Consider the following 71,765-nt stretch of genomic DNA (forward strand, 5'->3'; position numbering starts at 1 on the left):
TCTCGCGACGCGCTTAGAATTGAAGTTCTTCCCGCGGCGCGCTTAGAAATATAATTCTTCCCGCGATGCGTTAAGGTTGGTTCTGTCTGCCTTCGCGCTCGCGCACTTTTGCCTTCGCGCTCGATGCCTTCTCGCGTTTAACCCTTGAATCTTTTCTCCTGTTTAATCTAGCCGTTTGCTTTTGTGATGTCTTATCTTCTGTGCTGTAGACCTGACCTATCTTATGTCTGAAAAGTTACTTTCGGCGCAGCATGCGTACCAACCCCATTGGTTGACAAAAAGTGACTGACATTATCTTTTGGAGATCTGCTTTTTCCATGCTTGACCAGTACCTTTATCTGAACCGCCCATGCCTTTTTACTGTTCCTGTCAGCTTTTCCCTTGTCCCCTGCAGTTGCCATATCTTTTGATTTTTTTTTACTTTTGGAATCTTTTGCTTTTTGAGATCTTTTCCCCTTTTCTAGGGATTGTGTTCCCTAGGGTTTCTCTATAAATAATAATATTATTTTTCCTAACACATCACACACAAACACTTAATTTAAATCTTCTCCTTGCTCTCGTCCTTGTCCTCTGCCGTCTCCTCTCTTTGCCTCCGTCTTCCTCCCTGTTCTACCCTGCTTTTCCGGTAATATATATTATATAATAATTTACTTATTAATTATGCTAACTTATAATCAAGACATTAAAACAAATCGTTAAAACAATAATCTTTAATTATAGGTTAACCTTGCTTGTTTGGTTCTTGCTTTACCTATCTTCACACCGATTATCAAGTGAGTAATCTCGTACCTAATCCCTTTTATTTTTAATGTTTTGGGATGTTCATGTGTTCATACAAACTTAGAGTCTTAAACTGTTTATGAACTTTAGTCGCGCAGTATCCCATGTGTTGAGGACGTAGACTTGGCTGTTTATTTGTATGTGAGGATCATTAACCGTCTTGTCGGTCTATTCCGCAGTTCTCATGGTACCATTAGATGAACACGGGAGAACTATCGTTTATGATTTTCTCTTTTGTTTACACATGCACAGTTTGTCTTGTTTGTGAGCTCAATTGTGAGCACTGGCAGTCTATGAATCTTAGAGTTGTTCCCGATCAGATTACACCCCTGTTGAAAACCAGACATACACATGTTGCGCGCAGATTTATTGTTATCTATGTATTAACTATTAAACTTGATTTCTCACCAACACGCAAGTGTTTGACGTTTATTTTAACACATGTTCAGGTTTGCAGTAGCTGTTTTGGAGCTCGAGATAACCTAGGAAGTTTTCTTTATTTTGGACCTAGATTAAAATGTATCAAAACAAGTTATTGTTGTTCGAATATTTTGCCTTATAATATATCGAATTATGTTGAATTGTGTTATCTTATGTCTACCTTGCGTGTGCTCGAATGAATGTATTTATTAAATATTGACACCCAATAGTGTCACGAGTAATGAAACAATATGTGGCGCCCCGATGTATAATCCGCCTTTGGTCGGGGTGTTACACTGATGGTGCTGGTCCAAGTGGAAGTGGCCCTGAAGCCTGATCCTGAAGATCCCTTCCCACTGCTAGGATAGATTTAGCTTGTATAGATTTATTTTCTTGTAGGCGGGTAGTTACCCGGCCATTCTTGTAATGAATCATTGTGAAATATAAATCTTTGTGCGTGTAAGACCGCTTCTTTTATTGGATTCCTTGCTTTATAAACGTTATGACTTGCATACTTTAGTTTAAATTAGCAATTTTCCAAGTGTAGAATAAGTTAACCTTTGAACGTGGTAGATAATAGGTTGAAGTTTTGCTTCCTCTTTCGTGATTGTGCGGGTAGGACCGTCACTTGCACTTAGTAGGATGGCTAAACTTTACCTGTGTCTAACCTGCGTGTAGGTTTTCCTCATCTTTTCTGAGGATAAGTTAACCTTTGAACGTGGTAGATAATAGGTGTGAAGTTTTGCTTCCTCTTTCGTGATTGTGCGGGTAGGACCGTCACTTGCACTTAGTAGGATGGCTAAACTTTACCTTTATCTGACCTGCGTGTAGGTTTTCCTCATCTTTTCTGAGGATAAGTTAACCTTTGAACGTGGTAGATAATAGGTGTGAAGTTTTGCTTCCTCTTTCGTGATTGTGCGGGTAGGACCGTCACTTGCACTTAGTAGGATGGCTAAACTTTACCCATATCTGACCTGCGTGTAGGTTTTCCTCATCCTTTTGTTAGAAATTCTGTTTTGAACCGTTCGACGCGCGGTTGTCAATAGGTTAGTGTTCAGTTCCCTTTTTCATGAGTCATGCGGATAGACCGGCACTTTCATTTAATGGGATAACTGAACTTTTCCCCTTCAACTGACCTGCGTGAAGGTTTGTCGTTTTTTGGGTTTATGCGGGTTTTGCCGCCTTCCCCATGCAACGACTTTCCACGTAATTATGCGGTGAAAACCGGCATATTAGTGTTGAATAAATTAACCGTTCGACGCGCGGTTGTTAATAGGTTAGTGTTCAGTTTCCTTTTATCATGATTCATGCGGATAGACCGGCACTTTCATTTATTGGGATGACTGAACTTTTCCCCTTCAACTGACCTGCGTGAAGGTTTGTCGTTTTTTGGGTTTATGCGGGTTTTGCCGCCTTCCCCATGCAACGACTTTCCACGTAATTATGCGGTGAAAACCGGCATATTAGTGTTGATAGTTCATAAAAGTATAAATGTAAAATCATCAGCGTCGATGTTTTAAGGAGAATCATTTCCATTAGAAGTGGCTCTTGGCCTTTTCTTTACAAATTTGGAATTGATTTACATGCAAACTGTGTAAATGAGCTCCCTTCCATGTTGGGATGGGAGTGCCATCGAGCCGATACGCACCTAGTTCGGGATCTCGTTCTTTACGCAGCATGTAGTCTCCATATTGAAGCTGGAATTTTATTCGTGTTTTCCCCAGCTGGGGTTCTACACGCATCAGCCTGCTCAGCGTTCATTGCGCCACGAGGTGCGCGAGCGTCCCATCTCTGACAAATGCTTCGACCATGTCCTTTACGTCTATGCATTCTTCGGTGTTGTGGCCTTTTGTCCTGTGAAAGTCACAGTATTTGCTCCGATCAGCATTGTGACGATGTCGGATTATTTGAGGCTTTGGCCATGGGAGCTCCTCAGTAGCGAATATCTCGGTGACGCTTTTGTTGAGCGGCGTCCATCTGGAGTTCTTGTTTGACTGTACGTTATCCCTTCCGCCTAACCGATGCTGCAAGCCGGATGAGGTGTCAAAGTTTACCCTTGACTGCCAAATGCCTAGCTTTCGCTTTTTGTTTAATCGGGCGGTAAGGACGTTGTCTTCTCTTGTTTTCTGAGTGTAGAGGTTTGTGCTCTGCGGGAGATCTCTACCCAGTTGCTTCTCCGTTTCCGCAAAGCGTTTAGCTGCTGTCATGATGGCATCCCATGTGGATGGCATGCCATCTTTTCCTGTTAAGGTGCGGATGAGCTCTGGGTCGTTCGCGCCCTGAATAAAGGCAGCGCGAACAAGATCTTCGCTAATGTTACCCAGACTTAGCTTCTTCGAATTGAAGCGAGTGATGAAGTCTAGCAAAGATTCGTCTTTTTCTCGAATGCACTTGAGGATTGTCCATTGCTCCTCGGTATACTTTCTTTGCTGGCTGAAGTGTTGGCTAAACTTCTGTTGGAAGTCTGCCCAGTCGTAGATGTGGTTGACCGGTAGACGATCGAACCACGCTCTAGCAGCCCCGACAAGCGTCATTTGGAACATGTAACACCACGTGGGTTCCGTCCAACTACTGACGGTTGCCCCTGCTATGAATCTGTTCAAATGATCATCTGGGTCAGATATACCATCATATGTGCCTATGCTGGACATTTGTTTGGCACTTTTTGGGGCGATTGCTTCCGCAATGTCCCTTGCAAATTTGGACGTTCACGCATTTGCAACGTTTGGTCTGAATGTTTTGGAGAAGTCTCGTGGACTTCCACCTGTGCTTTTTGGTTTGAAGGCTTGTCCAAAATGCCTTCTCGGTTGGGAGTCCGTTTCCTTACGCTTCCCTTTTGCCCTATGGTGAGGGTTCGCGTCGGAGTCGGATTCCTCCGAGTCATTGTCCAAGTATTCTTCGAATTCGTCGGCCTGTTGGACGGAACGCAAGCGTTCGTCCAACTCAGCTTGGAATTCCTTTTGACGTGCCTCCGCCCATGCCTTAACCTCATCGAGTGTTTGGCGGGGGAGTCTTGTTCGTTTCTCTAACTGGGTATCGGTGATTCCCAGTGAGCGATTATTTACTGCACTTGCCCCAGCTTGGGTAACTGGGGTAGTGTTCGTAAAATTTACTTCACTTGCCCCGGCTTGGGTAGCCGGGGTAGTGTTTGTAAAAACTGTGTTGCCGGTATTCCCCCCAGTAGCTGGGGTTGTGGTTACCGGAGTTTCTTTAACCATCTTTCTAGAAGTTTGAAAAAACTGGAGAAAAATGAAGTTCTAGCTTTATGCACGGATGGCGCCAATGAAGAAACACTAACCGGACCCCGGGCAGATTACTGGTAACCTGGGGGTTAGATAGATGTTTCCCACGAGGGGTTAGACCCAGAGAAGATGGTTCTTCTGATAACCTGCAAAACAGACACCGTGAGCTTGTCACTGAGAAGGGGGGGGGGGTTCCTCCTTGTGACCACCCTCCGGCGTGAGAATCAGACTAGATTGCTCTTTAAATATAAGTGTATATTAAGAGATTGCTAGAGCAGATATCAGGTATAATATGATGATACAAGATAAGATATGTTTAGATCAGATGATCATACCATTTGTGGTATTTATAGCCGAATGTAGGTTTCCAAGGAGGTGTGGCCGGCTGCAACAGTGTTCCTGTTCCACCAACAGTGGCCTACGCACGTGCCCTGCTGGTAGTTGGTGGGTAGGCAGCGGCTGATAGTGACCAGGCCTGCTGTGTACTATTCCTTTTCCACCAACTGCCGGCTATGCACGTGGTATGGCAGTAGTTGGTGAGTAGGCAGCGGCTAATAGTGACATACAGTACAGGAGCATGCTGCTCGCCATACTGTTGTCAATAAGCTGTCGTATCTTTAGTCAGATCTTTTTCCCATACCTCGTCAGGTACAGTACAGAAGATCTTCCCGTATCGTACGGACTGGCTTACTTGTGCGGGAGTATTCCCCATCCCGCCCTTGTGCGGGATTGTTCCCGGCTTTGCTCATTCCTTCAGGTGACACTGAATGATTGAGAGCTAAGTGCCTTGTGCGTGTAGCCTTGCTGCGCGGGTGGCCTTCCCTGATGGCTTGTATCCGAAGCTGCGGGAATAGGCGGAGTCCTTCACCACCGGGAGGCATTTCCTGCGGGAACAGCTTGCGTACTGCGCGTAAGGACGTCACGTCTCTGAGCATGGTTGGTCCTGCGGATCCAGTTGGTTTCTGCGCAGACGTCCCTCTTCAAGGTGAGTCTTGCGGGTCCAACTGGGCTCTGCTGGGACCTACCTCTTCAGTTGGATATGATTCCTATTGTGTAAAACACAATGTTAACTAAAATTGCAAAACTCGTCGCAACAGGCGGGCATGACACCCTACTCATATAGGGTATCCAAATTATCGTACAGGAGGTTTGAATTCTCAGAGACGGCTCCTTTCTTTATATATGTCGACTCAAAATAAAGCTGATGAATTTATGAGATTATAAAGTTTTATAACACTAACAAAGCTATATATGTTTACACTTTGATAAAAGTTAAAGAGAAATTATTATTCTATTTCTATTAAAAGTATCTGAGCTTTGTCATTTATATAAATATACTTTAACTGGGATATATTTGTTTATGGACAATAATTACTTAATTAAACATGTTCGCTACGTTTCTAGAAATTGTTAGGCAATAATGCAATATGATTTTGCTCGACAATGGTGATTAATTTTAAATATACTGAACTAGATTTTCTACTTGGCGCGTTGTGCTGGGTAGCTAGCAAAACCCCAACATTGAAACACGGGTGTTGGTAAAACCCGAGTGTTACGATGATGAGTCAACACGAATTCGATCAATATCGGCTGCATTCGTTACGATATAGACATCATTGGTAAAATTTTAGCGTTAAAACCCAAAAAATTAATTAGTCAAATTGACATATAAAAAAACAAAATATTTAAGACGATGTTTATTTGGTTGGCAAACCCGGGCGGTGGTAAAACACAAGTGTTGTCGTCCACAATGAGGGGGGTACTTGATACGAATTCAGTCGGTTTGATTACGTACATTACGGTACCGGAACTAAAAATGAAAAAATATAAAAATTGAGGTGGGTCAATGACCAATTTTTTTTTCAGGTTTGTTATGATACCGGACTGAAAAACTAACGTTTGATCAGTTATTATTACATTTATTATGGTAACCAAACTAAAAAACAAAATTCGTCGAACAAAACGGTGCTGCTAAATGCTGCACCAAGGTTCTTTTTTATATTATATAATAATAGGACAAATAGATTGTCAAACTCATTATACAACTGTTTCTATTAAATACAAATTTATCAGATACTGGATCTAATCATTAACTCATTTTGATATATCAAATTTATATTATTTTTATTTATTTAATTAATACACAACCATTATTTAACTACATTTATATCAATGAATTAGGATGAGCAAATTTGGTACCGGTACTGATATGGTGCCGTCGGTACCGAATCGGTAACAAAGATTTGAGATTCGGGATCGGTACGGTACGGTACCGATATTTCCCGTATTTTTGCGAATTTTTTGTACCAGTACCGAAATACTCGGTTCCGAGCTCATCCCCACAATAGAGTGGTGGTTTGTTGACAAAGACAAAATCTTTAAACACCAGGTTTTGGAAAGGGAGGTTTCGGGGTCAAATACATTTATGGTTAACTAGTTTTTAGTCACTCTTATGAATATTACTTAAATTTCTAACCTATTTATAATGTTAGTAATTTAATATTATATATTACTCTTATAGCTTTATGCAAAAACCACTAAAATATCACTTTACGTTTTTAACTGCTTATCCCAGTCTAATGTTACTGTCCCAAGTTATTTGATGTTTCGGATCCGACTCGAAACCTTCTCTGTAGATGGAAATCCTAACAACAGTGATATCATTTGGTAATCTAACAAAAGCATAAACCAAAATGATATCAAGAATTTGGCACAGAACGGGACAATAAAAATAATATAATATTAATAGGGTTGGCATTCAGCAGTCGATAAGAACTTAAGGGACTATAATATATTAATATTTAATATAACTTTAAATGACAATATACCGTTATCGTCCCCGTTATAGATCGGCCCAAAACCATGATCGGGCCAACTAGAGTGTATAAATTGTCGATAGGCCCAAATCCGTCGCATCTTGCCATCTTGTTTCCTTTTATTATCCTGCCTAGAACATTCACAATCCATTCATTATATTTTATAGGGAAAGATATTGTACGATAATGGTTTAACGTACGAGAGGTACATGAGACGTTCAAAAGAAAAAAAATTACTAAAACGCTCATCCAAACCCTAAACGCTCAAGAAACGCTCAAAAAGGGTTTTCGTGAAAAAAAGTGAAAAATTGATCGATTAATCATCCAAAACTGTTTTTCGGTGAACCAATGATTAATTTGATATGTATTGACGATTCCAAGATGCTGTGATATGATTTCATGGATCGATTTATGAAAAACGGGATTCGCGTACATAATGTAAGTTAAGGTATTATTGTATTGGATCTGTTCCCATATTTTGTAAGTTATGATTTTATAATAGAGACTGGTGTAATGTGTTATGTGTAGAGAAGAGAAAACACAGTGGTTTTTCTGTATAATTAAAAAGCTTCTGTTGCATCCTATAAATTTTTTAGTATTTTGTTAAAGTGGTTGTGAGTTGAAAAAAAAAATATTTAATGATAAAAATATAAAACGTATATTTAATTGATCATGAGAGAGAAAAATACAATAATATTTCGTGCAAATTTGGATTTGAAGATGAGGAATTGATGGAAATGCTTTAGAGAATGCTATAATACCTTATTAGATAAATATTACTCAACTAAATGGCAATCGGTTCAAAGGTAGCCTTAAGACTTTTCTTAGACCATGTGTAGTTAAAACGTAATACCACTAGGCATTTTGCGTCATGTGGCACCCTGTCATCAATGGAGAGTTTTGCAAAAAGTGACGTAGTGGGCAATACGCCACAATCCCCTACAATAATTACATATATTCTTCTCTCTCTCCCCTCCCCACACACAACTTTATCAAAATGTGTGTCATAATAGCGTTTTGTAGGAAAAGCCAACCCCAAAATGCCTAGGGGGCGGTGTTCCCCGGCGTTTTCAGCCCCAAAACGCCATAACTTGGAGCCATTACGGATGGTCTTATGAGAGGTCATGAGTTTAAGCCTTGTCTAGAACAATTTGTTCCTAATTGAGCCAATGGGTTTCCTTACTTCTTGGGTGGGTGGGTCGGGTCAATTCGGATGAAAGGGTGAACTATTGGCCAAGGTGATACGGGTGTTCAGGGCTTGCGGTTAATAATAAAAAAGTTAAATGTTGCTTAAAAATATTATTTTTGTTGTATATAACTTTTGCTTCCATTGTGGACGTACTTTGTTTTGGCACAAATGTCACAAAAATATTTGATTCCTAGTCTAAACACCCTTAAAAGGTATATTCGTTCACGAATGAAGAAGAAAAAAAAGTGGTCATATTAGGTGTATGTATTCGTAAAGATATTTTCTTGTAAGTGTATTCTTATTTGTTATTTTATTATACGAGTAAATTGGTATTTTAACCTTAAACGGATCTAGAAGAAAAAGTTTATGTGTATCCTTAAAATAAATTCGACATAGGGGTATTTTAATATTTGCTTAGGGCTATCATAAAACCGTGAAGAGAAAAAAAAAGGTTGCGCTAATATTACATTGTCTTGTCATGAAAGTTGAGAGGTATCCCGGCCACCTCTTGAATACCCCCTAGATCCGTCTCTATTGGTCACTATGGTTTATCTTTCAGCATCCACAATGGGAAAGATTTTTTTTGGTCATTATATTTAAACACCACCCCTATGGTGCGTTAAGAACTCTATACGGTTCTTATAGGGGCTATACGAGTCGTATAGCCCTCACATGACTAACTAATGTACGGATGACAGCTTTTCCAACCTATACGGGCCGTATAGCCCCTATACAAGCGTATAGACTTCAAACACTCTCTAACATAAAATGACAAAATTTTACACCTATACGGCTCGTATATAGCCCCTATATGAGCCGTATAGATACATACCAATATGGTGTGTGAATAAGCTAGCCCTTTTTTTTATATTCTCTTGAACCACTTAAAACAATAAGTAGGCCCAAACTAATGTTCTCTTTAACATGACGGTGTTTGATCCAACAACGAAGAAGCCCAATAAGTTAAAAGTGAATGTAAATGTGTCTTGAATCTTGATCCAAACATTCAAGTTGATAAGTTTGGAACAAATTTGAGGTTTATTACTTTATTTGATCGTAAAAAAGAAAGCAAATAGAAAAGTCGGTCTAGTTTTTTTGAAATATCCAGAGCTAACTCTTATTCGTTAAATTCTTGTGGTAATAAGAATTGAGAACCCGTCAACAATACTTTGCTAATCAATGAGATCAATTAAAATGTATTTTACGAATTACAAATGCACGCAACTTCCAAGTGGGTTAGCAAGAACCATTTTAAGTTCAAAATCACGTTTTGACATTCATGCAATTATTCATTTATCAATTTCCAAATGTGAGAATGTATATTTGAAAAGGTACGGATGGATAACATATTTCATTTTAAATGAGATCAAGCGCATGACGATGCGGCTACTTATTTAGAGGTGCACTGTGCACATTCAAATAGGCAGGGTATTCTAAACAAATATCCGATTCAATCAAAATTGGTATTGAAACAATGAAACTGATTTCAGGAAATCAGTATCAATCTGACCCATTTGCCATATTGAAATTGGTTCGAGGATATCTTATTTGGACCGAACTGTTTATGACTTCATTCGACTCGATCCAATGCATAAGAGAAACTATTATGAAAGACAAAAATCATACGAGAGATGGTGGAAGGTGTGACAAAGGATGAAAAGTATAATTTGTTTGAAGCAATGTGTACCCCACGATATAACATTTCAACCAAAAAGGTGATGCAAGCTTTTTACTGCAAAGTACACATGGGACCGTTTAATCACACTGTCATCTAGTGTATATTCTAATCACCATAATCTTTTTTAGTTCAACTCCTACTATCATATAAAAAACATTTATGTCAGTTACCAGGTATTGAACCTGAGTCCAACATTAATCATGTAAAGTGTAAACAATGGAGCAATCCATGTGAGCTACAAGATACTTTTAGTTAATTTTGTTTGTATCAAATTTATCCATTGCATATCCTGAATTCTTTAACTTTGGGCCCCAAATATTTTTGGACCTTGTGCAGTTGCACGGGCTGCACGGCCCTTGGGCCGGCCCTGGTGCTACCTATAGGAGACTGGGAGATGGAAGAGTTTCAATGAAAATCATTTTAACTTGAAAACTCGTGAAAATCATTTTTAAACATTGGTTTTGTTTTTTTAATTTTTACATTTTCATTCTTTTTTTATGGACCGTGAAAATACATATATTTATCTTATACGAAATAAATATATGTATATTACGACATACATGCATACATACATACATGTATGCATGTATTTTCACGATCTGCATACATTTTTTATTTTGGTAAGATTAATAACATATAAAAAGAATAAAAACTTAACAAATCGTGTTTAATTCCAATTCTTTAATCGGAACTTTCAAAATGATCATTCTTTTTGTAAAAATCTTATAAGTGATAACATTATAACAAGTATATTCTTTTTTCAAATTTCTACAACTAGAAGTCTACACTACACTTCAATGAGCCTCTTCTCAATGGGCTCACAAAACCGCAGCCTTTTAATAGGCTCATTAATCATTCATACTCTTACAAATATAAAACACATTCTCGTTATATTCTAAAAATCATTCACACATTTCACAGAAACCCCAAGCCCACTAAATGCAAAGTTGACCTAAACAAGAATCAGTTCAACTTTAACCCCTTCATATTACTTTTGATTTCTAACTTAAACCTTTTAATATAAGCGTAGTTATATCATATGAATAAAGTGTCACATTTTTTAAGATGATACAACTACATGCACTTATGACTTGGTCAAAAGTTGCATATAAAGCTTAAAATTTTTTTTGACAAGATCCCATATCACAGAAAAAAGGTAAATCCTTTAAATTAACAAAAGTATTCCTATAAGGTACTTCCCAATAAAGAAATTACTGGTCAAGGGAAGATATATATATTAAAAAGAGAAAAAATGTAATTTAGGTCAAACTTTAGCTTTACTACTAATAACAATACACTTTAGATTAATTTCACAAGCAATTGCAACAATATAAGGAATTGATGGCACATAAAATAATCACAAGAAACAAAAAGAAAAAAATAAAATTCAATGAATATATCAGATCCTTCTGTGCAAAAGCAGCCGAGAATTCGTAAAAAGTGTTTTGAAGAAATGAGAGTAAGGTTGTATATCATACGCCAATGCATCTACAAGCTAATTTGCTGGAGCGAAGATAACGCGGAGGAGGATTAGCAGCACATAATTAGTTTGACTCATCAATTGCGCTATGATTAATCCTTAATCACTATAATTAGAATTAGTATGCCCAATGTGTATTCATTAACAGAATCTTTGAATATGATTATTCTGTTATGGTATACATCCTTATTATAGACATTAATTGCTAGCAAGAGATTGAATGCAAGATAATATGTAATGTCAGTTTAATGTAATGTACACAAATGTAATGTGAAACTAATGATAATTATCTTGATATTGATACACTCGGCTACCAATAATTAAACGAACTTAACACAATTGAATATCTAGTGTTCAATCGTTATAACATGCATACGTGCATATCATATACCTTCACATAGTTATGCAAATATAATACTGACGGAATCATACAAACATATTACATGTCCGGTTTTTAAACATTGATTGGTTCACACGGATTGTACATGTTCCTGTCTAAATTATATATTCGGTCCTTACTTTTTAACAAGTTCTGGTCCGGCCTCAATTGTCTCTTGAACTAATCTCGTTTGTTCATATGTGAAACAGGGGTTTGAATATGGTAGAAACCATGTATTGGGTAGGAAACGTAAGAAACAATCTTATCCATTCATTATTAGAGGTGAGATCATTCCAATCAATTCAATATGTTTTTTAATGTTTAAACGGTTGAATTGTGGTAAAGTGTTGTTTTTTAAAAAAGGGCAATGCTTAAAAAATGCATCGTTATTATTCTTCAATCAGCAGTAAGACTCACCAAAATGAGTAATCAAAATTGAAGACAAAATGAGGCAATCGAAGATCATCAATGACATTTCAACCAGTAAATGTCTCGATTTTCTACCTATTATAGCAATTAAGTAAAAGAGTTAGTAAACCTTAAACTTTTTGGTCGTTCGAATTTGGTGCTGCTCCGTTAAATTCCCAACTGCTTTACGTTTTTCCGGTGAGGGTTCAAATCTGTCAACTATAGGAGTATCGGCGGCGGTTATCCATAAAGTGGTTGTGGTGGTGGCTCCGATGTGTGCAAATGAACAGGGAGGTAGTCGGCGTGATTTCTGGCGACCGGCAAATATTTTAGGTTAAAATCGAAATTCGATGATGTACATGCGCAATTGACCTTTAATTTTATTATATTTTTTGAGGTGCATACAGTTGGTGTGACCAGTTTACTTGATTTTGGTGGTGACAACAATTGGTGTTGGTTTTAGTGTGTGTTAGTCACATAGATGTGTAGGTTAAAGGGTCTGTTGGTTGGGCATGTGCTGCTAACTAGTTTATATTAGTTCAAGTGTTTGGTGGAAATTTTTTGGTTGAGACTATGTTGGTTTGTAAAAATGTTGGTAACCAATATAGTTAAGCTAGTGTTGGTATGTTATTAAACGATTATGTTGTTGTTGTATAAGTGGTTGGGTCGTGTTGCTTGGGACTGTGTTGGTTGGCGAAGTGAGCGTAGCCAAGATAGTTAGGCTTGTGTTGGTATGTTAGTAAAAGGTCGTGTGGTGTTGGTTTTGCTGTGATGTTGGTCTATTTGTGTATGTGTTGCACCAGGTTGTGTTACCTGTCTACTTGTGTCGACGTTTGGGTTAGTTTGGTGGTCTTTTTCGTGTGTGTGGTGTTGTTTTGTTGTGTTGCAGTTAGTAGAAGTTTATTGGAAGGTGATTTGTGTGTTGTTAGTAACATATTTTCTAAGTTGTGTGGAATTTAAAAGTGGACAGGTAAGTGTTATGAGGTGAGGGTTATGATGTGCTAGTAATTTGCATGATTTAAGATATATTGACGTGCATTTGATATTTGTAATGGTGGTGGTATAAGTTCTAAAATTGTATCTGATGGTGCTTGATTATAGGAATTAAATAGATTATATTTTACAATATTGCCCTTTATTAGTTAATAATTAATTTTTATTTGCTTAATTCTAATTGGTTCTTACATTTCTCAACAAAATAACACTTTCTATTTGATTCTTTCCCTATGAATCAGATGATGCATATTGCATAGATAACTTGACAGTATAGATGTTTTTTTATTTAATCTATTAGAATTTTATTTAGTTTATGTTTTATCTAGTTTCTGGTTTCTGATTATGGGCCAATATTGTCAAACATAATTAAGATAATAACTAAGAACAAAATGAAATTTACATTATAAAACTATTCGTGTGGATCCTCTAGGATTAATGGGACCGGGTTCTCATCCATCCTGAACTCTTTCACAAAATTTCATCCTGATCGTGATCTGTTTGTCGTTCCAGGTGAAATTTTGTAAAGAGATCTCAAAGGGACACCATCCATCCCTATTGGTACGATAAAAACATGAACCCCGTCCACCCCTGTCGGTAACGACCAAAATCATGTGTCATTCCCATACGACTCCTATCAGTACCGGCCAAAATCATGATCCCATCCCGATACAATTCCATATTTAGATGCCATAAGAAACATAAACTAATTTTTTACTGAAACTCAAATTTCATTCTTTAGTAAAGAGAAATTTAAAGCAGGCAAAAGAAGCAGGTAGCGTAATACATGATTCTGTCATACTGGCCAAAAAGTTTTCCAATCTCTCTAATTAAAATAACAAAAAAAAAAAGTTAAAAATCTAAAGCTCATCATGGTCTTCATCATCGTCACCTCCAGCCTCCGGGGCAGGGCCACCCGTCCTCTGATAAACAGCCGTTATAATCGGGTTGCAAACAGCCTCCACCTCTTTAAGCTTCTCATCATACTCCTCTTTCTCAGCCGACTGATTATCATCCAGCCATTCAAGAGCCTCCTTCGTTGCGGTCTCAATCTTTTCTTTCTCGTCAGCTTCCAATTTGTCAGCCAGTTTATCCTTGTCACTGACTTGGTTCTTCATGTTGTACACGTATGTCTCGAGGGCGTTACGTGCATCAATCTTTTCCTTCACCTTCTTATCTTCCTCTGCGAACTCCTCAGCTTCACGAACCATCCGCTCGATCTCTTCTTGACTCAATCGACCCTTCTCGTTTGTGATTGTGATCTTTTCCGCCTTTCCGGTTCCCTTGTCCTCGGCCTTCACGTTTAGGATACCGTTAGCGTCTACTTCAAATGTCACTTCAATTTGTGGGGTTCCCCTGTTTCAACAATAAGCACGATGTTAACCAACTAATTAACTAACTAACTGAATAACTGACCGAGTGACTAACTAACTAACCTTGGAGCCGGTGGGATGCCAGAGAGATCAAACTTTCCAAGCAGTCTGCAATCCTTTGTAAGACTCCTTTCACCTTCAAAAACCTGGATCGAGACAACGGTTTGTTGATCTTGGTATGTGGTGAACACTTGTGATTTTTTAGTTGGGATAACCGTGTTTCTCGGGATCAATTTGGTCATCACTCCTCCCACAGTTTCAATACCAAGGGTTAGTGGTGCCACATCCAAAAGTAGAATATCTGCATCATAATATAAATTATATAAACATCTATTAAAAATAATAAATAATTATAAGTAAAGAGTTTATGTTTACCTTTGGTCTCATCACCACCTTCACCACTCAAAATACCACCTTGAACCGCAGCACCAAAAGCAACAGCTTCATCAGGGTTAACACCCTTATTTGGTTCCTTGCCATCGAAGTAATCTTCTAGAAGTTGTTGGACCTTTGGGATTCTGGTACTTCCACCAACAAGGACAATTTCGTCAATTTGGCGTTTCTCGAGTCCAGCATCTTCCATGGCTTTCTTAACGGGTCCCATGGTCTTTCTAAACAAGTCATTGTTCAACTCCTCAAATCGGGCTCGGGTCAATGGCTCAGAAAAGTCAACACCGTCAAAGAGTGATTCAATCTCAACACGGACTTGATGCTGGCTACTCAATGCCCGCTTGGCACGTTCAGCTTCCCTCCTAAGCTTTCCAAGAGCTCGGTTGTCCTTGCTGATGTCCTTTCCGTGCTTCTTCTTGATTAACTTGATGAAGTATTCCATGATCCTTTGGTCAAAGTCCTCACCTGGAAAGACAACATAAGTTTAACACACAATAAAGAATGCCAAAAAAGTTTTTAAATTTTTAATAGTAAACCGCTCACCTCCGAGATGGGTGTCTCCATTAGTGGATAGAACCTCAAAAACACCATTATCAATGGTCAAGATACTGACATCAAACGTACCACCACCAAGATCAAACACTAGAATGTTCTTCTCACCGCCTTTCTTGTCAAGACCGTATGCAATTGCAGCCGCTGTGGGTTCGTTGATGATTCTAGCAACGTTTAAGCCAGAAATCACACCAGCATCCTTAGTAGCTTGTCTCTGTGCATCGTTAAAGTATGCTGCACAACGAATATAAAAAACATCAGTTTTCAAGGGTAAAAGGCTCAAATATATTTGTAACTTTGTTTAGTTATTTACCAGGAACTGTGACAACTGCATCCTTTATTTTCTTTCCAAGGAATGCTTCAGCAGTCTCCTTCATCTTGGTTAGAATCATGGCACTGATTTCTTCAGGACTGAAAACCTTAGTTTCACCATCTTTAAGTTTGACTTGAATATAAGGCTTTCCATCTTTGTTCACAATCTTGTAAGGAACAAGTTTCATGTCCCTCTGGACTTCTTTATCCTCAAACCTGATATACAAATGTTACATTGGTCAATAGTTCAATACAGTTAACTACAAAAAAATAAAACTGAAAGTACATACTTTCTTCCGATAAGTCTCTTAACATCAAAGATTGTCCTTTCGGCGTTTACAGCTGCCTGATTCTTTGCTGCCTCACCAATCAACCTCTCGGAGTCGGTGAAAGCCACCCATGATGGAGTGATACGGTTCCCTTGGTCGTTGGCTATGATTTCGACGTGTCCATTTTTGTAAACACCAACACAAGAATAAGTAGTACCAAGATCTATCCCAATAACTGTTCCTAACTTGGTAGCCTCTTCTTTTGCTATGGAGAATGCAGATAGACAACCTGTAAACGCGTTATTGTTTCGCATATTAGAACCAATTAATCCTTCAAAATAACCTAATGAGCAATGATTAAAGAAACTATTAATGGAACAACATCAGATGTATAATAGAGCTAGAAAGTAAGACATGCTGCTGACAGATGAAAGACTAAATAAGTAGCAAGTAACCACAATCAAAATGTTAAAAAGCCATTAGCCATCTGATACATAGCAAAAAAAGTAAATATTGATTCAGTTACACGTACCAATTAATCCTTCAAAATAACCGAATGAGCAATGATTAAAGAAACCATTAATGGAACAACATCAGATGTATATAGAGCTTGAAAGTAAGACATGTTGATGGCAGATAAAAGACTAAATAAGTAGCAAGTAACCACAATTAAAATGTTAAAAAACCATTAGTCATCTGATACATAGCAAAAAAGGTGATTATTCATTCGGTTATTGATTCAGTTACACGTAACGTCTAGAGAAACTAGTTTAAATAAGGGCGAGCAATAACCAAACTGAAAACCAAACCAAACCAAACCAAACCGAAATTAACCAATTAACTGAAAGTCGGTTATCGGTTATTTTTTATACCCTCAGTAACCAAACCATTCACACTTTCATACATTTCTAGCTTTTATACCTCCATTTCATGTATTCCATGTTTTACACATACCACCATTTCATTATTTCATATACTTACACCTTCATTTCATGTGTGTGTGTGTGTATCATGAATTTAAACCTTCATTTCCTGAATTTCTAAGTAAAATTTTAGCCCAACTTTCATTCTGTTTATTAACATTTAACTGAACCGATTAACAGTAAACGATTACTTATTTTGGTTGAGGCTAATAACCTAACCAAACCAAACCATGCACGTTGCACACCCCTCAATCTAGCTGCACACCCCTCAATCTAATTATGATCTATGTTTCCTCATTTCAATATCGACCGCCATATACAATAATCTCTTATCATTTCACTATTAATTATCAACTACATGTGTAAAATCATATCGACATCATCACCAAACATATCTTAATTCCAAAACTTAACCTAGTGAGAGCATAATAAAAAACACACCTAATTTTACTACTACAACAACATATCAAATCGAACGTATAAAACTCACCAGCTAAAATCAAACAGATATATTATATTAACAGATCGACGTTAATTAATCAGATCAGTAACACTACTACTAACAATTAACAAACACAAAACAGAACCCTAGGGTTCTCAGATCTCAAACAAATTCAAATATAATAATAAGCTAAACATATACCAGATCTACACTAAATTAGCTCAGATCTATACACAAACTTCATAAACAAAGGTGTAGTGAACGTAATTACCGATTAATATGATCGCTAACGCGACGCCGGACCGGCCCATGGCTTCTTCGTCAACAGTCAAATCAAATGTGTAGTGAAATGAACAAATGAAATGGTATGGTTTCTGTTAATTCAATTGGAGACTAGACTGTGTTGGTTTAATAATATATATCTATATGTATATGTATATGTAAGAGCGCGTGAGGAGGGGGGGTTTTATATACAGCGAGTGGGCTTTGTTCGGATCTTCAGTGCGTGTCATCAATGGTGACGTGGACCAATCAGGTTTGGACACCAGGTGTTCTAGCCAATAACAATGGATCTCGTGTGGTTTGACGTGGTGTGTTCTCATTGGTTCTCGTTACGTCAAGGTTTATGAATTTGTTATTTGTGATTTGTGTCCGTTTTGTGTAATTTTTTTTATTATTTTGGTAAGAATTATATTTTTATTTACTACCAATTAATTACACAAAGTTTATAAATATGGTATAAAAATCTAAAGAGTTAAAGAAAAACTATGGAAAGTTATTATTATTTGTTTAATAATCTTATCATGTGTTTTGAAAGTTAAAAAATGAAAGTTGCAACTTAATGTTTTTTTTCTATAAATAATAACACGCTATATTAACATTTATAGCTCCAATAATCAAGTTCTAAAACATAAAAACATAAACCAATTAATATATTTTTATAAAATTAACAACGTTCTGCAGTTGACCGGTTATCTTTTCTGACTTTCTATAAAATCAAGTAAAGCATTTACTTTGGCCCCATTTTGCTAGCATCGCGGACTCATTCCATTTTCAGTAAGCGCGTGTCCATGAACAATGAACGCGGGACATTATAAATCTAGCGCGTGTCAAAGAATTAGGTCACAGCGAGTCTCTAGATTTCGAAGCATCCATGAACAAAGAATGTCGCACTATCAGTTACGTAAACACTTTATGCATTCATTGAGATACAGTGCCTAAGTCTCAAAGAACGGTAGATCTCGCTTTATTCCAATTGAGGCCTCGAATATACTGCTAAAATCCAATTTTTTGATCACTTGCAACTTGTCAAAGTCCTATGTTATTTACACCCAAAATCATATTTGCCCTAATTTAGCCCTAACCTATTTTGTTATTTGTTCGATATGCAATGAGGGATGTTTAGATCTCCAAACTTGTCTTCAAGTAAAAAAAAATTGCTTTTCTATTGAAAAGACAAATTTATTATGTTATGAAAAAGACAAATTAAACCTTATATTTTTTCGTATTTAGGAATTGCAAAACTCAAGTTATCACGACTCTCATCAGTTATTGTATAATTGTTTTTTAAAGTTCAAGATCTCATGACTCTCATCAGTTTATTTTCGGTTAAGAAATGTAGACCTCTTTTGGATGGAATTGAAGCGAGCAATGTTCTTGTTTAACAAACGACAGTGCAACATCCTTCGTAAACAAGTGATCGCCGTGTAGCTGCAGTAATTTTGACTAAGAAGAATAGGTGGACTGGTGGAGTATCTAGTTAAAGAAGGAAAATAAACAATAGGAGTTTGTGTGTTTAAGAAGAAAACAAAGAGGGTTATGGTTCTATGCTTTTTTTTACTAAGTCATGTTACAAACCTAATTACATTTGTTAACAATCCATGTTACAGAATGGATATTTTACAATGACCAAGACATTTTAAATTTACCCCATGTATGTGTTAAAATTAAATATGTTACTAGTTACAACATGTTGGATGCAAGGATGGATTTTTATGGGTCCGTTTCTCCATGCTGTCTTCCTTGTTTTTATTGATCCAGCCCAGCCCAGCCCAGCCTTCGTGGGTTAGAAAATTGGGTCGCTTGTCATATTTGACAATTGGCATTATGGTTTGGTCCTTTCGAGTTTGGCTTTTGGAATACTAGATCTATTATATATATATATATATATATATATATATATATATTAAAAAGCATAATTTCATTCACTCTTGAATTTCACTATTCATCAATGTCCCATTCTTTCAGCAAGTTGTACAAGTTTTTAATGCACTGACACCCACGTTAGTTTCTTTTACCCACCACCGCTTTCCTTTCCTTTCGTTAGCCAAACGCCTACCCTCATAACTCCTCTTCCTGTTCAACTGTGGGCGTTAACGTCATCGTCGTGAGCCCTTTTTTCTCAGTATTTCCTTTTCTTTTCCCTTTCGCTTTCTTCGTTGTTTATTTTTTCTTCTGTTGTTAATTGAATCAAAGCGTAGGGTTTGGCTGAAATTGGGGGATTTAGGACTTAGGTTATTGTGTTCTGCAACATTTGGTGGCTTTTTATGGTGATTCGCTGATTCATACAATATCTTTAGGTAAGATTGGCATAAATCTGGATGTGTGCATGGTCATTTAATTTCATTCATATCAATTTTCTAAATCATATCAGGTTTTCGAAAAATTTTTATTTGCTAATATACATGGATAAAACTTTTATCGACTGATTTATTATAAGTATAAACCATTAATTTTAAGCATGTAATTATCTCATAAACCATTGCAAATAACTTTATTTTTAATACAAAAAACATATATATGTAATATGTATAAAAAAGTTTGCGACCCCCCGAAACTTATGTGCCCCAGCCGATGATGAGGCTCGCACACTCTCCGAGCCTCCCCTGATCATAGGATAACTCCAAAAAAATTATATATAAGGCGGAAGTAGCAAAGACGCATAAAGTAATTGAAGACAGGATATTTGGACTCAAGAAAAAGAACAGGGAAAATGTTTAAAAATATGGATTCATCTAAACTCATTGAAGAGGAATTAGTTTTTCTACGGTTTTTTCAATATCATTAAGTTAAACTTATTATTTTTATTTTTTTAGAGAGAGTGGATATTAGTGGTTTAACTAAAAAAAATCCAATTACAATAGAGATGCAGGTAAGCGGACAATAAGCTGTGCCGCCACCTCCTTTTGAATGGCAAAACCGATCATACTGAAAACAAAGTTATCCTTATTTGGTGTCGTTGAGTTATGGTGCACGACCCGCTGAACTCTATTTAAAATACGTAGCAGCATCGGAGACAAGAGACCCAAATGTATCAAAAGCAAAAGGAATGAAGGCATGTTGATTCTCAACACACACCTTCTCGTGCTTAGCAATTTTTTCTGCTTCTGCCTTTAGCACCGCCTGCCTAGCAACAAACCCGGTGTCCCTAAGCCCGACAAGAGAGGACACCCCTGTAAGGTCCACACAAGCATGCTTCCCCCCGCCCATTCAAACACAAGAATTTCCGCTAGTCGGAGAGTAGACATTCCTTCATGCGGATCCGACAAGAAATTCACATGAGCCTCTTTTTTGCCGAGATTCCCGCCCGTTTTAACACATCACAAAGGATATCCCTGAACAAATTATGTCTATATTTTAACCCCAGGAGTTCTTTGCAATTAATTGCGTGTTCACTAAAATTGTCTAAACAAACTTTACGGTAGACCGGACATGGCTCATCAACTGGGAACATGGGGATCATTAAACGATATTTAAGAATGGCTCGGTACTCCGCTGCTGACATGTGTTGACCTAACACTTCGATGGGGGTGACAGTCAAAAAGTCTTGAGCATGAGGAGCCTGAAGACATTCTAATACTGCATTTTGACAAGAGAACAACCCAAACTTTGCTCCCAGACTTAGGACGACTTAATTATAAAGGGCACTTGCCAAAGCATTTTGGGATTTAGGGGGGCGGTGTCCTTATTAGCGAACCTGCCAAGATCAAGATCAGGAATAGAGTTGTGCAACGAATCCATCGCACACCCAAAATAGGAATCTAACCCATCAACGCCACAATCACACAGAATGTGGTCCTGTAACTTCCAATATTGTGTTATCGAGGCTACGAAATCATAGGCGGAGACATCCTCAGTTGAATATAACCTTAAGCTACCAAAATGGATAAGGAGAGACGACAGTCTCCATTGAAAATCACCAAAAAACAGACCCCCACATAACAAAATATCCTCAATCGCCGCTCGAAGCCATTTGTCAAAAACAGAGACAACTTCTTTAACAAACATAGGCTGATATCTTCGGAGTCCAAACGACAACTTAGCCACCCCCATACATGAGCGAAACAAGAGAGGCTCACATTGAGGGTCACGCAGGCGATTAAGACATCTCATTATTTCCATTGCTCTTGAAACTCTAGTAATGGCCAAACTACTGATAAACTCAGCGTCCTGACTAAACGCTCCTCCAAGGAGTTTTACCCCTAACCCCGGTCTCCCGATGCCGATAGGAAATAAACCTACTTTTGCCTTTACCCCATTGCACGACGGCCAAAATACTCCGGTCTTTTTAATATTAAGCTCAAGCTTCAAACTTGGCCCCTCAGATCTAATAATGTCCAAGGCTTTAGTCACTTCAATGGCATCTCCTATAATCGTGCCATCATCTAAGTACCATGCATGGAAAGGTAACTTACAATCATCCCGTACTCGATGAATGAGGGGGTGTAAGGCTAATGCGAAGAGAAGGGTCCTAAAGGATCACCTTGCTGAACCCCGGTAATTGACTGGGTAAAATCATTCCCTACAAATAGCCTAGCCGGTTGCCCGTAAAGAAAATTAACCCGTAGGGAAATAGATGGGCATCTGGCACGAATCTCCTGTAGGTGTGTGGTCCTATCCACCAAGTTGAAGGCAATAGAAAAATTTACAGTAAGCAAAGGTATTTTGTCACAAAGGTATTTTGTCATCTCTTTTCCAACATTCCTCATAGCCACTTTGGATACAAGCCTTCTCTATATCGCGCCAACGAAAATAGGCCTAATCCCATTGTCGAGCTTAAGCAGTGGCGTTATGGGGGCAGAAGCCACAAACTCCGCCAAAGAAACAGGGCATCTCCCCCTAACCACAAGTTAACCAACTCAGTGATAGCTTTAATCAACCCCACGAAAAGCGTGGATCCTCCCCACATAGGGCATTCAAAATATGTTGGGACCTAAGCCCATTTCTCCCATAAGAAGTCCCTTCAGGAAAAGATTTAATACACCCTAAAACACTTTCAACGTCCACAACCAAAGAGGCATTCGAGAGTAAGGCCCCAGGAAAAGTGAGCGGGGGCAAGATGGGACGCTTAGCATTGAGGCCCTCTCTTGAAAGATCAACCCCGAAGGAGGCCTCGTCGGCTCTTGAGCCCATATCCATCGGTTGGTTAAAGAGCGATTGGATAATATCAACGCATCCGCTTCCATCACCCCAAGTTGCTGGGGCCTGCCGAATAGAATGACATTGTAAGGATTTCCTATTCCATGACCTACGCTCCTGTCGGCTGGAAGGCTTGACAACTTGTAATATGCAACGGGGTAATATCAAAAGTCTAAGCCAAGCTTCAATAGACTCTGGCCTAGACACCACTTATGTGCTAAAAGTAGTCAAACAATTTAGTAATTAAAATATGCTAATCTAGACACTATGTAATACTCTAGACTCTTAAACTACTAACCGGTAAGTGTACCGGTCAGCTCTAGTACAGCTAAGCAAGTCTGGATATCGAACCCACGAGACTCTTTAAATTGCGTAACTATGTAACACGACTATTTATTAATATTGTTTAAGAGAGGTTTTTAAACTAAAATTAAACCCTAATTAATTAAATAATAATAAACCATAATGATTACTTAACCCTAAATGATTATTATATTAATAAATTTAAAACCCTAATTAATTAAAATATGAATAAACAAATAAGTTACTTAGATTAATTCAGATGAAGAAAATAACTACCTAGGCTGGAGTCCCCTAAGTTATGGCTATCTATTAACTAGGGAAATTAAGTTATGGAACTGGGATCGTAAGATAAACCCTCGAAAGAAAATCCGAACAGGACCCTTGACCCTTCAAGAAGACACCTGTGAGTTTCTAACAAGTTTTAAGACACACCAGTTTTAAGTATTAAACTTACTTACGGTTGTTTAATTGTTTATGTTTAAGTATCTTTACGGTGAAATCCTACCTTACAACGCAGAAATCAAAGATAGCTAAGCAGACTCAGTTGACTTAATAGACTAAACTGACAATCAAACCTAGACGAACTCCTTACAAAGAACTAAATCTAGTAATCCTGATCAACAAAGATCTATTAACAACCTATCACCTTACAACTTTCTAGGCTAGCAGCTCACTTTTATTCATTTAATTAGTTTTATTGTTTCTATGATCTTATCGAATTCAATCATAAACCGAATAAGACCGAAGTATTTTGGCGTCGTGCAATGGGATAAAGGAAAAATAGGTTTATTTCCTATTGTTATTGGGAGGCCGGAGTTAGGGGTAAAACCCCTTGTAGGAGCGGTTAGTCGGGACACTGAGTTTATCAGTTGTTTGGCCATTACTAGAGCTTCCAGAGCAGTGGAACTAATGAGATGTCTTTCTCGCCTGCATGACCCTCAATGTGAGTTTCTCTTGCTTCGCTCATGTATGGGGGTGGCTAAGTTGTTGTTCGGACTCCGAACATGTCAGCCTATGTTTGTTAAAGAAGCCGTCTCTGTTTTTTACAAAGGGCTTCGAGCGGTGATTGAGGATATTGTGGTATGCGAGGGCCTGTTTTTGGTGATTTTCAATGGAGACTGGCCTCTCTTCCTATCCATTTTGGTGGTTTAGGGTTATATTCAGCTGATGATGTTTCCACCGATGCTTTCATAGCCTCGAGAACACAATCTTGGAAGTTACAGGACCACATTTTGCGTGATTGTGGTGTTGATGGGTTAGATTCCGATTTTGTGCGATGGATTGTTTGCACAACTATATTCGCTAATAAGGACACCGCCCCCTAAAGCCCAAAATGCTTTGGCGAGTGCCCTTTATAGTAAAACCGTCCAAAATTTGGGAGAAAAGTTTGGACTGTCCTCTCGGCAGAGAGCGGTATTAGAATGTCTTCAGGCTCCTCATGCTCCTCATGCTCAAGCCTTTTTGATGGTCACCCCCATTCGAAGGGTTAGGCCAGCACATGTCAGCAGTGGATTACCGAGTCATTCTTAAATATCGTTTAATGATCCCCATGTTGATGGGTTAAAACGGGAGGGAATCTCGGCAAAAAAAGAGGCTCCTGTGAATTTCTTGTCGGATCCGCGTGAAGGAAGGTCCACTCTCCGACCAACGGACATTCTTGTATTTGGATGGGCGGGGGGGGGGGGGGGGGAGCATGCCTGTGTAGGCCTTACTGGGGTGTCCCCTCTTGTCGGGTTTAGGAACATTGGGTTTGTTGCTAAGCAGGCGGTGCTAAAGGCAGAAGCATGAAAAATTACTAAGCATGAGAAGGGGTGTGCTGAGAATCAACATGCCTTCATCCCTTTTGCTTTTAATACATTTGGGTCTCTCGCTCACGATGCTTCTACGTTTTTAAAAAGAGTTCAGCGGGTCGTGCACAGTAACTCAACAACGCCGAAGAACGATAACTATGTTTTCAGTAGGATCGGCTTTGCCATTCAAAAAGGGGTGGCGACGCAGCTTGTTGCCCGCTTACCTGCCTCTCTGTTGTAACTGTATCCCCTTTTTTTAAGATAAATCAACAATGATATAAATCAACGAAAACTAACAAGCATGAAAGAGACAAGGTCCAGAAATTAAACCTTTCTTAAGATTCATTTAATCTAAATCATGTAATAAAATTATCACAAACTAATCAAGAACATACAGTAAATGACCTAACAAAACCCTATCCTATGAAATAATCAACAAGGGTAATGTGAAACAATAAACCTAAGAAAATAAAATCAAGTAATCATATGCATCAATTTCATCAAACTCAACAATTTACATAAAACATAAAAATCCATAACGAAAAGAATCCCAATCAAAATAAAACCAAACAAAGGTTCATCATGACCTAGGTAGTTTATAAAGTTTAGCCTAGCATCATGTAATCAAAATCAAACAAAGTAATTAAATAAAAAAACATGGTGAAATAATAAAGAACGGAAAATCGAAGGTGATAAAACCCATAATCTTCACTCTTGAACGTATATCTCTTCGCCGTATGCTCTTGCCTTCAAAACCGCCAAGAATCTCGAATAATAGCTCTAGTAATCTCCAAATTTGTCTGGTGGCTGTAGGGTATTGTTCAGGTTAAGGTTAGGGTTGTTTATATACTGAAACAGGGCCCAAAACTGAACAATAAACAAAAAATGTCTGGAAATAACGAGTTTAGGCGCCGCACGACGCGGCGCATGGGAGTAAGGGGCCGGTCAAACCGGCCTGGTCTGACCGGTTCTCCTTCCGGTTCCTTCTTGACACGTTCCGGCTTCTCGTTTTGGCTCGTTTTTCGCTCTTTTCGATCACGATCAACTCCCGGAACCTACAAAACATAATAATGTTAGTAGTATACAAATCTTAACTAAAAACGAACAAAAACTAATTTAAATATTAAATAAAATATACAAGGGAAATATATATATTTAGCATTATATCTAATATCCCCACACTTACTCTTTTTTTGTCCCTGAAAAAGTCTAATGCGGTGGAATCAGAATTGGAAAATACAGTGTCTAAAACATATAGATTAATTTGAAGCTCAGAAAATCGCAAAAACCGCGATCACCGATATCATTGTCCACTTAAACCCATGTCTTAATCTTTACCGGGATAAATAAGATCCAACAAGTATATTACTTAGTGGTTTACACAATTAAGACTCGTTAATTATTAAATGAAAATGAGATTATGGCAAAAAAAAGAAAAGGCTCAAGCTATTATAAAGAAAACAAAAATAAAAAGATAAGAATAATTTATAGTCACATTAAAATTTTTTAAAAAATTAATACAAAAATCATAACTCAAAATTTAATAAAAATACCTAAGTAAAAACACAAAATGTTTTCACCGTCTTTCTCGTTCTAAAAAAATACACAATGGTGAGTGAAAAAGATCATTGAGTCTTTTTATTTATCATTGTGTTTGTATTTACTTTCATCATTGATTGTGTCTTTTTTCCTTGACATTGTTTTTTTTATATTGTGTTATATTACTCAACATTGTGCTATATTTTGTGATATAATGTGTCTTTTTTAGCTATAATTGTTTTTTTTCATTATTTTTCATTGTGTCTTTGATCCCGGCATTGTGTCTTTTCATCAATTTACTATTTTTTTAACGGAATTGATGGCGGAAACATTTTAGTTTTTAAAAACTTTTTGCGTTTTTTATTTATATTTTGAATTATGACTTTTTTTAAAAAAATTACTTTTAAGGGGTTTTTTGTGTGGTTACAAATCCTTCTCACAATAGTCATTTTTGTCTCACTTGATATTTTAACTTTACCCCAAAAAAGATTGTTGTTTTTAAAGATAAATTACATTTCAGTAATACAAATGAAATATTATTAAACTACAAAATGCCAATAAGTTTTCATCTACTAAAGTTAAATGTAAACTCCTTTCGGTATCGTAATAGAGTTCACTTGAATATGCTTACATTGAGTTTCCGTAAAGAGTCAAATATTCCGAAAGGTTTTCTTATAAACCGAAAACCAACCGATATTTGTTTCTAGAGGCTCACGCTTAGCTGTAATCGGGTTACTCACATTTTAAATAGGAAGTTAATGTTGTATTTTCTATTATCCCACTCTTCAATGTATTGTAGTCAAAGGTATGAACCTAGGATTACAATGCTTTTGCCTATATTAAATAAAAATATTTGTTCAATTTTGTGGCCCTATAGTATTTTGTCACTTATCCAACAGTTTGTTTCGATAACATCACATTCAACTTTACAAACTTACACTATTAAATTTTATGATCTATTGAGTTTATAAGTTCGTCTTATATGATGCTATTTATAAAATATCTATCATTTGGTTAAGATGTCATTCAAAGTAGCGTATCTCACCTTGATAGTTAGGGTATAAAAAATGTTGAATCACAAAACCAAAGTTATAACTTATAAATGTACTCGTAACAAGACGCTCGTACAAATAGAGTTTTTTTTTTATTTATATTTTTACAAGAGGCGGATTTTTTAATAAGATATTTCTTACGTATGTGGACAATCATATATAGGATATTTTTCTATATTACTACTTTGATATTTATGTAGAGTTACATGACAATATTATGTTTCATAATCACATTAGGTACCAAAGTAGCATACATAAATGTAAATTTAATGCACTTTGTCCAAGTGGTCAAACTAGTTTGGTTCTAGACCATATTAAGAAAAACATTCTATAATCCTTGGGGTTGTCCGAGATTGTGTTTGTATGGTATGTCTCAAATAGGGATGAGTACGGTTCGATTTGGTTATTGGGTGAAACCTAAACTGTAATCGAAGCTATCGGTTATTTTAGAATACCAATCGATCGGTTTTTGGTTATTTGTTTATTTTTGTTTTTTTTGTATTGTGAGTAGACATTAAAAAAAAAGAATTCAAAAAAATAAAGTACCTCGTATATATTGAATTCAAAATACAAAAATACGCACGTATTATGTGAAACCAAACAAATACAAAGTTGTTTGATTAGTAGAGTTTAAAATTCAACAAATTTCTTAATAAAAAACACTAAAAGTTTGTCCTGAATATTCATTAAATATTTTATTCATCTTCAAAGTTTAGACCTAATATTTATTATCTTCATAATCTTTATCACTGTCAATGGTAGATTGTTTTAGTGTTTTATTTCCAGTCATAACATCTTTAAAAAAACAACATATGTTCGATTAATCGATTCGGTTTTTAATTTTAAATTTTTCTTTAGGGAAAATTCCCATAATAGCCCATTTAGAGAATGTGTTTATAAGTTTGTCCCCCTAAATTCAAGTTTCCAATTTTATCCCTTTAGTATCTCGTCGCCGGCGACATGTTAGCGTACACCGACGATGTGTTAACATAACATAGGGTTGACAATGCGTTATGTTGCTAACATAGGGTAGCAGCGATGCATTAATGTTTAAAGCAGGGGTTCCACGATGCGTTAGCTGATAACGCATCGCTGCTACCCTATGTTAGCAACATAAACGTATCTCGTCGCCGGCGACATGTTAGCGAACACCGACGATGCGTTAACATAACATAGGGTTGACGATGCGTTAATGTTGCTAACATAGGGTAGCAGCGATGCGTTATCAGCTAACGCATCGTCGCTACCCTACGTCAGCAACATAACGCGTCGTCAACACAGATTCCGGCCACGTGTCGTTATCCTATTTGTTTCAGTAACGCATCGTCGGTGTACGCTATCATTTCGTTGACAACGAGATACCAAAGGGACAAAGTTGGAAACTTGAATTAGTGGGGATAATCTTGGAAACACATTCTATAAATGGGCTATTATGGGAATTTTCCCTTTTCTTTAATCAATAAAATTTTAGGTTATTAATTTGATTAAACAAAACCCAACGTTTCACTTTTAATTTAAAATCCAAAACCCCACACATGTTAGTTTGTTCCAGTTGGAATTTTGTAAACAAAATCCAATTAATTGATTATTATTATTATTATAATTATAACTAATAACCAAACCTGATTTCCAATTCAAACCAATGTATGGTGAGTTGGTAACCCACACCCAACCCAATCCAAACAAAACAGGTTGTGCTTTGCCATCTCATCCCACTGTGGGCCCAACCACTTTATTTGAGCTGTGTGGGTCCCACTCCACCGATTTTGTAGTTAGTTCGTTTCATACACACACAGCTACCAAGTAACACTCACGCCATTCACCATCTCTTCTGAGACTTTAAACACAACAACAATTTATTATTATTATTATTCTTCTTACACTCTGTAACTTTAAGATCTAAATATCCTTAACGTTTTCCGTCATCTATCGCCGTCATGCCTGGCTTAGTCTCCGTCAAAACACCACCACGTATCACCGTACCCGACGACACCACCACCAACCACCAGATCCGTTCATCACCGGCGCAACGCCGTCCACCGTCACCATCTCCATCCTCCTCACGCGCCAAACCCTCACCGGACCGTAGCTCCGGCAAGAAAAAATCACCGGAAAAAACAAACCTACTCCTCCTCGACGAATCCTCACTCGACAATCCAGATCTCGGTCCGTTCTTACTAAAACTCGCGCGTGACACAATCGCGTCAGGTGACGGCCCGACGAAGGCGCTGGACTACGCGCTGCGCGCGTCGAAGTCGTTCGAACGGTGTGCGGTTGAAGGCGAACCGAGTCTGGATCTGGCGATGTGTCTGCACGTTGTGGCGGCGATATATTGCAGTCTAGGGAGGTTTGATGAGGCGATTCCGGTGTTGGATAGGGCGATCAAGGTGCCTGAGGTGGAGAGAGGTGCCGATCACGCGCTTGCGGCGTTTTCGGGGTATATGCAGCTAGGTGATACGCATTCGATGCTTGGGCAGCTTGATCGGTCGATTGAGTGTTATAAGGAAGGGTTGAAGATTCAGATGGAGGCATTGGGGGATACGGATCCTAGAGTTGCTGAGACTTGCAGGTGAATTTGTCGGTCCGGATCGGTTGTTTTGTAATTAATTGTGTAAACGAGTCGAGGCTTGTTAAAAATTTGAATTGAGTTGAGATTAAATGAGGTCGGGTTTTAATTGGGGCTCGTTTGATGAATGAGCTTGAGTTTGAGAGTTAATGATCCGCTCGTGAGGTTACTCGAGATTGGCTTGTTAAAAACTTATATTGAACCGAGCTTAAATGAGCTTGGGACCTCTTAAGCTAAAACAAGCCGAGCTGCTCGTGAACTACTCGAGATCGGATTGTTAAAGTTTAGAATCGATCCTGAGCTCAAGCTTTTGTAAAGAATCATTTAATAGATGAGCTTGAGCTGGAGCCTCAACTAGCTCAGGACCTCTTAAGTTAAAACGAGACGAGCTCGAGCTTATGTTGAGGGTCAATTAATGAACGAGCTCGAGCCTGGGCCTTAACAAGTTTGGGACCTCTTAAGTTAAAATGAGCTGAGGCGCTCGTGAGCTACTTGAGGCCGGCTAGTTACAAATTTGAATTGTGCCAGGCTTAAACGAGCTCCAGCTTTTGTAAAGGCTCATTTAATAAACGAGATGGAGCCCGGGCCTTAACAAGCTCGGGACCTCTTAAGTTAAAACGAGCCGAGCTCAAGCTTTTGTTGAGGCTCATTTAATAAATGAGCTGGAGCCCAAGTCTTAACGAGCTTGGGACCTCTTAAGTTAAAACGAACCGAGCTACAGCTTTTGTTGAGGCTCATATAATAAACGAGCTGGAACCCGAGCCTTAACAAGCTTGGGACCTCTTCAAGTTAAAACGAGCCAAGCTCGAGCCTTAACGAGCCCGGGCTTGGCTTGTTTATTATTTATCAACTTGCTTTTGATCTAGTAATACAATTCAAACATTCCATAGGGATTACTTTACAGAATGAAAAATCTTATATCTTGTTTATTAATAATGGCTTTTCATTTCTGTAGATACTTAGCTGAGGCTCATGTGCAAGCAATGCAATTTGATGAAGCAGATACTTTATGCAAAAGAACCCTAGAAATCCACAGGGTCCACAGTCCACCTGCATCACTTGAAGAAGCAGCCGATAGACGATTAATGGCTTTAATATGTGAGGCAAAAGGCGATTATGAATCAGCCTTAGAACACCTTGTACTCGCTAGCATGGCAATGATTGCCAACGGTCAAGATAACGAGGTAGCTGCAATCGATCTCAGCATCGGCAACATTTACTTATCACTCTCGCGTTTTGATGAAGCCGTTTTCTCTTACCAAAAAGCACTCACTGTTTTCAAAGCCTCAAAAGGCGATAACCACCCGGCAGTCGCCTCGGTTTTCGTGCGCCTCGCTGACCTGTACTACAAAACCGGGAAGCTACGCGAGTCACGGTCGTATTGCGAAAACGCCCTTAGAATATACGCGAAACCGGTCCCTGGAACCACACCAGAAGATATTGCTAGTGGCATGACAGAAATATCAGCAATTTATGAATCTTTTAACGAACCTGAGGAAGCATTAAGGTTGTTACAGAAGTCGATGAAGCTGTTGGAGGATAAGCCAGGTCAGCAGAGTACGATCGCGGGTGTGGAAGCGCGTATGGGTGTGATGTTTTATATGGTGGGAAGATATGAAGAAGCAAGAGGGGCTTTTGAAAGTGCTATTGGTAAACTTAGGGCTAGTGGTGAAAGAAAATCAGCATTTTTCGGTGTGGTTTTGAACCAGATGGGGTTAGCTTGTGTCCAGCTGTTTAAGATAGACGAGGCTGCTGAGTTGTTTGAGGAAGCAAGGGAGATTCTGGAACAGGAGTGTGGTCCGTGTCATCAAGATACACTTGGAGTTTACAGTAATCTTGCAGCTACATATGATGCTCTTGGGAGGTAAATAAGTTATCATTTGGGGTGTCAATCGTGGCGGCTGAATTGTTCAACCTGAACGCGAACCATAATTTTATTTGTGTCGAAAATCAAGCTGTAAACGTGTTTATTCGGGTTGGTAAATTGCAAAAAGATTGGTTAAACGGGTCATAAATGACTCACTAGGCCACTAACCTGTTTATGATCCGTTTAAGCCATTTATTTACAACCCTAACCCGCACACTCTAAATATAGTGTAACTCAAACACGGTGTGTTTAATCCATTTATCTTAATGTGTCAAATGGGTTCATGGGCAATAATCAAGTTGTAAACGTGTTATTTGGGTTGGCAAGTTGTAGAAAAAGTGAATTAAACGGTAGTGGGTGGACCTATTCAACTAAACAGGTTGACCTGTATAACTAAACGAGTTAAGCAACTCGATCCCAACCTGAACACAGTCCCATCTAACCCATTTACCTAAGTGTATCAAATGGGTTGATAGGTAAACGTGTTAGTGGGTCGACCTGTTTATAGACGACCCCTTTACCATTTGTCTTAAAGTGTCAAGCTGGTTGACGGCCTGACGGGTAATAATCAAGTTGTAAATGTGTTTATTCGGTTCAGTGAGTTGTAAAAGTGAGTTAAAGGGACCATAAACGGGTTAGTGGGTCGACATGATTAACTAAATTGGTTGGCGGGTTGACCCGTTTAACTAAATCGGTTAAACAGTTCAGCTTGAACACAAACCATCTAATTAAACGGATCAACCCAAAGACGACCCACTTAATTCATTTATCTAAACGTGTCAATCGGGTTGGCGGGTAATAATCAAGTTCTAAACTTATTATTCGGGTTGGTGAGTTGTAAAAACATGGGTTAGTGGGTCGACCCGTGTAGCTAGACAGGTTGGCAGCTCAACCTGTTTATCTAAATGGGTAAAATAAGTCAACACGAACACTACCATTCAGTTAAACAGATCAGCTGAACTCAACCCGTGTTTTAAGCGGGTATAAGATATGCCAACCTAAAACTTGATTGTTTTTGTATCATGTGATCGCATCGTAAATTGCCACCAAATAATAAATATTAATCGTATCATTTTTACGCAGAGTGGAAGACGCGATCGAGATTTTGGAATATGTTCTAAAATTAAGAGAAGAAAAACTGGGAACAGCAAACCCGGATTTTGACGATGAGAAGAAAAGGCTGGCGGAGCTTTTGAAAGAAGCAGGAAGATCAAGAAACAAGAAAGCGAAATCACTTGAGAATCTTATTGATCCAAATTCAAAGAGGACAAAGAAAGAGACTTCATCAAAGAAATGGTCTGCATTTGGTTTTAGAAACTAATAAAACAAAATATTTACTCACCAATCATATGTAGAAATGGTTTTATTATTATGTGTGTAGTGTTCTTTTATTTGATTGAAAGCCTTCTCATTTGTTCTTGCTTACTAAGGCTTTGAGTTTGTTTTTTCATTTGTTGTATGGAATGAATATATATTATTTTTATTTTATTTGTGATTGCCATGACTTGTTACTAATGTGATATTATCAGTCAAGTAGTCATTATCTGAATAAGTCTACATGCATCAAGTTGTAGAAAAGCCTAGATCTTATAATGCAAACATCTAGATGATATTATATTAAACTAATTATAAAGCTTTCTTCACTATCGATCTTGTATATCGCTATAGTCGTTTGGAATCGCTACTAACGTCTGGCCAAAGCATTTCTTGCACGAGAGACGAAAGAATCACTCAATAAACTAAAACGTCAAAAATATGATAACTAATAAACATTAATCATCAAGTGTTTAAATCATTCTGATAAGCATCAAATGTCACAAATAAGTGACAAAATTAAATGAAGATAGTTTTAGTCTTGATGAGTGACTTTGTATAGATAAGTGTCAATTGCCAAATATGGAAAAAATATTAAATTTTATACCAATTTAAGACAAAGATGATAAGGCAAAGAAGTTGGCAGACGTGATATTACATCTTTCATGTTATTATACAAATTACATTGAACAAAGACTTGGTACAAAAAATAGTAAGTCTAAATTGTACTTTAATTTGTGAATATGACGACTAACAAACACATATTAGTTGCCTGGCTAACTGGCTTTGGTTCATTTACCTTTATGGCAATATACAGCAAATACGCCCTGCTTGCGGTGCGCGCATATAATGTATATATGTGTGAACCCTCGGGTGGGCAAAAGTAAAAGTGCACTAATTTTGACGTTATTTTACTAATCTCGTGAAAATAACGTTAAAAGTGGCGGAAGGTTAATCAGGCATCATGTGGTGGCGTTGATAGCCGAAAGACAAGGGCACATGCACCAATCAGCCGGTGTCCCTGATGATTGAGTGCCATGTGCCTTATGTCCAAGGCTTGATGCAAAACTACTATCGAGCCGGGGGTCTCACCGGAAGCAGCCTCTCTATCCCTATGGGATAGAGGTAAGACTGTCTACATCTTACCCTCCTCAGACCCTACCATAGCATTGCTATTGGTGGGATATACTGAGTACGATGATGATGATGATGATGATGATGCAATATACAGCAAATGGAAATACTATTGCATTAATGCTGTTTAATTCATATTAACTATTTGTCTACATACGATATAATAATTTACATATGCATTTTTTTGAACAGATTATGACTGTTGGCAATAAAGTTAATGCATAGCTAGCAACATTGAATATTATTCTAGATAGAATAATAAAATGTAATTATAAATACAAACTTGAACTTTGCTGAAATGCATATACAACTTATCTCTCTCTCATTCACACACACATATACAAAGAGAGTTCATCCATGGTTTCTGCGGATTTAGCTCGCAATGTAATCGGTGTTATTGGTAAGTACTTCTCTTCATTTTTGGTGAATAATTAACCGATAGAACTCTTAACATTAACAGACTAATTTACATAGATATTACAACGATATTATATATTAGTAATGCATATTTATTTTTGCTTTGTTTTTCTTTACAGGAAACATCATTTCAATCATTTTGTTCTTGTCAACAGTGTAAGCTTATCATTTTTCTATGTATATATGAATATGAAATTATGAATGTATGTGTGTGTGTATGTATGTATGTATGTATGTATATGAATGACATAAGTGATAAGTCTTTAGTTAGTTATATAAACTCACATTGTAAATGAGTTTATTTTGATTTTTGGTTGTTTTCAGGCCAACGTTTTATAAGATATGGAAAAGAAAATCGGTTGAGAGATTTTCGCCGGTGCCATATTTGGTCACATTTGTGAATTGTGGCCTATGGATCTTCTATGGTCTACCCTTAGTGCACCCTCATAGCTTGTTGGTCACAACCACAAATGGGTTTGGAATTGTTATTGAATCCGTTTACTTATTACTTTTTATTATCTACTCCGATCACAAAAAGAGAATCAGGGTATTACTGACACTGATCGTTGAGACTATATTTCTTTGTGTCTTGGTTATATTGGTATTGTCACTAACACATACCACAAAGCTTCGGTCAGCAATCGTCGGTGGCATTGCTGTGGGTGGTAATATCGTGATGTATGCATCTCCGCTGTCAGTCATGGTATGATATATGATAAACATACGTGTAATATTAAATGCTTATTTATTATCTTTAAAAGAAATATTATAAGATTAGATATCATATTATTCCATTATTAAATGTAAGGAGTTAATAGTACGAATCATCCTTGTTGAGTATGCCTATATGACCAACTTTATAATTCAATTAATTAATTAATTAATTAGTTAACTATAATATTTGTTTTAAATTACTTATTTTCAAGGTGATTTATATTTATGCAGAAAATGGTGATAACGACAAAAAGTGTCGAGTACATGCCGTTCCTGCTTTCTCTATTTTGTTTTGCAAATGGCATTTGTTGGTTCTCATATGCCCTCATACGTTTTGATCCATTTGTCGCTGTAATCATTCTCTCTCTATCTAGCACATGAATTATAAAACCCCGGACTCAAATATGTAAATTTTCGTTTAGGAGGTAATGCCTTCTTTTATTTTAGGTACCTAACGGGATCGGGGCACTTTTTGGATTGGCACAACTGATTCTATATGCGACTTTTTACAAATCGACACAAGAGATAATCGCGAAAAGAGAAGGCAACAGTGAATTAACCTTGACAGACATGAATTCATCGACTGGCCCTGTCAACAACCGATTAGATCAAGTCTAAAAGAATTTAGTATGTTCAATGCATTATCATTAGAATCATCCAAGTAGATAATCATAATTGAAGTGTGATGATTATATATATGGGTAGCAGAGTTTTTGTACTCTGACTAATGGTTTATGAGTTAAGTTAATCAACTATGAACTATATTATTATATGTTATTTTCATACTGGTTATAGTTTGAAGTCTTGAACTTTGAAGTGTCCTAACAAGTACTTTCTCTTAAATCTAGCTTTCTAGCCTTTATGGTAACAACAAAAACTATTGTAGTAAATTATTAACTTTGCAATGATTATGATCAAGATTATATGTATTCCGTTTTTATTTTAAAAAGTCAGTGAAATGTCACCTTTTAATCTTAAGGTACATGAAACCTTCGTTATGCAACATATTTTTTGGGTTGTCACATAACTAATTTAATCAACTTAATACAAAAGTTGAATCTTCTACTTTATAATATCAAATACAATGGATCAACCAATGATCCTTAGTTTAGTTGGCAAATGCTAGTTGGGTTAAGTGTGAGATAAGGTTGGGGATGTATTGGATTCGAACCACGCATGTGACAGAATTATGCTGGAACCTTCTGAGGCCCGGTTTGATTTCGACAAACGAGAACACTACAATTCTAGGTTTCAAACTAGGGTAAAGTGGGTTGTATACGGAAGATAAGCCTTATGGAGTCTTCCGGCGACCAGTTGCACTATAGTCGTTAAAAAAACTACAATGGATCATGTTTTAGACATATTTAGCATTCTATTTTTATCTATAATTGCAAAACTCATCTCAAATTCGTGGTCTCGGCCCCTTAGCTAAAACTAGGTTTAGACTTTGAGAACCGATTTATGTACTATTGCTCTCGATGAAAAAGGAGCTTTGAGAATGGGTGATTCTGATGCTGATAAAATGAATCTCTCATTATTCCCATGAAAGTTCGGTAACTCAAGTTTGTTAATTGAAACAATCTTGAAAATCGTGTTCCAAGGCCTAGTGCTAGCAAAGCACACCGCGGTTAAAAATAGACGACCACCAGGTGCACCCACAATCCTTTGAGACTGTTGTCGAAGATTATTGTGGTTTCATGTTGGCATGAAGTAAAGATCGAACAGGGAAACCACTGATGGATTTACGGGTTGGAAATCGAAGACGTAGTTACAAACTTACAGGGGGTATAAACGAGCCAAGCAGGCTCACAAACTACTCTAGATCGGCTAATTAAAAGCTTGTACCTAGCATGAGCCCAAGCTCGGGTCTAAAAATATGCTTGTTTAATAAACGAGTCATAGCCCACAATTAACTTACCGAGCTCAAGCTGGCACATGAGTCTAACGGAACTTATTCTTCTATGTATTAAACATATTGTAGAGGTAGGGTCATAAACTTGCCTGCGGAAGCGAGAATTACCTGCAACATCCTTTTACTTCCACGAACCAGTCCTGAAATACACAACCTAAAGGACAGTCAACCGCGGAAGGAAAACATCACATAACGGCTAGTCCTATAGCCAATCATAGTGCAGAAACCCTTCCAGGGGACATGTGGTACTGAAAGGACATGGAGCGCACGACGAACCTATCAAGAGACGCCAACAATGTACCTTCAGGTGACAACCATCTTACCCGCCAGCTGTCACGACCAATCGGAGACCACATACGTGCTCACCCATAGGGAATAAAAGGTTTGATTGACGATGACAGCCTGACCAAATCTTCTCTACCTCTCTGGCTATAAATATGACGCTGAACCAACGGTAAAGGCATCAAGTCTTCTCCACTATTACTCTCAATACTCAATACTTATTCTCACACCAGATTATGGTTACGAGTAGACCACCCCCTTCCCTTCAAATCCCCTTCTTGTAACGAACTTACATTGTTCTGTTTGCAAGGCAAGTCGATGGGAACCTTGAATCACCTGACTACATATCCCTACCCGAATGAAATGCTAAATTGATCGTAGCAAGTTCACTTACATATATATACTTACATAAACAATATTTTTATTACGTATAACTTATAATATAAATAACTAAGTAATATATACCGCTACATATTCAGTTTGATTGTAGCAAGTTCACTTACAAATATATACTTACATAAACAATATTTTTATTACGTATAACTTATGATATAAATAACTAAGTAATATACACCGCTACATATTCAGAAACTATAATAAACAAGTATATAAAATATAAATTAATTAATAGATAACAAACGAGCTGCACTCGAACTTAAACATGAAAAAAACCTATCAAGCCGTCAAGCCGAGCTCAAGATTTTTTCTTAAGAAAAAAAGGAGTTCGAAAGCCGAATTCAAGCTCGAGCTCTCGTAAGTCATGATTTCTTCTCCTGCTTTCCATAACTATAAATAACCAGGGTTCTTCATGAACAGGCTCATTCATATTCATCTTCACCAAAATGGCCAAAAGAACTCTCACTCTTCGTTCTCACTCTAAGCTCTTCTATTCCACCATTACAGAACCCATTAACCCACACGAACACTTCAAACATCTCGACACACTACTCCACCAAGGCAAAATCCAACCCGCTAAAGACCTAATTAAAACCCTAATCACTTCCACCTTCCCAAACCAAGGTATTGATCTCTACACATTAATCAAACAAAATAATATCAAACCTTCACTTGGGTCCTTCAATTTACTCCTGGATTGTTGGGTTTCCGTCGGTGAGTATTATAAAGTACTGGGTTCGTTTGATCATGTTGTTGGGTTGGATAATAATAATAATAGTAATAATATTAAGGTTGATCAATTTACTTATGCCAAAGCTGTGCAATCAGCTGTGAAGATTGGGGATTTGAATAGGGGTTTGGAGTTGATGGATTGTATGAAGAGTGGTGGAATGAGGGTTAGTAAGTTTGTGTATAATTTTATTATTGGTGGGTTGTGTAAAGAGAAGCGGTTGGCGGAAGCACGCCAGTTGTTCGATGAAATGCCTGAGAGAGGCGTGATGGCGGATAAGGTTACGTATAATATAATGATTGATGGGTATTGTAAAACGGGTGATGTGGATGAGGCGTTTAGGGTTTTTGAACGGATGAAGTGGAGGAATGTGGAACCGAGTATTGTCACGTTTAATACGTTGCTTAACGGGCTTTGTAGATCGAAGAGGATGGATGAGGTGAAGAGAGTGTTGGAAGATATGAAGGGTAATGGCTTTGTTCCGGATGGGTTTACTTATAGTGTTTTGTTTGATGGGTTTTCGAGATTGGGTGATTCGAATGCGTTGGAGTCTTTGTATGCGCAGTTGGATAAAGACGGCGTTCGTTTAAACGCTTACACTTGTGGGATCTTGTTAAACGGGCTATGCAAAGGTGGAGAAACTAAAAGGGCTGAGGATATTTTGGTCAAATCACTTGAAAACAGGCTTGTTCCAACCGAGGTAATATTCAATACAATCGTTGATGGTCATTGTAGGGAAGGTAATATAGAAACCGCTCTTTCAACAGTCGAAAGAATGAAATCTCACGGGTTAAACCCGAGCTGTGTCACTGTGAACTCGGTTATTAACCAATATTGTCAATCGGGTAATCTCGTTGAAGCAGAAAAATGGATTAAAATGATGCCAGAAATGGGCGTTTCACCAAACGTGATGACATACAACATACTACTCGATGGATTTGGTAGGAATCGTCAATTTGATAAATGCTTCCAATTACTTCAAGAAATGGAGAATAATAAGTTAACCCCAAATACCATTAGTTACGGTTCACTCGTGAATCATTTATGCAAAGACGGAAGGCTTGTAGAAGCTCAAGTGGTTTTCACAGATATGACAAGTCGGGGCGTTTTACCAAATGCAAATTTATATAATATGTTGATTAACGGGTACTGTAACCAAGGAAAGATAGAAGACGCATACAAGGTTTTTGATGAAATGGTAAGCAATAATATAGTTCCAACTTTGTACACGTACAATGCACTCATAAACGGGCTTTGCAAAAAGGGTAAAGTTGAGGAAGCCGAAGAACTCGCTTCAAAAATTGAAAATAATAATAATAATAATAATAATATCAAATGTGACGCGGTAACATATAATTGCTTAATATCTGGTTATTCTATGAAGGGAAACATTGAAAAATGTTTGGAGTTATATGAAAACATGAAATTATCGGGAATAAAACCTACGATCAACACGTATCATCCACTTATTGCTGTATGCAGAAAGGAAGGTGTAACGCTGGTGGAAAAACTTATTTGTGAATTGTCGCAATTGAACTTGAAACTTGACCGTTTGTTATACAACGAACTTATTCGTTGTTATGCAGAGCACGGTTTTGTTGAGAAAACATTTGAGTTATACCACGAGATGATTAATAATGGAATTGTTCCCGACAGGATGGCGTATAATAGTTTGATTATGGGGTGTTTGAGAGAGGGAAAGATTGGCGAGTCAAAGGATATTTTTGACCAAATGAAGGCCACGGGTTTGGTTCCAAAAGCTGATACGTATGACACGATGATCAGGGGTCTGTGTGATATTAAGATGTTTGGTGAAGGGTATTTTTGGTACCGGGAAATGATTGCAAACGGGTTTTGGCCGAGTGTGAGTGTTGCGCGTGAGCTTGTTACGGGCCTGAAAGAGGACGGGAAGTTGCAAGAGGTTCAAATAATGTGCTCTGAATTGAGTATTAAAGGGTTGGATTATTCGGGTGCAAATGAGGATCTTCGGGTTGCTGCAAAAGTGTAGATAAGTCATAAGTGGTAATGTATTATAAATTTTCCAAATGTGAGTTGATTTTTTATGTTTTGAAGTTGTTTTTAACTTAATTCTGTATCTTTTAGTTAACTTTTTATCAAGTAGTTGCAAGATATTTGTATGTCAATTTCTGTCTGGCATCATTTGGATTTGGATGGCAATTTTAATTTAATTTAATACCATGCTCATGTAATGGAATAAAGAAAGATGAAAGGAATGAGTATTAAAATAATGTAATGTTTTTATTATGTATATAAGCTAGACTTTGTGACTAGATTTTAAATTGTAGAATCGTCTTGTGTTAATGTATTGAACTAGTTCAGGAACCGGAACCGGTTAGGAACAGAACCAAACAGCTTGTGTGTAATCGGGTTGGGGACCCCACCATTGAAACTGGTTAAAATCGAACAACTGGTTTGTAATCGGGATGGGAGGGAGCTCCTCCGTTGAAACCGGTTAAAACTGAACCACACCGGTAAAAATACCGGAACTGGTTTGGAACCAAACAAATCCTTTTCCACTTAAAGCCCAGTTTGGGCAAAAATCGGTTTTGACTTTTTGTTGACACAAACGGTGCCCAAACCGGTTTTGACTTTTTGTTGACACGGGGGGGGGGGGGGGGGGGACTTGGTTTGTACACCTCTATCTATCGATGCATGTACAAATTACAATTGCTTGTGTTTTTACACTTTCTTTTTCTCAATTGAACTTGCTAAAAGTTCGCTTGGCAAGTCCATCAGCCCATCAAGTCTGTTTCTACAAAACATAACCATATACGCATTACAAACTCGATTACAAAAATGAGATATCTATTCGGCTATTGTCACACATAATATGCACCAACACACATGTTCATCCACGTGCACACCCTTGTTAACATAAAATCAAGTAATTATAACAACAATTTGTATACACGCATCTTCGCTTTTCATTTCAATCTCAGTTGCTTATATAATTTTATATATAAACTAAGAAAACATAATGGTGTAATACCTTAGAAAACTACATCATTAAAAAGCATTTGAATAAGTTTCAATTAAGGTGGTAAAGACCAGACCGGGACCTAAAAGGTGGATTGGTCCGTTAAGGGCCTATGAACCGGATCACAAACAACCAGCCGGTTTTCTTTAAAAACGGGTTTGTTAACAAGTTAGCGGAAATTATATAGATTAACACTAAAGAACTTGAACTCAACATATATTATGACTCGAAGAATTACGTGATAATAACCAAATTGAATTAGGATTGACACCACCTTATTCATTATGAAAGTAATGAATGAAACGATACATAAATGAAACCTAATTGAAAATGAACCAGCTACAACGTTTTTAACAAGCCATTATATATCAACCGCATGTTAACCAACCATATTTCAAGAAATACAAAATTGCCCCTTTAACTAATGGGTGAAGAGGAGAAAAAAAAAAGGAAACTAAGTGCATGTTTATGATTGTTTCTTTAAAATGCCTTTTGCTTTTTGGAGAGGCAAAATGTCTAAAATTAATGCTTTTAGGTGCTTTTGGAAGGGCATTTTGGACATTTTGCCTCTCTAAAGAGCAAAAATCATTTTAAAGAAGCAATTCCAAACACCCCCTAAGAGTTGGGGCCCTTGGGGGTAACACTTCAACTAATTCGAGCGGTCTAACAAGTAAAAAGTTACATAAAAACTTTGATTCTAGTTTAACATATATTAGCATGTTTGTAATGTTTTAAATTGTAGTAGGATAACAAAAATGCATTTAATTATGTCATGGTAGAAAAATGAAAGGGAAAATTCTCGGATCATTTGAAGAAAGAGAAAAATATAAAATGACCCATTAATTTTCAATATTTTTAAAATGGATCAAGAGATTTGGGCTAGGGCGACGGGATTAAAAAAGATTTGAATATTGTCTGCCCCGTCAAAATTTAAAGTGAAATTCGTCTTTTGCATCTAAATTTTAAATAATTTTGTCTTTCCGGTCCAAATTTTGAGAATTTTTTTGTAATCTTCTCTAACACTTTTTCTTCTCCTTCAACCTCTCTTTTCTCTTCAACATCATAATCATCTTCTTTTTACTCATCATTTCCGGCTAGTTCTGGTTTTCGACGAATTCGAGGAGAAAGATTTCGATGAAAACAGAGGGCTTCATCGTCATAGCTCTGTTGATGGGTTTTCTTTTTCTTGGTGGTGACGAAGAAAAAGAAGATGAGAGAGAGAGAGAGAGAGAGAGAGAGAGGTTGAAGAAGAGAGAAAAAAATGTTAGAGAAGAAGAGAAATTTTTTTTTCTTAAAATTTGGATTTAAAAAACGAAATTATTTAAAATTTGGACGGAAAAACGGGATTCATTTTAAATTTGGATGGAGGAGACGAGATTCAAATCTTTTGAATCCCGTCGCTCCAGTCCAAATTTCTTGGTTCATTTTAAAAATATTAATGGTTAGTAAGTCATTTTAATTTTCTTCTTTCGAAATGGTCTATTTACGCTGTGTTCCCGAGTTCATTTATAAAAAGAAAGGTAAAGAAAAGAAAGTTTTCTCCTCTTCTCTTTTCTTTTTACATCTCTTCTTTCTCTTCAATTTTCTTTCCTTCCAATCTTTCCAAATTGGAAAGATACAAATTCTCTTATTTTACTCCTAATTTTCTCTCCTCTCCTCTCATTTTCTTTCCTTTAATGAAACCCAGGAACACCCTTTTTATGATTTCATTCATTTTCATTTCTTAAATGAAACTCGGAAACACAACAATTTTTTTACATCCCTCATTTTCTTTCTCTTTTGTTCTTTAAATGAAACTCAGGAACACAGAGTCAAAGAAATTTATCAAAATGAAAACATACAAAGACGTCACTAACATATAAAATAAATAAATAAATAAATAAAATGTTATATTGTCATCAAATGCCTCATGATGAATGGAGCCAGTAGTACTGTAATGATAAGGTTGGTCCGTCCGTCGTCATTTACAGTATCAGAACCAACCAACCTTATACACGACAAAACCCGAGTCAGTGGGCTGAACCCGAATGGCTCGGTTCGGGTCATCCATCGGATCCTCCTTATATCATAATATTAATAATAACCCCATAACCAAACTCTCCATTGCCACAACCAAACACCCCTTCTTTCCGGCCAAACGCCACGTCACCATGTCCGCCACACAACCCCACCAATCTCTCGACGTCACCGGCGGCGACGTCGACAGCTTCCTCCCGGCCTTCACCACTCTCCACCGTCCGTACAACTCCTACTCCGTCGTCGGCTCCAACACCCACCTCGAAACCATCTTCGCCTTTTACTTCCGATCAACCCCTGACGTCAGCCTCCGGCGACAGTGCCTCCGGACCAAAGACGACGGCTCGGTTTCTCTCGATTGGGTCGTCGGAGATGATCGGAATTTGTCACCCAATGCTCCCACTCTCATTTTGCTGGTAAATTATTATTATTAACTTATTAATTTAAGGTGTGCAAGAAACCGAAAAAACTGATCCGAAACCAAAAACCCGAAAAATCGAAACCGAAAGAAACCGGACTTGGTTTTATGTTTTTGTAAAAACCGAACTAATTGTTCAGTATTGGGTTTGCATGTAATAAAAACCGAAAAAAACGAACTGAACTGAATTCCTAAATTTATATTTTTTTATTTTTTGTTTTAAGTAACTTAAAAGAATTTAACAAATATGTAACTCAAATATATCTAGTCAGATGTATAATAGTCTATTAGTTAACAATTAACAAATTATTTATACCTAAATTCATTATATTCGGCATGCTCTTTTTTTTCTGTTCCAAAATTTTCAAGCTTAGATGGCAAAAACCGAAATCAAACGAAAACCAAAAAAACCGAAACCAAATGGTTTCAAAAATACAAAAACTGAAGTTTTTGTTTTCGGTTTGGTTTTAGCCACACCACGCACCGAACCGCACCACGCACACCCTTACTTATTATTGTTATGTGATATGATTGTTTGATATGATTATTATGTAGCCGGGGTTGACAGGTGGAAGTGGTGATTCATATATCCGGCATATGTTACTGCGAGCGAGAAAGAAGGGGTGGTGCGTGGTGGTTTTCAACAGCCGTGGTTGTGGTAACAGCCCTGTTACTACACCTCAGGTATTAATTAATAATTTAATATTAATTAGGGGTGAGCGAAAACCGATACCGTTAACCGAAATTAATCATAATGAAGAAAAAACTGATTAGTTATATTAAGTGAATTTGATCACCTGGTGCCAATGAGCTAGTGGTGAAGCGATAAGGAAGAGACTTGGTGTTCCATGTGACCCAATGTGGACTTAGGTGATGTTTTTCTGTCGATAGAAAGGCGAGTGTATCCCAATGTGGTGAATTTATCCGGTAGCCCATTTGGAGATTCGCTGGTCGTTCAAAAAAAATAATCGACTTTAACTTAAACCAAACTGGTGTTTTCCCCGATTTTATACCTCAATTTTCATTCTTTAGACCTCCATTTCAAGCTTCGAACATATAAATTAATGCTGCAATTGTCTATAACTGAGCTTGGAAGACCATAACCAAGCTAGGAACTAGCGTATTTCAGTTTCCAAACGTCATAGTTGAACTTGAAATATCATAACCGAACCATTTTCAGCTGGAACATAGGAAAAAACATTTAAAAATACATTGGAAAATTAGCCAAACTTAATAGAAACTGGCCCATAACCAACACCTATGGTTAACCAACCACTCAGTTATGGTTATGGTTAATCCCCAATAATCAAACAAAACTAACTTTGCGCACCCCTAATATTAATCACTAAACAACAATAAATTCCAAGAAAGTTGATTGCTTTTGAATCAAATTTTTAACAGTTCTATTCAGCATCGTTTTTGGGAGATATTAGTGAAGTAGTAGAGCATGTTTCCGGTCGTTTTCCGGATGCAAATTTATACGCTGCTGGTTGGTCTCTTGGTGCAAACATTCTTGTTAGGTATTTAGCTCAGGTAACCTTTCTACCGTCTTGTTCTCGTCCAACAATATTCGATTATTCAACGTCTAATAAAACATTTATGTTGTTGCAGGAAGGGGCCAATTGCCGCCTTTCTGGTGCTGTGTCGTTGTGCAATCCTTTTAATTTGGTGGTTGCCGATGAGGATTTTCGTAAGGGGTTTAACAAAGTTTATGACAAGTCACTTTCGTCTTCGCTGCGCAGAATATTCAAAAAGTAGGTTTTTTTTAGTTAAAAGGGTTAATTTTCGTGTCGTATGATATATTATTCATGATGTGGTATATGGTATAAATTAGGCATGCTCTTTTATTTGGAGAAATGAGCGAGGAGTATAATATTCCAGCAGCCGCCAATTGTAGATCCGTTAGGGAATTTGATGACGCGTTGACACGTGGTACACATTTTGTATTTTTCGTATCTTTAAACAAGATGAATATTTAATCGCGTTCTCATATTAATCTTTTCTTATTTTGCAGTTTCTTTTGGTTTTAAATCAGTGGATGAATACTACTCTAAATCAAGCAGCTCGGACTCTATACCGAACGTATGCAAGCCTTTACTTTGCATCCAGGTACACTATATGTATAAAAAGTAAATATCTTCGGTATTAGAACAAATTTATTAATATTAAAGGTGTTACTGCATGGTTTACAGGCTGCAAATGATCCTATTGCTCCGGCTCGAGGGATTCCCCGAGAAGCTATTAAGATGAACTCAAATTGTATGTTAATAGTCACACCCGAAGGTGGACATTTAGGGTGGGTTGCGGGTGATGAAGCTCCCTTTGGGTGTCCTTGGACCGATCCCGTGGTGATGGATTTTCTGGAATATTTGGAAAAAACTAAATCAAACTCTATTGGAGAAAAGACGCACACGTTACAGACAACTGTAAATTGAAGGTGGCGCCGTGTAATAAGACATGTAAGCAGACATTCATGACTAAGATTGTGACATTGGTTAATATCATGTTTCTAGTTTTAACATTCTTGAATCAGAAACAGAAAAATTGTTTTACTAGTTTTTTTTTTCTTTTTTACAATTTGCATAAGCTTGCTTGCTTATATTTTTATAATGCAAGTTATTATTAAACCTGTGATCTTTTACAATTGATTTACCTTTTTTTTTAGTTTACCATATCATTGATTGAAATTATATAATCTTGCTCCAAAGTCAGATACATACATATATAACATCAAATTTTATATTTTTTAGTGATCACATGATACATGAATCCACCTCATAGAGTATACCTAGTACTATACTTGGTACATGCTTGTATGATGATTGATGTACAAATGTACAATCCCACAAAGGCACAAAGAGAAACTTGAAACTAATACAAGAGTAAACTGCGGTTTTTATCCCTATGGTTTGTCTAAATTTGCGGTTTTAGTTTAATAGTTTTAAATTTGCGATTTTCATCCATGTGGTTTCATTTCACTTGCAATTAAACCCAACCCCACTAACCCTAAGTCTGGTCGTTAAACCCAACCCCATCAGCGTGCACCTCACATGAGGGACAATTTTGTCTTTTTTCTCCCCAAACAAATCCCAGCCCCTCATGTGAGAGGGCTTGCGAATTAGGGTTGAGGTTTATTTGGGGAGAAAAACAATAAAACCACCCCTCACGTGAGGTGCACGCTGATGGGTTTAACGACCAGACTTAACGGGGTTAGTGTGGTCGGGTTTAGTTGCAAGCGAAATGAAACCACATGGAAGAAAATCACATATTTGAAACTATTGGACTAAAACCGTAAATTTGGATAAACCACAGTGACGAAAACCGCAGTTTACTAGCGATACAAAAATATTGAAATAGTAACTTAGCATTGATAAAGAAATGCTAAGGCTCCATCAATCATCATCCTTGTTGGAGTCACCTCGACAAAACCCGCCACGGGCCCTTAGCGCTGCACCTTTCACCCCTTCGATCGCCACCTAACTAATCCCCCTAGCCTTCACGCCTCTCCACCATCAAAAGTGTTGTTGACTTACTGACATTAAACCACAACAACCAGCCTAACCGTCTCGTACTATTATAGTTAAAATTATCACTCAAATTTGGTAATCTGGTTAAAGTTTTTTTTTAAATTATCAAATTAGCTCAAAAGTTAAAAATAATATCACTAAAATGAGAAAAATAATTATTAAAATATAATAATAAAACAAATTATTAATCTGGCACATGTCCCTCTTGGTAAGGACCAAGGACCACTAGCATAGTATGAAAACTCATTTTCAAACATCACATTTAAAACGTTATATGTTCCACTCACATGACATGACATGTTTTTTTAGACCATTAACAATTCACTACACTCTACACCCCTACCTGCTACAAAAGGGAACCTATTGTTCTTTTTTTTTTTCAAAAATAGTCCGATCCGATTAAACCCGAATATAATGGCAATAGCAGTTGCCCATCTCAATCACTCTCCACTCGCCAATCCGCCAACGCTAATAAAAAACTCGCGTTTAAGCTTACGTCCCACCAAGGCGACTTCCGTCCCAGTAACGACTTCTAATCAATACAAAGACTCGCACCCGTCGCTAGAAGTTGTTGGTGGAGCTAGTGACTCGTTCTGTCCGGTTATCAAGACTCATTTGGAACGTCCGTATAACCACTTTCCAGTCTTTGGTTCAAACCGCCACATAGAGACCATATTCGCATCATTCTTTCGAAACATACCCGACGTGAAGTTGAAGCGCGAGTGTCTTAGGACCCCGGATGATGGGACCGTCACACTCGACTAGGTCTCGCGCGATGCCTACAACTTGCCGGTCAACTCCCCTATCTTACTATTACTTGTGAGTATACATACTTCTCCCTGATCATTTAATAAACGAATGATGGGACCGTCACACTCGAGCGTTGGTCCTTCATCCGCTCATCCTTAGGGTGCAGGGGACCTGTCCCTTGCCCTTCCATGCTTGGTATTTAGACGATGGCACTATTATTGGTAAGGCTGAGGAGGTCGCTAGAGCGTTGGGCATTATTCGCTCAGAGGGGGCGTCTCTAGGGCTTGGGCTTAATATTCGAAAAACAGAGGTTTTTTGGCCGTCATGTGATGATTCGAAGAAAGTGTCGGGTTTATTCCCTTGAGAGATTAGCAGGCCTGCGATGGGAGTTAAACTCTTGGGGGGGGGCAGTTAGTCGGGATGCAGGGTTTATTCGGTCTTTGGCAACTAAAAGAGCTTTGAGGGCGGTTGAACTTATGAAACGCCTGCCGGACCTGAGGGACCCCCAAAGTGAGCTCCTTTTGTTACGCTCGTGCATGGGGGTTGCTAAGTTAGTGTTTGGGCTCCGGACCTGTCAACCTGAACATGTCAAAGAGGCTGTGTCCATCTTTGATGCGGGCCTGCGGGGGGCAATTGAAGATATTGTTGTGTGTGGAGGACCGCATTTTGGGGACCTCCAGTGGAGGTTGGCTTCCTTCCCTATGCGTTGCGGAGGCTTAGGAATTTTCTCGGCTGAGGATGTCTCCGCATATGCATTTGTGGCTTCCAGGTCTCAGTCGTGGAAATTGCAAGACCACGTCCTGCGAAACGCTGGTGTTACGGGGGTAGATCCTGACTACTTTTTTGCACTTGGTAATATTGGAACAACTCTCCCAAACCTTGATATAGGCGGTTTTACTGATAAGGAGACCGCCCCCAAGAAACCTCAACAAACCTTGGCGAGTGCTCTTTATGGTAAACACGTACATGATTTGGAGGAGCGATTCGATATGACCCCGAGACAAAAAACACTTTTAGCTTGTCTCAAGGGGGCTCATGCCCAGGATTTTTTGACTGTTGTGCCCATTGAAGGTCTTGGGCAACGGATGTCGGCAGTTGAATACAGAGCCATCCTTAAATACCGGCTTATGATTCCCCTTTTCCCTCCAGATGAATTATGCCCCATTTGTAAAAAAAGCTTGTTTGGATAGATTCGGTGAGCATGCCCTTCACTGTAAGGAATTGCCGGGATTCAAGTATCGTCATGACTGGGTTAGAGATGTGATATGGGATGTGCTTAGACGTGCAGGGATCTCAGCCAAGAAAGAGGCACCTGTTAACTTTTTGACTAATCCGCGTGAGGAAAGATCTACCCTGCGTCCTGCGGATGTTCTTGTGTTTGGCTGGGCAGGGGGTAAGCATGCGTGTGTTGACCTCACTGGGGTGTCCCCGTTGGTGGGACTGAGAGACAGTGGCTTCGTACCGGGACAGGCGGTTTTGAGAGCGGAGTCTAGGAAAGTTGCTAAGCATGAGACATTGTGTTTGGAGACTCAGCACGTGTTCATTCCATTTGCCTTCGACACTTTTGGATCCCTAGCTCCCGAGGCGGTTCGCTTCTTGGAGCGGGTGCAGAAGGTGGTCCACAGTGACTCGCAGAGCCCGAGGAACCAAGGATTTATATTTAGTAGAATAGGCTTTGCGATTCAAAAGGGGATAGCGGCGCAGCTTGTTGCTCGCTTACCCATTATCCAGATGTAGTTCGGTTTGTGTTATATATAAAAGGATCAATATTTTCTCAAAAAAAAAATAAACATGAACAAAATTTTTTATTTATTTAATTAATTGAATGAACACGAACACATGCCCCTTTCATTTATTTATTTTCATGAACATGCGTTTATGTTTGTTTAAGTCTGTTCATTTATGCTTGTTTGTTTACGTTTATTTAAATATTTGTTCAAGTTTATTTATTACTAAAATTAGTTTAAAATCTTATTGCTTTGGATATTTTTAAACCATTTAAGTCCAATATTATATACAATTATTTTTTTAATTTTTAGTCCTGCAATTTTTATATCAATACTATGGATGGATTAATGATAGTCATCTGGGTCTTGTAAAACACTAAAGCTACTATTTGATTAAATTAACATAATCTTTGGATGCAAGAATGATGGTACTTATAGACTTTAAATTGAATATTTACATTTGTATTAAATCGGTGTTTAGTTTATATTCGCTTGTGCGTAGTGCGTGTTTATGTTTGTTTTTGTTCTTTTACTCTTTCTGTTCATTTGTGTTCATGAATCGTTCGTTTAGAATATTAACGAACACAGTTACGCTCATTTTCTTGACGAACAATCATGAAAAAGCACCTTTCGTTCGATTCATTTACATGTCTGATTATATTAAAAAAAAAAGTAGTGATACAGTGACAATTTGCAGCCTGGTTTGACCGGAGGAAGTGATGATTCGTACGTAAGGCATATGTTGGTCAGGGCAAGAAGTAAAGGGTGGCGTGCAGTGGTATTTAATAGCCGCGGATGTGCTGATAGCCCTGTTACCACACCGCAGATGTATTCAGCTTCGTTTCTAGGTGATCTCGATGTTGTAGTTAATCATGTTGTTACTAGGTATCCCGAAGCCAATCTTTATGGTGTTGGTTGGTCCATGGGAGCTAACATTCTTGTTCAATATTTAGGAAAGGTAAAAAAATATGTTACCATATGTGTTATTTATTTATTTATTTTTTTTACAGAAATATGATATGAAAAAGTATGATTTTGTGTTTTTGTAGGAGGCCGGTGCGCGTAAATTTTCCGGTGCAGTTTTCTTGTGTAATCCTTTCAATCTGGTTATGTCAGATGAGGATTTATGCAAGGGATTTAACAGAATTTATAACAGATCTCTTGCAAAGGCTTTGAGTGGCATTTTAAAGAAGTATTATTAATTAATAATCTCCCTTGTGTTTATACTTTTTATAGTTTCTTGAATACAAAATTTGGAGTTATTTGGATTTTAAGTTTCTTTTTTTTTCAGGCATCTTATGTTGTTTGAAGACATTGGAGGCGATTACAATATCTCATTAGCTGCTAACGCCAAACTATCCGCGATTATGATGAAGGATTGACCTGAGTTTCATTCGGTTTCAAGTCAGTCGACGAGTACTTGCAAAATTCATGTAGTGCAGATTACATAAAATATGTTCGCACGCCTTTGCTTTGCATACAGGCAATATTTCTTTAACCGAATCTTGTTAAAAATAATGTGACATATGGGATGTAAAAATTTCATGAAATGTATTTGTTTGTTTAAATTACAGGCGAAAAATGATCCGATCGCACCTAATAGAGCGATACCTCGTGAAGATATAAAGGTATGTAGCAGTGTAGAACAATAATGTTATAAAAAATGCTGTGTAATATTATTGTTTAACGATTTTTTTTGTATCTTTTGTATAGGAGAACCCGAATTGTTTGCTGATAGTTACACCAAAAGGAGGTCATTTAGGATGGGTTGCGGGTGAGAATGCACCACAAGGGTGCCCGTGGACCGATCCTGTGGTCATGGATTTCCTTGAACATCTTGAAAATGAGAGATCGGGCACACATCAAGGTAACGACAAGTTGTTGCAGTCGGTAGAGGCATAGACTAGATTTATAGACAAACCATTTGTACTTTATTATATCATGATACAATGATACAAAAGTGTGTAAAATATATTTGACCTTTCTAGTGTGTAATATTGTAGAGTTCTTTGAAACCGTTTTATACACGAAAACACTAGCCGCACACAATGGTTAAGAAACATTAGTTACTTCTCAACAGATATGTCGTCCTAGCCGTAGGAACCTCTACCCTCCAGCACATGTCGTTTCTCACCAGGCCGTCGTATGCTAGAAGGTAAAAAGAAACATCTAATCTTAACCAACGTCACGTTAAATCTCTCTCGCAATCATGACTTTACAAAGTCATTGTCAACTTATAGATTTCTCTATGTAATGGTGAAGCGACATGTACTCTGTCCTTGTAGTATGAGGCGTATAAGCGTATGATGTAACCCAAACATACACAAAAATCAATTTACAATTTCTTTATGGTTCATGTAAATTTCCAAACGGTTAGACTTAGTGTCGTGGTGAGGTTATTAAAGCGTCATGTCATTGTCACGCAGATAGTGGGTTTTAACTAATCATCCAAAAACAAGCGTAATGGATGAGTTAGTTAAGTAGATTTAAAAAAAAATGATTGGCACCTTTTTGGCCCTCTTGGGCGTTATGAGAACGACCATCAGGGGGATGCAAGAGTGGCATCGGGTAAGTGTTGGGTATGTGTCGTGGTTTTTAAGTGTTGAAGTGTGGTGAGGTGGCAGGACCCCCCCCCCCTCCCTCCCACCCGACGACAACATTTAGTCTTAGAGTAATATCACATAGTTATCATAAAAAAGAAAGAGTAACAAAATGTAACCGAACTTTAAAAATTACTATAAATATCATCGAACTTGGGGTTTTTTTTCTTTTGACGGCGAACAACCCACAAAACATGTCTTAAAATCCCACTCGAACTTGCACAACTTTGGTGGTGATAATCACTTGATTAGATGTAACTTATATTGAATCCGTATCGGAAAACAGAAATTCCTGTAACTTCGATTAGTTTCATGGTAAAACCGAATAAATTAACTCTTGGTAGTAAAAGTATGAAAACAAAAGAGGTTTTTCATGGAAAAAAAAAATAGAAAGAAATCATAGGTGGTCAAAGGATAAGCAAAGTACGGCCACTTATTAACTAATGCCGTAAACTTTATTCAGTATTTTGTAATTACATGACTTTAAAATAAATATATTTTAATTTACATATAAATTAATATTTATTTATTTATTTATTTTTGAATCTCAATACTTTTAATGATAAATTATGTGGGCCAAAGTGTTGAAAACCGGGCTATTATGTTTTTGGAGGCCTAAGATCGCACTACAAAAGGTGGCCCACGAAGCTCCGTTTCAGGCCCATTACCAGTCAAATCAAAGCTTGAGACGAGGAGCACGTTATGGCAAATGCCTACGGCGGTTTAGCCCCTTTCCGAAGCCCAAAAACGCATTCTAAATAAAGTTATGAGCATTTTTATGTTTTTTCAGCACTTTTTATGTTTTTGTTTTTGGGTTTGTGTTTGGCCCATGGCCCTTTTTAGGCCCATTTCATATTAGAACATTTATTTATATGCTGGTTATGTAATCTGAAGAGACAGACTTTAAATTTAATAATAATCATTTTTCTCTTCACTTTTCCTGACCTTTGGGTGGGATTTGGGGGTTTTTGGAAGTTAATCACGGATATTCTTTGAATCAACGTGATTTGATCTTCATTATCGTATTACCGTTGCATCAATAAATCATGTATTTACATCGAAAATCAAGCAATTTTGTCAAACTACATTTTTTCAGTCAAGTAAAAGAATATCATTAAGTATAAAACCGTAAAATAATTATTTTGCTTTGAATTTATATATTTTTATTTCTAACACACATTATTAGTGAACTCAATAATGGACCTTCATAAATCATAAGTGGCAAGGCCCAAGAGCTAATGATGTTACTACGAAAGTACGAAGGACCATCATAGTGGGCCTAATGCCATCTACCAGGCCTACAAGGCCATCCTGACATAATACGGGTGATCTAGTAGATAATTGTTCACACTTGAACTCTTGAAGCACTTGGATCATGATATATGAGCTAGGACACGACTTAATGAGCACACAGGTAATGGGTAGAAGCGTCGTAACGGGTCAAATCATGTGACAAAAACCGCAAAATTTATAGATGGTTGGGAACTATTGAATTCGGATTCTATCCGCTGAAGCGCTGATTTTAAAGTTCAAGAACTTTTCCCGGTTTTAACAACCTTTCAATATTTCTAATTGTAAAATTGCCTAAGGTATCGGCTACATTAGTTTAAATGTTTATTTACTTTCTTAATTTCGATAGGTATTTGTCGGTTTTAATTTCGATATTTGAAAATGAGATAAATTCTCATATGTAAAGACATCGATGTATTAGTTTATGCATCTATACTTAATAAATAAGTAATTATCCACTGATATGTGTCACAATTTTTTGAGCTTAACCTACTTTTTCCCATTCTCTTGTTCACATTTTATTTTTTCGTAATATATAAATTTACAATCTGCAAAATAAAAAAAGAATTTCTTTATTTAACACATGCAATACACGGGTTTCAAAGGGTACGCCAAGATCACATATCTTAAAGTCCATCTCAAACAAAATGTACGCTCATGATGTGATCATCTGCCAGGGTATTGAGTCGATACTCGATAGAGAGTACCGACAAGCTGATGAATGTGCCACCACTACACCATGCTCTCTCTCTCTCTCACTCTCTCTCTCTGGCATGTGTCATCTTTTTTTTATATCGGTTATCGATTGAAACTGTCTACAATACCAATGTGAGTCTTTCTGAGACAGTATGTCAACCGTCTATGCTGATTTTAACGTTCTAGACCTGACTCACCCAAAAACACCATACAAGAGAAAATCACGAGTCAGGTTTTGAACTTGACACCATAAAATCATAAATCTTAATAATCACCCTATACCATTAGACCAGAAGAAGTCAATGCTTTGTATGAGGCATCCCAATGCACAATCTTAAGTCAAACAAAATCATACATGGTTACATATATCAAAGCAAAGTTGGTTACATACATCCTTTTTATAGCTTAACCAAAACTAGTGAAAAGTGTATGAAATTATGAATCAAGACAGGATACCCGTAAAGTTACATTTTCTATCCTTTATCCTTTTGAGTCGGTCATCCCATCTTGGTGGAATGGTGGGCAGACTTTTATATGTATTGCATCACTTCCAACCGTTTATTATGTTGCATCTTCTTCTTTTATTTCTTTTAACCAAAACCAAAGATGTTTATCCTTTAAATTTCATTATTTCAAAGGTCCATAAAGAGCTTCTTCTTTTCCATATAATATGGATGAAATTAATAAATTATAAATAGCAAACAAAAATGTACACTCATTGCAGACTTTTGTACACCGGTCCAGAATGATATTTTAAATTTAATGTAATTATCTTACTATACAATGTGATCCAAGTTTATTTTCAATAAATGATTACTAAACTAAGTTTGCAATGATATATGTTTATACCTAGGGATCAAATATGCACTAAGATTAAACCATATGAGTCATTTGTATAATTAATTCTAAATGATTGAACTAAATTTGCAATTTTTCATTCTCGGAAGCCGAACATGCAATATGATCAAACTACGAAAGTCATTTGTGCAATATACTCTTTTTAGAGCATGTTTGAGATTGAGTTTGAAAGCAGCTTATTGGTTTATTGGTATTTTCAAAAAGCCAATAAGTTAAAATGTGTTTAGGAATTACAAAAATCTTTTTTACTTTAGCTTTTTGAAAGGATTAAAAAACAGTTTCCCAAAACTCCAAATCCTGACTTTTTAAAATGACTTTTTGAAAAAGCTAATAAACCAATAAACATTTTTCAAACTCAATCTCAAACATACTCTTAATAAGTATTCTTAAACTCTTGTGTACAGCAAATCAAAAAATTGTGGAAAACAAAAATGATTGATCCAATTCAAATAAGGAAATTACTTTTTCGTCTTTTATTTAGGCCCTGTTTGTTTTTGTCTCTTTTCTCTGAATAGAAGAAAACGTCTGATTCGGTCAGACGTAATCAGACGTGGGGCTGTTTGTTTTTTTTCTGGCATTAAGAGGTTCAGCGTCTTAATAGCATCTGAACCAGTAAGAGCTTTTAGTGGGTCTGAAAACCTCTTAACCCAAAAAAAACATGCGTTTGTCTCCGGCCTCCATTAACTTCTAACCCGGAGACTAGGCTCCATCTCCGACGACTAGAGGTTCGTCTCTAGCCTCCACCTCTTAATGATTCAGATTTCAGACATTTGAACCACCTCTTAACATTCAGATGTGGTATTCAGATTCAGACTTAAATCTCTAAAAAAACAAACAGGCCTTAGCATAAAACTTCAATACTGCTATGAAAGTACCATGTCCAACAACGAACATGCCAAGATTGCATTCAACCTGTCACAATGCATGTTTGGTTATTGGTTACAGATTTCAAAGCAAAGTTGGTTATTTCATCCTTCTTACAACATACTCAAAGCTAATGACAAGTTAATGAATCAAGTCAAGAAACAAGTAGAGTTACATTAGAAGGCCGCACAATCCTCATTTTTAATGCCAAATTATTATTATTATTTTTTTATTTTTTTTTTAACTTTTATTTAACCAACGGACCAAACTTTGAGATTATATATTTATATCAAACATTCCGGAAGGAAACTTCTTTTGAGTCGTCTATCCCAATCCCATCTTGGTGGGAGGACTTTTATATCATCACTTTCCACTACCAACCTTTTATTATGTTTATTTTCTTCCTTCTCTTTAATTTTATACCTAAGATGTCTATCCTTTTTAATTTCATTAATAGTTCCAAGGATATTTTTCATAGGCTCGAGTTTTGTTTGAAGCCTTTTGTTATGGGTTGAGTCATGACAATTTTTAGTTGTAGGTTTCCTTCTGTTGGGTAGGATTGATAATCATGTTTCTTTTTTTGAACGAAAGGATGACATATTTGTCGGGGTGATTTCGGATGTTCGGGTCTTGTTGTTAAATAATAAAAGAAAAATCGAAAAGAAGTTGTTCAAGGGCCCATTCCTCTTTTCCATTAGGACCATAACACATGATCAATTTAACATTTTTTTAGCTACCAAACAATTATGGATCAGTCATGATGGTCCACGTGTATATGACGGTTTACAATAGTACATCATTGTATATGGTATTTGCAATAATTCTATTTATTTATAATTTTTTTTATCAAAGCTCATAGTTATGATTTCATTAAGTTTTTTTTTTCTAGTTGTTACCGGTTCAACTCATATAAAAGATTGAATTTCATCATCCTAAATATGTAACATCGGATCCGGCCTCCGGGATATCACATAGCAAATTAGCAACAACTTCATGCACGAGTCACATTTGAGGCGAATGTTAGAAAGCAACTTGAAAAAGTTGCTAGACATTTGTCATGGACGACAAGGTTTGATAAGATGCGACTCTAGCTTACATAAAAATCCAACTAACTTAGATAGGGTGTTTTATTATGTAAAAGAATGTACGTTAATTTAAGTTGGTTGTTGATTTACCGATCTTTAATTGTTCGGTTTTGAATCATATGGACCACTAAAACAAAAGAAGCTCAATTTCAACACGATAAAATCTTTTATCAACATCAAAGAAAAAATACTACCAACTTAACACCAATATGCCCGACAATTTCCATTTAAGGTCACTGAGAACAAAAGCAAACAAAATTCTTTATATGGATAATAACAATCCTATAAGATTATATGACTAATGCTTATAACAATCCTATAAGATTATATGACTAATCTATGTAACTATAGACATGTAACCATTCCCACTTTGGTTGAATGATTAGTGTGTGAAAATAGAAGGTCAAAGGTTCAAACATGATAGAGTGTAAAAATTAGACATATATACTAAAGTCAGCACAAAATCTCTCCCGTTTGATCATGCATATATCAATATATATAGCTCGATCAACTCATATATAACTCAATCATGTTGATCGAGTGCACCACGTGAATTTTTGTCTCTTTTCTTACATTTAATTGTGTTATATTGTTTTTGTTTTATTTTTTGCGTGGGTACGATTTTGTAATATTTAGGCCTCAAATATAAGATGTTATCCTTCTAAATTGGGGTGCTCAGTTGAAATTGATCCAACCGTCCAAACCAAAACAAAACAAATAGTTCATCCATTTGGCGATTTATGCTATTTCGTCTATGGTTATTACTTGAAAAATCATGTTTAATTAGTTCGGCGAAGAATTTCTATCTTGAAATCGTTCATGTAGATCAAACCGGACATCATATGAACATACATATTCTCCTTTTATTCATTTTGAGTATGGGGTGGATCTAGGGGATTGAGTGGGTGCCCGGGTTTCATAGTGAAGTTCAAAAAAAAAAAAAAAAGAAAAGAAAACCTTTTTATTTCGGATACCCGTAACTCCATAAGTAAATATTAAGATACTCATATGCCCAAAATAAATTTTGAGATACTTCTAAATTTGAGATACTTCTAAAATTTTCTTTTAAATCCGTCATTATTTTGAGTAGATATTTTTTTCAAAGTGATATTTCTTTGAAATGAAAGCAGATCATTTGTACTTTATAGATTTTGATTTTGATGATATAATATTAACAATGGCCTGAGTTAAAAGTTGATCATATATTTGATACATGTATGTGAACACGTGATCGTTGGCCATTGGTGCCTAATTTTATTGTCACGTTTGGAGATAAGAACTTTTGTGGCTTGGATAAGAACATGACATGCTTTTTGCACGTGATTGGTTTAGGAATTTAGGTTCAAATCCATGCTATCATAGGCTACTTTCCACCTCAGTTTTACACTAATTGTTTATTACTTGCTCATGTTTATCTTACAAATTACATTCACTAAGTGAAAAATAAATTACTCTTTTTCCATGTTACATATTAAATGTTTGAGTAAACTGTGATTTCTATCATTCAATGTTGTTTGATCATTTTTGTTCTTTTTATTCAAAATTATATTTTGGTTATTTCTTTTCTTAACTTTCTAAAAGTTGGTATTTTTTTCCAAATCACTAACCCCTTAGTTTTGATTCGTTAAGTGCTTCGGGATGGTCTATGGTCTACGGTGTTGCTTCTTCTCTAACGGAGTTGTAGGTTTGCCAAAAATTCGTTCGTTGATTTACATGTGGTGATCCAGGGGTGGCTTGAGATGGTTGTGGTATGGAGATGAGGACCAATTCATGGGTTTTGGTGGCGTAGGACCTCATTTAACGTTAAAAAATAGAATGCAGGTAAATGTCAACTCTTAGAAAGCATAAGAACATAAATGACTAAAACAATGGACGGAAATGACGAAAGTGACCAAACCAAAGAAACGGAATTAACAACTTACTCAATAAGAATAAAACATATATGTAAAATGACCTATATATCGATCACTTAAAGAAACAAAACTAGTGGGTTAGTGATTTGAACGTAAATGACAACTTTAAAAAACCATGAGGACAAAATTGACAAAAAATAATTTTTTGGAGAAAATGACAAAAGTAATTAAACCACATGAACGAAAATGACGGTTTACTCTAAAGTTTATAAGACTATATATATAATTACCTTAACCTTGTGTCGGTTTAAGTAATATGCATTTTTTCTTTGTCATTTAAAAAAAATCCGATTTTTAATCTGGGTGGGTGGGGTTGTCGTAATTAGACGGGACCGGTTGGTTGAACATGGTATCACCTAGGTAACCAATTTCATTGGACTTTTGAACAATCTTTAATCAGATCGTTAGTTATGAATCAACCAGTCTGACTGGTTAAACGTAAGAAACCTTTTTTGTTAATCTCACTCGTATGAGTATCTCTGCGTTGCCGGGGGGGGGGGGGGGGGGGGGGAGGATTAAATACATATCTATCATATCAACAAAATAAAATTTGCAGCTTCACATATCATTGTATTGTTTGAAATCTAAATAACCAACATAAATAAACACAATACAAAGCAACATGCAAAGTCTGCTAATTAAAAATAGAACTCATATGATAAGAGACATGAGTTTAACAACTTTAGCACATGAACATTAACGTATCCAGTGTTGTAGAAATCGCTAGACGATAGTATGTGGTGTATGGACTTGCGATTAATCAGGGTTAGTAGAGATTACTGGGATTAGTCAGATTGAACTTATTTGTAATTTTTCAAATATACAAATTTATATCAAATTTTATATATAAAATTTTCAATTTTGACCGATCTTGACCAAATAGCGATTAATCGGCAACTAGTTAGTAGGATATCAAATAGGGTAGTCACAGTTAGGAAATGTAGCATATAATTCACAAAAGCATTAACCGAACCAAACCGGAAAGAATTAATAGCTGCGTGAATGGTTGCATACTTGCATAAATGTCTGAAATATCAGAAAATCTAAATTAAGAACGTAAAATCATTGACTCATTGTCCTCAGTAGAAAGTAGTTGGTATAAATTGAAGCTTAAAAAATAAATTCATATTTGGCTGGCTGATTAACTGAATCTTGTATTGTTCATGAATCATGATTCAAGGCTGCCATGATGCCAACTTTGTGGTGTATGTTATTAGTCATTGTCTCACTCCTCCTTTCCACTGGATTTTAGCACTTTATAGTTTATACTTTCTAACTCTCAAATATTATATCTATCGATAATTAAAAATGACTATTTTTAAAATATATTCCGATAGACTTGGACTTAAAAGTGAAAACTCATCCAGAACATTAAAAAAATTAAAAGAATTAAACAAAATACCGTATGTGTCAAAGAATTACTTGTTTTCACATGTGTTTAGAAAAGAAAAGACATCAGCCATTATTTATTGTTTAAACAAGGATATTAGAATGGACTATTTTTGAAAATATTTTCTTTTGAAAATATTTTCTGAAAGACTTGGCAAAAATGTTGCAATCGAATAACTTGATTTTACACATGTTTAAAAAAAAGGAAAACGCATGAGGTATGATTTATTGTAGAAATAACTCAATAAGACGGTTGTAAAATGATGGTTGGATGGATATGACATCTCAGCTTGGCATGGTGTGTAAGGATACGTAAATCAAACGAAAGAGGATGGGTGATGTGCCACTATAAACATCTTTACAGACATCTTTAGTTTTTAAGAAAATGTCCATGGTTTCATACACTATGTGGGTATATGAAAATCAGTGAAAACATCCAATACACTAATGTCTTAACGTACATTACGCACGTGAATTCATTTTTTCACGAATCGATCCATGAAATCACATCCAAACATCTCGGAATCGTCAATGCATATCCAATCAATCATTTGTTCACCGAAAAAAACAGTTTTTGATGGTTAACGATCAAATTTTCATTTTTTTCGCGAAGACCGTTTTTCGAGCTTTTAAGTTTTGTGAGTGTTTTAGGCTTTTGCCTTTGTTTTTGCCTTTGAGCATCTCGCGTACCTACCATACATTAAGGCATTAGCGTACAGTAACTGCATCCATGAAAATCATATCTCATATACGTTGGTATACATCATGTTTATATGAAAATAAAATTCTTAAAAAGCACTCGTTTTATTTTCATCATTATAAGTATTCATATATTTTCTTACCATCACAATTTTTACATGTATATTTATTATCAAGCTACTTTTTAACCAAATTAGATTATTTGAAACTTTTTATATAACTTATTATAGAAACACAAATACATTTTAAAGCAAAATAATTTATATAAATTACAACATGGAATAAAAAAATAAACTGAAATAAAAATAAATAAATTACAATATGGAATAAAAAAATAATTTATATAAAGTACGATATGAAATAAAAAAATAAAGTGCAAAACTTAAATAAATAAAGTGTTACATAATTTTATTATTGTATGTAATTACTATATATAGAATGATTTAAAATTCAAAAGAAAGTTAATTAATGTATAGTTATTAAAGCACATTAACGGTAATTTCTTCAACCCCCCCCCCCCCCCACCACCCAACACACACCGACAAAATCATAAAGATTATGCCCTTATTTTAAGGACAGCTCATGGATGTGTCGGAAGCTCCATCCATTACTCTTTGAAGGATGATGCGGCGTATGCTATAGATGCATGGGATGGAGAATTGGAGATAATCTAAGGGTGTCTAAAGTGTGGTTTATTGTTTATAGTAGAGAGATCAAATTACTCGAGTATCATTACATATGTATAGGGTTTGTAACAAGTTTTGTTATATCAACTTAACATCAATTTAAATTTAGGATAAAGTTTGAATTACAAGATATAAAACTAGCTTAAACGCTATCTTATTAATATTATATTTACTGCTAACTAATATGAGTATATATAAATTTTAAATAATTTCTGACATGCTTGTACATAAAACTCATCGAAAACATTATAGAAAAACTAAAAACGAATTAAAAAAAAAACGCATAAAGTGTGATTTATTGTTTAAAATAAAAACAATAATTGGGATGGATGACTGAAAACGGATTGTTGGATGCGACATACAGCTCAGCTTGGCATGGACGGTGACGTGGCACCTTAAGCATAATTTCTTCATACATAAGATATGATATGATATGAGATTCCTCAACTTCACACTAAAACCCAAGGACTTTGGAGAACAAATCCAACATCATCATGTGCTGCTCTATAATCACGTGCAACATTCTCATCTTCTATCCATTAATACGTACTTGGATATAATAATAATAAAAAAAAGAATATTTTTTATGATATTTAATAATGTAATACAAACTATTTTACTAACGTCGAACACTAGCTACATCATTCAGAACGGATATGATTCTTTTCTCATGAAGGGCAATCAAAATGTTATAAAAACGATTAAGATTTTTAGCGTATTAATAACACTATTTTTCTTTATGGATGACATTTGCCTCTATTAGTTCTTAACAACTTTACATACAAATTTATACCATCTTAAGAGTTATCAAGACTGTATTTTCTCATGCTAGGAATATTCTTTATCAAAATTTTAAGAGTTTAATGGGTATCACATCATTATTTCAATTCTTTTACGTATGTTTTCTTGAAACAACTTTTATACCATAATATTATGGAAAGATTTTTTCGTATAAAAGATTAATTAATTACATTATAGTATTACACCCTAAAAAAACCATTTTCTTGAAACCAGTAATTACTATATTAATTCTTTCGTTAACAGCAAACTTTAGGCGAAGTTTGTATTATGGCCTAGGTGGCTTCAGCCACCGTCGTTTTCTTTGCTCAACGTTGTTAATTTATACGTTTTCGTTAGGAAATTTTTATACATATTGTAAATATCAACCCCTTTTTGTCCGAAAAATTTTTTGAGCACGACCATTCCGATTGGTGAAAAATATTTTATGCGTATTGGGACAGGCCACCCCGCCATTTTCGTCCAAACTTCACTATTGCTTGTATTTACAATAATTTAAACTCACTTCACTTTATGAAGACAAACACCTTATATATCACTAGACCTATTGGTCATGTTGATATATTGATTTATATACTAATTGGTCCATATGTGCATTACAATTTAGGTTATGAAAATCTTTTATCTTCTTCATTGTATTCATTTGCCTTTTGTTTGTTAAGCATGGATTCATTCTTTTTTTTTTTTCAAAATTCACACAAAGTTTACTTATTTAGTTCATGTTAAACGTAGCCATATAAGATATGGTGAGGTAGTTACACTATTGAGATAAAGTTATATCATTGAAAAGTAGTTTTTGTCGGTGGTGTTGCCTATATTTTAAAGCGTGTACATGCATCATGATTCGAACTTAAGCACCACCAAAACAAAATTAAGAAAACCCTCCCTCACCAACCCATCAAAGTAGAAGTGGCCAGGGTCGGCTCAACGTCCTCGGATGCCTAAAACTAACTAAAATGTTGAAACCTTTTTCTTTTCTTTTCTTTATGCATATAACGTTAGTAAGTATACAAGAATTATAGAATATGAATGATATGCAGTGATAATTGATATGAAACAATCTTTCTTAGCTTGTGGTCTATTAATGAGTTACTAATTCTAAAAGAACTCTACTTTCAAAATCTCATAAAACGTAACTCTTATTTAAGACGTAGGCCCTATAAAACTGAAGATCTAAAGTCATCGTCTCATTTAGCTTACCCTAGAGACGGTCCTGAAAGTGGCTCATAAGCGTGTTATGTGATCACTTATCAACATTTTTTACCCTATAAAAAAAGAAGCAAAGTTTGCATCTCTGCCTTCCGAAAGAAAAGGCAGATATTACGATTGGTTCATTTTTTTTTTAATTTTTTTTCGTTCCTTCATTCTAATGCTTAGATACAAATTAATATTGCCACATTTTTGAAGTTGTAAACTACCATCTATTCTCTAAAAATGTTTGAAGAAACATGCCACTTTACTAAATAATACCATTTTTGGGTTTCCATTCGGTATCATAAATCATTTTGAGTATCTATTTTGTTGATCATAATGGTTATAATAATTATTTTGATATCGTTTTCGTGTTAAGGCATGGTCTTTTTTTTTTGTTGAGCTATTATCCATTGAAGAAACACTAACCGGACCCCGGGCAGATTACTGGTAACCTGGGGGTTAGATAGATGTTTCCCACGAGGGGTTAGACCCGGATAAGACGGTTCTTCTGATAACCTGCAAAACAGACACCGTGAGCTCGTCACTGAGAAGGGGGGGTTCCTCCTTGTGACCACCCTCCGGCGTGAGAATCAGACTAGATTGCTCTTTAAATATAAATATATATTAAGAGATTGCTAGAGCAGATATCAGGTATAATATGATGATAATGTGATAAGATAAGATGATCATACCATTTGTGGTATTTATAGCCGAAGGTAGGTTTCCAAGGAGGTGTGGCCGGCTGCAACAGTATTCCTGTTCCACCAACAGTGGCCTACGCACGTGCCCTGCTGGTAGTTGGTGGGTAGGCAGCGGCTGATAGTGACCAGGCCTGCTGTGTACTATTCCTTTTCCACCAACTGCCGGCTATGCACGTGGTATGACAGGAGTTGGTGAGTAGGCAGCGGCTAATAGTGACATACAGTACAGGAGCATGCTGCTCGCCATACTGTTGTCAATAAGCTGTCGTATCTTTAGTCAGATCTTTTGCCCATACCTCGTCAGGTACAGTACAGAAGATCTTCCTGTATCGTACGGACTGGCTTATTTGGGCGGGAGTATTCCCCCTCCCGCCACTGTGCGGGATTGTTCCCGGCTTTGCTCATTCCTTCAGGTGACACTGAATGATTGAGAGCTAAGTGCCTTGTGCGTGTAGCCTTGCTGCGCGGGTGGCCTTCCCTGATGGCTTGTATCCGAAGCTGCGGGAACAGGCGGAGTCCTTCACCATCGGGAGGCATTTCCTGCGGGAACAGCTTGCGTACTGCGCGTAAGGACGTCACGTCTCTGAGCATGGTTGGTCCTGCGGATCCAGTTGGTTTCTGCGCAGACGTCCCTCTTCAAGGGGAGTCTTGCGGGTCCAACTGGGCTCTGCTGGGACCTACCTCTTCAAGTCCCCCCATTCCAATGTTCTTCTCATGAGTGTTTAATAAAGTGAGGTGAACTTTTGGACTTAAGCAAAGGGTTTTGAAAAGGGTTTTTTAAGGTTTTCCATGGGGATTCCTCCCGCGGAAGTCCTTGTCACTTGCAGAAATTCCCGAGTTTCCTGCTTGGTCTTTGGGTATGATGCGGGTAGGTCTGTAACCTCCTCGCAAGTCAGGAGCGTTGAGTCCCACTTGTGTGGATTCTCCATGAGGTTTTGGTAGTTTTGAACATAGTGATCAATTATGTTAAAACCACCAATTCCATCATGGAGCTTCAAACAACGTAGTTCTCGACGTTCCCGCTATGCTGGGATGTTATTTCCGTTTCCGCAAGCATTGCCCAGAAGATCCTTCTTGGTTTCAATTCCCAGCGGAGCGCTAGGTATGTGAAGGGTTTTGCCTTAACACTGTACCCGCATCCGTCTTACGGTTACTTGTTTGCCAAGGTTTACTTGGCTTCAATTCCCTGCGGGTGCTAGGTATGTGAAGGGTTTTGCCTTAACACTGTACCCGCATCCGTCTTACGGTTACTTGTTTGCCAAGGTTTTCTTGGCTTCAATTCCCTGCGGGTGCTAGGTATGTGAAGGGTTTTGCCTTAACACTGTACCCGCATCCGTCTTACGGTTACTTGTTTGCCAAGGTTTACTCGGCTTCAATTCCCTGCGGGTGCTAGGTATGTGAAGGGTTTTGCCTTAACACTGTACCCGCATCCGTCTTACGGTTACTTGTTTGCCAAGGTAAGGGGTATTTTCCCGCTTACTTTTTTGAATTTTGAATTTTGAAATTCGAAGAGTTGGTGGAAAGATAAGAACAGTCCAAACCTCTTAAACGTCGTGCGACGGTTTCTTCTGACTGTGTCAGGACGTGCAGGAAGTTATGGTGACGTGACAGTACATGGTCATTCCAGACGCTTTTTCAGGCGCGTGGACGCGATTTTTCGGGCGCGTGGCCGCGAAATTAATGGTATGCGTCCTGTCAACAGCTGTTGCCAGCTTGCTTTTTGCCACGTGTTATAGTTTCATTGCACCTTCGTTTTCTCTCTCTTCCGCATTAATTTCATCGCATTAATTGCGATTAGTATACAAAGGGGGAGAGGGTTCTTTGTAATCCACACTTTCACTCTTCTCTTCATCTTCTAAGCGATTTCCGGCGAATACTCACCTTTTCAGGCAAGCATTCTCCCGAAATCGTTTTCTTCTTCTTTTACAAGATGTCTCGTGATCTCGAATCTACAGCCGATGACAAGAGTACTGCTGGCGAGTGCCAGTGTGCTCTGCCTGGCGATCTGTATCGGTACGTCGTCAGGAAGTTCATGCTCGAGTCTCTTGAGCCTGAGTTTCCTGAACCTCACCAGACGGTGTATGATGCCCTAAGAGGCAAGATCGGGGTTTATGCTGCATTCTTTGTTTATGGGAATCTTAGGTTCCCATTGACAAAGTTTGTTTTCCGTGTCCTGGAGAGGCACGGTGTGTACCTGACCGAGGTGCATCCGATGGCGATTGCCAAGGTTCGCCACTTCGAGTGGGTGTGCCGGATACTGGGCATTGAGCCCTATGTTGACCGCCTGATGACCTTCTACACTTGGAGGTGCATCCAGGGGTGGTACACATTGATAACCCGTATTAAGGGTTTGAAAATCTGCGCAACCGAGCGCAGTCTTCGCTCGTGGAAGCGGGAGTTCTTCTACCTCTCCGCTCGCGCCATCCCCCTTGCCATGAAATTTAAGAACGGGCAAGTACTTCCCAGCCTTCACGCCTCCAACTACGAGGAGGCGGAATGGTTTTCGAAGATATCCCGAGTCCAATCTCCGGTTTACCGGTTTGCGGAGTCCGGGATGGTGATGCTGGGGATGAGCCGGGTGTGGAAGGCTGCGGATGCGCATAAGATCCCAATCGTCATCGAATACGGTTCGAACTCTGTTCCTTACGGTATGCTTTGTTTCTATTTGTTGATTTAGAATCTCTTCTAACTTTTTTCCTGTTTATTTCAGAGGGGAACGACTTGCAGTCGCTCTTGAACCCGCGGGAGGCTGACGGTCCCGCTCGGATGGGTACTCGCGCTCTAGACGAGAACGAGTTGCCTATCCTAGAACAAACGGCGGATCGGTTCGTGGAGGTCTATCCGCTAAGCCATGAGATCCTTAGCGCCCGTCGGCCAGGTAAGGCGCTATTCGACCCTCGACCCCTCAATGTTGAAACCTCTGCTGGAATTCCTCTAATCGTATATTCTGATGAGGAATCCGCAGATGGTCCTCCGTTGGTGCGGAAGAAGAAGGCTGCCGGCGGGAAGGGGAAGGAGAAGGTGGCCTCCACTGCCGATCCAGCGCCTCGGTCTGATTCGGAGACCGAGAGCGAAGAGGTGGCGGGGAATCCCGGTGGTGATAAGACCACCGCTCCGGAGGATGCGACTGTCACCTCCGGAGAGCCCAAGAAGACGACGGTGAGCGGCGCAAAGAGGCCGGCTCCATCGGGTTCGTCCCCGCCTCTCCGTACCTTTAGGCTCAAGAAAACCCGTAAGTACAACTTCCTTTAGCTTTTATCTTCATAGCTTAATATCATTTAACACTTATCTTCTTTACGCAGGCGTGGATGTTGACGCATTCCAGGGTTGAGCGCAGAGGAGTACCTCTCCGCCAATGACGGTAGGCTTGGTCAGCCTACCTGAGGCGTCGACCCAGGCGCCTGCGCCTGCTTCCGCTGGTTCAGTTGCTCACTCATTTGAGCCGACTGTTCCAGCTGAGATGACGTCACCGCCGGCTGTGAGTGCTATTTTTACAGCATCTTTCACCGAGCCGGCGGTTACTTTTGCTGCGGATTCCGTGGCGGCGACCGCGGCGGCTGCTACCATGCCCCCGTCATCGGCAACGACGGCCGATCCATCAGGTACGCATGGGGCTTCTCGCCAATCTCTGCCACCTTCCCATCTGCCTGACCTCTTGGATGGATTTCCCTTGGGTTCAGGTGATGGGTTCGGCGGCTATCGGCCTGTTATTGACCCTACAGGTGCGTAGGGTTCTTTTGGCCTATTTTATATATATATATATATATATATATATATATATATATATATATATTTTATATATCATCTTTTCCTAACTGCTTTATGTTTTTTGCAGTGTCGGATTCCAATGAAGTGTATGTTCCACGATGGAACATTCGCCGAGGAACAACCCTTCGCACCCCTGTGGAGTGCGTGGAGTGGGCTCGTCACGCTGCTCCTAGTGGTGCGTTGGGGGAAGCCATGGCTAGCTACCAGGAGGGTAGGCTAAGCAATGAGCTTCGGGTTCTCCTGGCCCGGATGCAGCCGCGCGTCGAGCTGCTTTGTCGTGAAAACGACAAGTTAAAAGCAGCTCGCGTTAAAGAAGTAGCTCAGGCGCGGGCTGTCCGGGAGGAGAACCAAAAACTTACCGCAGTGGCTGCGGAGAAGGAGAAGGCCTTCAAGGCCCTCGAGGTTGAAGTTCAGGCCCGGCTCGAGGCCCGTTCCAAGGCTGCCCAAGCTGTTAATGAACAGCTTCGGCTGGCTAAGGAAACTGCAAGGAACGCAACCGAGAGGGCCACCAAGGCTGAAGCTGTTGCTGAGCCTCTACGCGTGGAGAATGAGGAGCTTAAAGCCAAATTAAAGGCTCTCCAGCAGGCTCATGATGCCTTGGCGATGGAAGACGCCAAAAAGCTCCAAGAAATCCTGGACCAGAGGGGGGTGCTTGACCATGCTGAGCGTAAGCTAAAGGGCGTCGAAGAGGCTGCGGCTAAAGAAGTGTTGCTTGCCAACCTCAACAAGAGTGAAGCCGATCGCGCCCGTAACGAAGCTCAAGCTGCCCTCCAAGAAGCCCTGGTTGCCAAGGAATGGCTTCTTCGAGAAGCGTTGTCTCAGGTAAGCTTTTCTTGTCTTTACGCTTTTCTTTGTAAATAGAAAAGGTTTTTGACACTTGTATATTTTCTTTTGTAGGTTGTGCATCGAGTCTTTGCTGAGACGTCGTATGACGATGCTATGAGCGCAGCCCTCAACGCTTCTCACGAGGATGGGGAAAAGGTCGGCTTCCTGCTTGGTCTAGGGTTCGTTGAGAAAGGCATCCCGCCTTCCAACTTCCCTTTGTATAATGTTGATACTGAAGCTGTTTACGACCAAGCAGTGAATCAGTACGCCGCCTTCCCGCATCCGGTGGTGGAGAAGGTGAATGAAGTTGTTGCTGCTGATGATGGGCTAGCTATCCTCAAAGCTTTCCTTGAACTGCCACGCTCTACTGACGGTGCTGGTCCAAGTGGAAGTGGCCCTGAAGCCTGATCCTGAAGATCCCTTCCTACTGCTAGGATAGATTTAGCTTGTAATTTATTTTCTTGTAGGCGGGTAGTTACCCGGCCATTCTTGTAATGAATCATTGTGAAATATAAATCTTTTTGCGGGTAAGACCGCTATTTTCTCTGGATTCCTTGCTTTATAAACGTTATATGACTTGCATACTTTAGTTTAAATTAGCAATTTTCCAAGTATTTAGAATAAGTTAACCTTTGAACGTGGTAGATAATAGGTTGAAGTTTTGCTTCCTCTTTCGTGATTGTGCGGGTAGGACCGTCACTTGCACTTAGTAGGATGGCTAAACTTTACCTATATCTGACCTGCGTGTAGGTTTTCCTCATCCTTTTTGAGGATAAGTTAACCTTTGAATGTGGTAGATAATAGGTTGAAGTTTTGCTTCCTCTTTCGTGATTGTGCGGGCAGGACCGTCACTTGCACTTAGTAGGATGGCTAAACTTTACCTATATCTGACCTGCGTGTAGGTTTTCCTCGTCTTTTCTTGAGGATAAGTTAACCTTTGAACGTGGTAGATAATAGGTGTGAAGTTTTGCTTCCTCTTTCGTGATTGTGCGGGTATGACCGTCACTTGCACTTAGTAGGATGGCTAAACTTTAACCTATATCTGACCTGCGTGTAGGTTTTCCTCATCCTTTTGTTAGAAATTCTCTGTTTTGAATAACCGTTCGACGCGCGGTTGTTAATAGGTTAGTGTTCAGTTTCCTCTCATGATTCATGCGGATAGACCGGCACTTTCATTTAATGGGATAACTGAACTTTTCCCCTTCAACTGACCTGCGTGAAGGTTTGCCGTTTTTTGGGTTTATGCGGGTTTTGCCGCTTTCCCTACGCAACGACTTCCCACGTAATTATGCGGTGAAGACCGGCATATCCGTGTTGAATAAATTAACCGTTCGACGCGCGGTTGTTAATAGGTTAGTGTTCAGTTTCCTCTATCATGATTCATGCGGATAGACCGGCACTTTCATTTAGTAGGATGACTGAACTTTTCCCCTTCAACTGACCTGCGTGAAGGTTTACCGTTTTTTGGGTTTATGCGGGTTTTGCCGCCTTCCCCACGCAACGACTTTCCACGTAATTATGCGGTGAAGACCGGCATTAGTGTTGATAGTTCATAAAGTATAATGTAAAATCATCAGCGTCGATGTTTTACGGAGAATCATTTCCATTAGAAGTGGCTCTTGGCCTTTTCTTTACATATTTGGAATTGATTTACATGCAAACTGTGTAATTGAGCTCCCTTCCATGTTGGGATGGGAGTGCCATCGAGCCGATACGCACCTGGTTCGGGATCTCGTTCTTTACGCAGCATGTAGTCTCCACATTGAAGCTGGAATTTTTATTCGTGTTTTCCCCAGCTGGGGTTCTACACGCATCAGCCTGCTCAGCGTTCATTGCGCCACGAGGTGCGCGAGCGTCCCATCTCTGACAAATGCTTCGACCAT

General features: G+C 37.8%; 5 protein-coding genes and 1 pseudogene across 6 annotated transcripts; 5 read left to right on the forward strand and 1 right to left on the reverse strand.

The window, feature by feature from the left end:
- Positions 1–14,160: 14,160 nt before the first annotated feature.
- LOC143591320 (luminal-binding protein 4-like) lies at positions 14,161–18,074 on the reverse strand. The gene is made up of 7 exons (XM_077071559.1): positions 17,918–18,074; positions 16,303–16,570; positions 16,014–16,228; positions 15,692–15,934; positions 15,134–15,613; positions 14,822–15,059; positions 14,161–14,741 (listed from the first exon to the last, which is right to left on the reverse strand). Exons 1-7 carry the CDS (start codon positions 17,955–17,957, stop codon positions 14,246–14,248), a joined length of 1,980 nt encoding a protein of 659 aa, XP_076927674.1. The 5' UTR covers positions 17,958–18,074; the 3' UTR covers positions 14,161–14,245.
- An 11,567-nt stretch (positions 18,075–29,641) lies between these two features.
- Positions 29,642–33,534, forward strand: LOC143591321 (protein KINESIN LIGHT CHAIN-RELATED 1-like). Its single transcript, XM_077071560.1, has 3 exons — positions 29,642–30,317; positions 31,270–32,178; positions 33,265–33,534. The coding sequence occupies exons 1-3, from the start codon at positions 29,686–29,688 to the stop codon at positions 33,500–33,502; spliced, it is 1,779 nt and encodes a 592-aa protein (XP_076927675.1). The 5' UTR covers positions 29,642–29,685; the 3' UTR covers positions 33,503–33,534.
- Positions 33,535–34,788: 1,254 nt separating this feature from the next.
- LOC143591325 (bidirectional sugar transporter SWEET6b-like) lies at positions 34,789–36,449 on the forward strand. Its single transcript, XM_077071563.1, has 5 exons — positions 34,789–35,029; positions 35,166–35,202; positions 35,371–35,749; positions 35,992–36,111; positions 36,208–36,449. Exons 1-5 carry the CDS (start codon positions 34,987–34,989, stop codon positions 36,376–36,378), a joined length of 750 nt encoding a protein of 249 aa, XP_076927678.1. The 5' UTR covers positions 34,789–34,986; the 3' UTR covers positions 36,379–36,449.
- A 2,347-nt stretch (positions 36,450–38,796) lies between these two features.
- On the forward strand, positions 38,797–41,115 carry LOC143591324 (uncharacterized). The gene has a single exon (XM_077071562.1). It carries the CDS (start codon positions 38,797–38,799, stop codon positions 41,086–41,088), a length of 2,292 nt encoding a protein of 763 aa, XP_076927677.1. The 3' UTR covers positions 41,089–41,115.
- A 2,912-nt stretch (positions 41,116–44,027) lies between these two features.
- Positions 44,028–47,132, forward strand: LOC143591326 (embryogenesis-associated protein EMB8-like). Its single transcript, XM_077071564.1, has 7 exons — positions 44,028–44,510; positions 45,068–45,196; positions 45,914–46,045; positions 46,124–46,266; positions 46,347–46,444; positions 46,527–46,621; positions 46,705–47,132. The coding sequence occupies exons 1-7, from the start codon at positions 44,106–44,108 to the stop codon at positions 46,945–46,947; spliced, it is 1,245 nt and encodes a 414-aa protein (XP_076927679.1). The 5' UTR covers positions 44,028–44,105; the 3' UTR covers positions 46,948–47,132.
- A 1,300-nt stretch (positions 47,133–48,432) lies between these two features.
- On the forward strand, positions 48,433–52,789 carry LOC143591327 (embryogenesis-associated protein EMB8-like; annotated as a pseudogene). The gene is made up of 6 exons (XR_013145643.1): positions 48,433–48,858; positions 51,214–51,474; positions 51,566–51,708; positions 51,808–51,999; positions 52,091–52,144; positions 52,230–52,789. The product of XR_013145643.1 is annotated as an embryogenesis-associated protein EMB8-like (transcript).
- The last annotated feature ends 18,976 nt before the right edge of the window (positions 52,790–71,765 follow it).

Source organism: Bidens hawaiensis, unplaced genomic scaffold, assembly GCF_021521415.1.
Source record: "Bidens hawaiensis isolate Kalapana, Puna unplaced genomic scaffold, B.hawaiensis_p1.1 tig00039577_1, whole genome shotgun sequence".
Taxonomy (NCBI): domain Eukaryota; kingdom Viridiplantae; phylum Streptophyta; class Magnoliopsida; order Asterales; family Asteraceae; genus Bidens; species Bidens hawaiensis.

What these genes read in the sequence shown, in the direction of transcription:
- LOC143591320 (XM_077071559.1), bottom strand. Translation starts at nt 17,957, where the DNA reads ATGGGCCGGTCCGGCGTCGCGTTAGCGATCATATTAATCG. An exon ending in AAGAGACTTATCGGAAGAAA is followed by an intron (nt 16,229 to 16,302) that starts GTATGTACTTTC and finishes TTTGTATATCAG; the next exon opens with GTTTGAGGATAAAGAAGTCC. An exon ending in TGGAGACACCCATCTCGGAG is followed by an intron (nt 15,614 to 15,691) that starts GTGAGCGGTTTA and finishes TTGTCTTTCCAG; the next exon opens with GTGAGGACTTTGACCAAAGG.
- LOC143591321 (XM_077071560.1), top strand. Translation starts at nt 29,686, where the DNA reads ATGCCTGGCTTAGTCTCCGTCAAAACACCACCACGTATCACCGTACCC. An exon ending in AGAGTTGCTGAGACTTGCAG is followed by an intron (nt 30,318 to 31,269) that starts GTGAATTTGTCG and finishes TCATTTCTGTAG; the next exon opens with ATACTTAGCTGAGGCTCATG. An exon ending in ACATATGATGCTCTTGGGAG is followed by an intron (nt 32,179 to 33,264) that starts GTAAATAAGTTA and finishes ATTTTTACGCAG; the next exon opens with AGTGGAAGACGCGATCGAGA.
- LOC143591325 (XM_077071563.1), top strand. Translation starts at nt 34,987, where the DNA reads ATGGTTTCTGCGGATTTAGCTCGCAATGTAATCGGTGTTATTG. An exon ending in ATTTTGTTCTTGTCAACAGT is followed by an intron (nt 35,203 to 35,370) that starts GTAAGCTTATCA and finishes GGTTGTTTTCAG; the next exon opens with GCCAACGTTTTATAAGATAT. An exon ending in GTTTTGATCCATTTGTCGCT is followed by an intron (nt 36,112 to 36,207) that starts GTAATCATTCTC and finishes CTTTTATTTTAG; the next exon opens with GTACCTAACGGGATCGGGGC.
- LOC143591324 (XM_077071562.1), top strand. Translation starts at nt 38,797, where the DNA reads ATGGCCAAAAGAACTCTCACTCTTCGTTCTCACTCTAAGCTCTTCTAT.
- LOC143591326 (XM_077071564.1), top strand. Translation starts at nt 44,106, where the DNA reads ATGGCTCGGTTCGGGTCATCCATCGGATCCTCCTTATATCATAATATT. An exon ending in CTCCCACTCTCATTTTGCTG is followed by an intron (nt 44,511 to 45,067) that starts GTAAATTATTAT and finishes ATTATTATGTAG; the next exon opens with CCGGGGTTGACAGGTGGAAG. An exon ending in TTGTTAGGTATTTAGCTCAG is followed by an intron (nt 46,046 to 46,123) that starts GTAACCTTTCTA and finishes ATGTTGTTGCAG; the next exon opens with GAAGGGGCCAATTGCCGCCT.